Source organism: Bos javanicus, chromosome 8, assembly GCF_032452875.1.
Source record: "Bos javanicus breed banteng chromosome 8, ARS-OSU_banteng_1.0, whole genome shotgun sequence".
NCBI classification, from domain to species: Eukaryota; Metazoa; Chordata; class Mammalia; order Artiodactyla; family Bovidae; genus Bos; species Bos javanicus.
In genome coordinates this window covers 68,242,732-68,314,820 of record NC_083875.1, presented here as the reverse complement: position 1 = coordinate 68,314,820, position 72,089 = coordinate 68,242,732, and the positions used below count along the sequence as shown (strand labels likewise).

The 72,089-nt window shown below is 42.8% G+C and overlaps 1 long non-coding RNA gene across 1 annotated transcript; it reads right to left on the bottom strand.

Moving 5' to 3' along the window:
• Positions 1 to 28,993: 28,993 nt before the first annotated feature.
• On the bottom strand, positions 28,994 to 31,035 carry LOC133253433 (uncharacterized). The gene is made up of 2 exons (XR_009738299.1): positions 30,899 to 31,035; positions 28,994 to 29,325 (listed from the first exon to the last, which is right to left on the bottom strand). It is a non-coding gene; the product is annotated as an uncharacterized LOC133253433 (long non-coding RNA).
• Positions 31,036 to 72,089: the final 41,054 nt, after the last annotated feature.

The window sequence follows — 72,089 nt, the reverse complement described above, 5'->3', positions numbered from 1 at the left end:
GAGTTGACTCATTGGAAAAGACTCTGATGCTGGGAGGGATTGGGGGCAGGAGGAGAAGGGGACAACAGAGGATGAGATGGCTGGATGGCATCACTGACTCAATGGACGTGAGTCTGAGTGAACTCTGGGAGATGGTGATGGACAGGGAGGCCTGGCGTGCTGCGATTCATGGGGTCGCAAAGAGTCGAACACAACTGAGCGACTGGACTGAGATGAACTGAATATTTTACAGTAGGGCTGTTTTGTGCCATGTAACAGGCTACTGGATGTGTTGGGCCAGAGCTCAAGAGAAAAGTCTTTCAAGACAAAGTTACAGTAAAAAAAAAAAAGAATAGGTTACATTGCTCAGTGAATATGTAAATTAAGAAGCAAGAAAACCAGAAAATGAGTCAGAAAGCATTCAGAATGAGGAGATATTCAAGCCACCTGACCAGAAGAGGGAGACTAAAAGAAGTATGTGAAGTACAACACAAAAGCCAAAAGAGAAGGCATTTTCATTATAGGAGGTTAAAACTTCATGTTCAAAAAAAGAAACAAGGAAAAATAAGAGAGACTTCCCTGGTGGTTCAGTGGTTAAGAATCTGCTTTGCAATGCAGGGGACATGGGTTCAATCCCTGTGTGGAGAACTAAGATCCCACAAGCTGTGGGACAGCTCAGCAGGAGCTCCAGAGCCCTGGTGCAGCCAAATAAATAGATGAATATTAAAAAAGAAAGAAAGAAAGGATAAAGAAAGAGGAGATGAGGAGGATTTGGCAATTAGGGAGGAGGTCAAAAGGCAATTAGGAGAAGGCATTTGTCAAAATGCCTTCAGGAGTCTTACATTTAGAAAAAGTTAAGGGCTCATAGGATGATGTGACAAAACCAGATTGAAGCTGGGGTGAAGTGAAGGAGGAAGCTGTGAGTGGAAAGTAGGGTATTAGAGTTTTATATTACAGAGGTAGAATCTCTCAGCATGTGATCTTGGGAGGTGGTTGTGAAAGGGGAGTTGGAGTGTCAATCACTGAATTAGGGAGTTGAGGAAATTACCAACACGGCCCGGCAGTCATTCAAAATGAAAGCAAAGGGGATGGAGAGAAATACTCTTGGACAGCTGTCTAAGACCTTGAAGAATGTAAAGGATTAAACATGAAGACTGATGGGGAGTAGTGAAAAAAAATAGGGCAGAGTGCAGCTGAAAGCCTGCGTCTCTGAAGAGGGGTTTAAAAAGTAGGTCCAGGAATATACCTTTGCAGCAATAGCAATAAATGGTTGGAAGGCTAACAATGTCACACAAAGATGAGCAAGTTCTATCTGAGGGGGGCAAGCACAGGGTATCAGCAAGGATAGTGGAAATCTTTATTTTAAGAGTGATTAAAATAATTTAAAATTTGTTTATAATGTAGCAAGTTTTCAGAAGAAAGAGCAGAAAGAGTTAAGATAGAGGACAGAAGTTCAAGAAGAAGTAAGCCAAAGAGGAGAAGGGCAAGTGAGTGAATGAAGAAGCTTTCATCTTGACCAAACTCCAAAAAAGGCCAGGAGGATGGGAATCAATGGAAACAGCTTCAGTTCACACTTTCAGGTGGAAATGTGTCATAAATAGTTGATGACTGAAAGCTTAGGAACTTCCCAAGTGTGGAACTTGATGCCTAATTTCTGAAATGATTCTTTCTCAGTCTGTGTTGAGTTGAGACAGTGATAGTTCACACATTTGCTAAGTGTTTCTTCTTGTCGTGAGAAGCAACCTGTATTTTATCACTGGCATGCCATATTCTTATGGCATACGAATCTCATGTATCTCACGGACATAACTCTCTACATGCCAAGCTTGTGCTCTACTTCATAAACTTATTCCTACATTCAGTCATAACTCATGTTAATATCTTACACAGATGTGAGATTTCGTAGTCAATTTGAATGGTAAAAGTGCCCTCAAAATTATAAATAGGATGAAGACAGCTTAGAGATTTTTGGCCAACAAATACGACTGAAACCACATTATCTCTTCCCTTTGTTTAACCTGTATAAAAAGATATTTTGACATTTCAGTAAGCTGCTCTTACTTTTTAAAAAATTAATATCTGTATCTTTCCCATTGTCTCAACTTTGGGTGAATTCCATTTCTTTTTCTGATTTCATTAGTTGCCTGAGCACAAGAAAAACCCTTTCATTTTCCTTTCAAGCCACCCACATCTTTATGCTTGAGCAATTTACACACAGATCACTCCCTCACCATGGCTGCCTCATTAAGGGCTACAGAGAGAGACATTCAGAACCTCACCTCCCGGAGGAAGAGTTAGAGCAGTCACACAGCCTGTCCTCTGGGGCTTGCAGGGGAATTGGATTTACCCCAGTCCTATGAGGGGCTTCCCTGGTGGCATGGTGGTACAGAATCCACCTGCAAATGCAGGAGACGTAAGAGGCGCAAGTTCGATCCCTGGGTCGGGAAGATCCTCTGAAGGAGAAAATGGCAACCCACTCCAGTATTCTTGCCTGGAGAATCTCTTGGATGGAGGAAACTGATGGGCTATAGTCCACAGGGTCACAAAGAGTCAGACAAGACTGAGTGAGCACAAGCACACAGCCCTCTGAGAGCTGCCCTCAAGTAATGGCCGAAGCAGATCCAACATGTCAGAATCCACTTGGATTCACTGACATGGTCCTCACCTGGAAGAGACAGCATGTGGGGAGTAGGGGAGAGAAGAGCCAGGTAGATAAACAGAACCTCGTTATTGTCATCATTTGCAAGTTCAGCCTGCTTCATCCTTCCTCAGTGGAGTATGAAATGGGACACACATTATTCCCTGTTGATTAGTTGGCCTGGTAGCATCACATTTGGTACCCAAGGTCTGAAACTCAGGTCAGCAACAATTATCTGAACAGGGGTTTGGGAAGATAATGAGGCAGGGGAGAGCCCCTCCCTGGCTAAGTTGTTATTGTTTAGTCATGAAGTCATGTCGGACACTTGTGACCTCGTGGACTGTAGCCCTCCAACTTCCTCTGTCCATGGGATTTCCTAGGCAAGAATACTGGACTGGGTTACCATTTCCTCCTTCAAGGGATCGTCCTGACCCAGGGATTGAACATGTGTCTCCTACATTGGCAGGTGGATTCTTTACCACTGCCCTGGCTTAGTACCTATATGTAAATTGATCTTCAGTCTCTTTGCAGTTATCTCAGGGATTGGACTTCAAATGAGAAGGACCTTCAGCCTCATTGAGGGTGTCATGATGCCTGAAATTATCACAGGGTAAAGGCACTGGAGTTCCCCAGCTAAAGAACATATAAGCTACCCACCAATCTGTAGAAAGATGACATGGGCTTCAAACTGAATAAAATTTTGTTAATAAAATGAAAGAGTTACAGTCTAGGAACTGTGATGTGGCTTTGGAGAATTTTCTGCTGTTGAAGGTAGTGTCCACAATGAAACTACATGGGTTTTAGAATGAGGCAGAAATAAATCAAATTCTGGCTTCTTTACTTCTAAAGCTATGAGAACTTGGGCTAATTACTTAACATCTCTAAGTCTCTATATTCTCATTTGAGTAATATACATTATGAGAGAGAAGAGAAGTTTCAAGAATTAGATCAATTAAAATATATATAACATACATATTATAGACATATGGCATTAGGAAAATTATATTTTCTATAGTGCTTCTTATTTTTAGCTTATCTCCTGTTCCCTGGAAAGGCTCTGAAGGAATGAGATTTAGGATATATATTTGTTTGGAAGTTAAAGGGAGTCAGACACCAAGATGGGGCAACTCTCAGTGGGAAAAATCTAAGAACACTTCAGAACAGGAACTGGCTGCTGTACAAAAGAGGTGGTCAGTGAAAGACAAGTAGAGAAAACTTAAGAAATGGAAGGTTACAAGAAAAATCAGTTGAAGGATGTGGGTTTGAGCCTTGGCTTGGCTGCTTTTTAAGTTGGAAGGCCTAGAACAAGTCACATAATTTCTCTCTACCTATTTTTACTTATCCACAACAGAGAAATAATACGAGTACCTTCCTCATAGAGAGGGTAACCAAATTATTTTATCTTTCAAAAAAGGACACTTTTTAGAGTTAAAAAAAAAGGGCAGTATTGATAATTTTTCTGGAACAACATGAGTAAACCAAGACCCTCTTGGACAAACCTAAATATTTTATTTATTGGGTTGAATGTGTGAGGTGACCTAGTACTTGTAATCGGTTTTGCTTCATGCCTGTCATGTTGCAAACACTCAACAAATATTGCTGTTATTTTTGCTGGTAATTTTATCTTCCCAAGTCCAAGTCCCTAAACCTATCCAAGCCAATTTCCTTGTAAAATGAGGATAATACTATTCAGTTCAGTTCAGTTCAGTTGCTCAGTCATGTGCGACTCTTTGTGAGCCCATGAATCACAGCATGCCAGGCCTCTCTGTCCATCACCAACTCCCAGAGTTCACTCAGACTCACGTCCATCAAGTCAGTGATGCCATCCAGCCATCTCATCCTCTGTTGTCCCCTTCTCCTCCTGCCCCCAATCCCTCCCAGCATCAGAGTCTTTTCCAATGTGTCAACTCTTCGCATGAGGTGGCCAAAGTACTGGAGTTTCAGCTTTAGCATCATTCCTTCCAAAGAAATCCCAGGGTTGATCTTCAGAATGGACTGGTTGGATCTCCTTGCAGTCCAAGGGACTCTCAACAGTCTTCTCCAACACCACAGTTCAAAAGCATCAATTCTTCGGTGCTCAGCCTTCTTCACAGTCCAACTCTCACATCCATACATGACCACTGGAAAAACCATAGCCTTGACTAGACGGATCTTTGTTGGCAAAGTAATGTCTCTGCTTTTCAATATGCTATCTAGGTTGGTCATAACTTTGCTTCCAAGGACCATCTGCTATGATTTTGGAGCCCAAAAAAATAAAGTCTGACACTGTTTCCACTGTTTCCCCATCTATTTCCCATGAAGTGATGGGACCAGATGCCATGATCTTAGTTCTCTGAATGTTGAGTTTTAAGCCAACTTTTTCACTCTCCACTTTCACTTTCATTGAGAGGCTTTTTAGTTCCTCTTCACTTTCTGCCATAAGGGTGGTGTCATCTGCATATCTGAGGTTATTAATATTTCTCCCGGCAATCTTGATTCCAGCTTGTGCTTCTTCCAGCCCAGCGTTTCTCATGATGTACTCTGCATAGAAGTTAAATAAGCAGGGTGACAATATACAGCCTTGACGTACTCCTTTTCCTATTTGGAACCAGTCTGTTGTTGTATGTCCAGTTTGAACTGTTGCTTCCTGACCTGCATATAGGTTTCTCAAGAGACAGGTCAGGTGGTTTGGTACTCCCACCTCTTTCAGAATTTTCCAGTTTATTGTGATCCACACAGTCAAAGGCTTTGGCATAGTCAATAGAGCAGAAATAGATGTTTTTCTGGAACTTTTTTGCTTTTTCTATAATACTACTATTCCCTATTACATAAAATTATTGTGAAGGATTTAGTAGAATAATGCTTATGAAGCACTTGCTACAGTGCTTAGCATATAGTAGATGCTTAATTAAAGTAGCTAATATTATTGATTTCAGGGTTGGGGATGAGTGAGATGGATAGGAGAATTCTACAACTTCTGAAATTACTTTCTTTAGTCAGTAGAATTGGTAATTCACACATTTTTTAGGTGTTAGTCCTTGCTATTAACGGAAGCCCAAAAAGAAATTTAAATAAACCTTCACTTTAGTTAATAGTGGTGAGTATAATGTAATGAAAGGTGCACTGATTTTCAAGTCAAAAGATTTTGTCCCAGTTCCAAATTCATATTTACTAACTGCATGGCTTTAGGCAAGTCACTTAACCTTTTTAAGTCCCAGTTTTTTAATCTATTAAAATAAAGATGTCTCTTAGTGTTGCTATGTGGATCAGCTATAAGTAAACTGTAAAATATATGAAAATAGATGAGATTGTGTTTGATAAGGACACATTTTACATTAGCTCTACTCTAGCTAAGGGGGCTTCCCTGGTGGCTCAGAGGTTAAAGCATCTGCCTGCAATGCAGAATATCGAGTTCAATCCCTGGGTTGGGAAGATCCCCTGGAGAAGAAAATGGCAACCCACTTCAGTATTCTTGCCTGGAGAATCCCATGGAGAGAGGAGCCTGGTAGGCCACAGTCCACGGGGTCGCAAAGAGTTGGATACAACTGAGCAACTTCACTTTCACTCTCACTGTAGCTAAGGAAGTACTTCCTAACCTTCCTCGTGTCTTTTGAAAAAGTAAGGCATAAAGAATAGATCATCTTCCCCACCCAGAGCTAATGCTTCCTACTTTCAGTTCTCATCTACTTGTTACTGCTGGCCACTTAATATATTCTTAACACGTTGAGGAGCACTCTAGACTTCAGAAAATCATCCTAATGTCATGTTCAGTTATTCTCTTCATCCCTCCTTCACTTAGTTAATGCTTCTAGACCACCATCACCCCTGTGGAAAACATATTACATTTTGTTGTCGTTGTTCAGTCACTAAGTTGTGTCCAACTCTTTGAGACCCCGTGAACTGCAGCAAGCCATGCTTCCCTGTCTTTCACTGTTTCCCAGAGTTTACTCAAACTCATGTCCATTGAGTTAGTGATGTTATCTAACCACCTCATCCTCTGTCGCCCCCTTCTCTTCTTGCCTGCCATCTTTCCCAGCATCAGGGTCTTTTCTACTGAGTGGGCTCTTTACATTAGGTGGTCAAAGTATTGGAACTTCAGTTTCAGCATCAGTCCTTCCAATGAATATTTGGGGTTGATTTTTTTTAGGATTGACTGGTTTGATCTCCTTTTAGCCCAAGGGACTCTCGGGAGTCTTCTCCAATCCATAATTCAAAAAAATCAATTCTTCAGCACTCAGACTTTGTCATGATCCAACTCTCACATCAATACATGACTACCGGAAAAACCATAGCTTTGACTATATAAAACTTTGTCAGTAAAGTGATGTCTCTGCTTTTTAATACACGTCTAAGTTTGTCATGAATTTTCTTCCAAAGAGCAAGCATTTTTTTTTTTTTTTATTTTGTGGCTGCAGTCACTGTCCACGGTGATTTTGGAGCCCAAGAAAATAAAATCTGTGACTGTTTCCACTTTCCCCCATCTATTTGAAGTGATGGGACTGGATGCCATGATCTTAATTTTTTGAATGTTGAGTTGTAAGCCAATGTTTCTGTTGTTACATTTATAGAATGCTAGTTAAATTACTTCCTCTTAGCATAAACATTAGCAAATCTAAAATTCACATTTCAATCATGATTAGGTTTGGGTTAAGTTCATCATAGATGCTAAAAACAGCATTTCCTAGTTAATACCATCAACTAGGCCATTTCTTTCACACTTCCAAGCACATAAATCTTGGGAATGTGCATGCACACACACACACACAACAAGGTCTTTGCCAAAAAAAAAAAAAAAAAGGCCAAATGAACAATAAGGAATTTCCATATATAGCTTATTATTTATGGAGTTTTTGATTAAAGAAAAGTTCTAAAGAAATTCCAAACCTTGTGCTGGCCCTTAGTCTTCCTCACTCTCTTTCACTGTATTATTTTCCTCCTCATTTTCTCCATAGATTAGTGTTGGACCAATAAGAAAAGACCTCTGATCAAATTCCAGGCTCTCTTACATGTAAAAGTTTGGAACATTTCTGACACACTCACTAATAAAAAGACAGAGCTTAATCCTAGTCAATAAATTGAACTTGGTCTTGGTGTTAAAATTCTTTCTTAGTAGCTCATCTAGATAGAACTGGAGATAAATAGCTATGCAACAAACATGTTTGGAAGCAATTTACATTTTTTTGAGAATGCATCAATTTTATGTGGTTGTATTAGAATTTAAAAGCCTAGTTTTAGTGGCTTGGGTACTGAGGTACCTGAGAACAGAACCACAGATTTTTTAAATTCTCCCAACAATTTTGGGCATTGACTTTCACCATCTAAATTATTTGGCTGGAAAATAGGAAAAGCAATGTGTTTCTATATCATAGGTAGGAGTATAAAGCTACAGTTGTGCATCTGGCAGTGGAGCAACCTGTCCCAGCAGGCCACTTTCCAGAATGCACATTGGTATAGAGAATATCCGAAGACTGAGAATTAGCCTGTCAACCTTTCAGCACTGTGGACAGTTCATCAACGCAAGGTAGAGAATCTGGTATAGCACTTTTCCAGTATGAAACCTTCAAAGAAACAATGAGGAGAGGTAGAAACCACTGTCTTTAGGGTACATAGAAAGTGAATTCAAAGAGGTTATGGGATTTGCTTCATCACTTAGTACAATCGGGTAAGATTCACAACCAAGGGTCCCAACATACCAAATCTACCCATATAAACATGCTGTGTCAGGGAAGAAGAAATTTTCCTCTACCCTTCTAGGTTTTTCTGGCTGGTCTAAGAACTAAGTTGACAGGACTTTCCTAGTTGCACAGCAGATAGAAATCTTCCTGCCAATGCAGGGGATATGGTTTCCATACCTGGTCTAGGAAGATTCCACATACCTCGGAGCAACTAAGCCCACACTCCAGAACTACTGGCCTCCATTCTAGAGCCTTCAAGCTGCAACGACTGAGCCTGGATGCTACAACAACTGAAGCGTGTGAGGCTAGAGCCTGTGATCCACAACAAAAGAAGCCACCGCAGTGAGAAGCCCAGGTATTGAAATGAAGAGTAACCCCAACTTGCCTCAACTAGAGAAAGCTCACCCAAAGCAACGAAGATCCAGTGAAACCATAAATAAATTAATTAATTTTTTAAAAAATGAATTAAGTTCATATGAGACAGATTAACAGGAGAAAATCAAACAAAAGGTTAATAGCATGTATACATGGGAGAGACTCATGAAAGCTGTGTGTGCATTGTGCTCAGTCACTTCAGTCATGTCTGACTCTGTGTGACTGCATGGACTGTAGCATACCAGGTTCCTCTGTCCATGGGATTCTCCAGGCAAGAATACTGGAGTGGGTTGCCATGCCCTCCTCCAGGGGATCTTCCCACCTGGGAATCGAACTTGTGTCTGCCTGCATCTCCTGCATTGCAGGCAGATTCTTTACCCACTGAACCACCTAAATAACACCAAAATAGCTAAAATCGTATCATTGAATACCATCTTCAACAAAGACAAAGGTTAAGAGTAATTGTTTGGGACTTCAAAGAGAAAGAAGCTCACATGGAGGCAGGAAAGCAAAGATGATGTGAACAAAAGTTTGCTGTGCCATGCAGAGTTGATGGGCCACTGGGCAGACTCGGATCTCTAAGCCTTAGCCCATACTCCTTGCAGGTATCTCTGGTGATAGTTCTCCTCAGGGAACAGTTCCTCTAATTTTTTTTAGTCATTTAGAGGAAAGGTCAGTGGTTTTGTTTGTTTGTTTGTTTGTCTTTAATTTTTTGGACATGCCGTGCAGCATGTAGTATCTCACATCCCCAACCAGGGATTGAACCTATGTCCCCTGCAGTGGACGCAGGATCTTAAGCACTGGACCACCAGGGAAATCCCAAAGTCAGTGTTTCTTTCTGAGTCTTTTGGGGCTTGATTTTTCTCAGCTTGAAATCATCCACATGCCAAAGAGATATTTTGGGGTAGCAAGTTTTGCTCTGCTACAGATGCCAAAAAAAAAAAAAAAAGTGCTAAGAGGAAAATGGGAAGAGGATTCCTAAAGGTCCAGTTTCACCCATATGTGAAGGGTTTCCTGGAAATTGTCCAAGAGGGAAATGAAATGAGGATTTAGCAGCCAAACACAGGCAGAACCTCAGTTAGATTATACCTTTCTGTTATAGTATGGAGAGTATAAAATATGATAAAAAATATTTGTTTATGAGCAAAACAGCATTGGCAATGTTTTGTCTAATAATTAATTGAGAAAATTTCCACAGAATAATACATTATGTTTATCTCTTGATTACACAGAGACATGTGTGTGTGCATATGCCTGTATAGACATGTGTTCTTACTCTCTCATGAAGTCACACACTGACTTCAGAATCCTTTGCTTTAGGGTCTCGCTCAGGGGTCCTCTTTATCCTTCTTTTCCTTCTCTCTCCTCTCCCACTTTGTTCCCAGTTTAGTTTCCTAACTCAAAGGATCTCTCAGTTGTACAGACAAAATTACGAAATAAGCTGTCGGCACATGGACATTGATAACAGCTTCAAGGCAACATTACTGATGTGAGATGACCGAAGAGGTCATCTGTGGAACTCAGTAGGAAAGAAATGAATGGAGCTAATGCTGGAAAGACTTGTTAAAACAACTGAATGCTGCCTTGGAGTCGCACATGTCCTAGGCTCTGAGAATATATCTGTGACCAAGACAGAGAAGAAGCTTGCCACCTTGGAGTTTTCATTCTTATGGAAAAAAAAACAGGTAACAAGCAAGTCAGCACAAAATATAATACATTCTAGAAACTTGAGTTTCTAGGACAAACTCCGGAAGATAGTGAAGGACTGAGAAGCTTGGCATGCTACAGTCTATGGGGTTGCAAAGAGTCTGACACGACTGAGTGACTGAACAACAAAAAAGAAACTCATATACTCCATTAAAAAAAAAAAAAACCTGAAATAATGAGATAAAATTACTTGGAGGCAGGAGGTGTAGAATGGGCTTCCTAGGTGACTCTGTGGTAAAGAATCCACCTGCCAAGCAGGAGACATGGGTTCAATCCCTGTGTTGGGAAGATAGCTTGGAGAAGGAAATGGCAACTCACTCCAGTATTCTTGCCTGGGAAATCCCATGGACAGAGGAGCCTGTGGAGCTACAGTCCATGAGGTCAAAAAGAGCCAGACATGACTAAGCAACAAAACAGCAGCAACAGCAGCATGGGGTATAGGATACTTTGAATAGAGAGGCCAGGGAGACCTTCTAAGGAGATGGCATCTGAGCTGAGAAAACTTATACCAATGGTAACCATTAATAATTGAAAGCAGATGTGCATGTTTGCATGCTCAGTCGCTTCAGTCATGTCCAAGTCTTTGTGACCCCATGGGTTGCATCCCACCAGGCTCCTCTGTCCATGGGATTCTCTAGGCAAGAATACTGGAGTGCGTTGCCATGCTGTCCTCCAGGGACTCATCCCAACCCAGGGATAGAACCCAGGTCTCCCACATTGAGGGTGGATTCTATACCACCTGAGCCACAAGAGAAAGGGGAAGGGCTAGTAAAGCATGCAGATTTCTGGGCATCACACCCAGAAATTTTGAATCCATACTTCTGGAATCAGGCCCATGAACTTGCAGGTGCCTGAAGAGTCACCCTATGGAAAACACTGCTACAGTCACTGTCACGGACTCTCTTAGGATGTCCTCGAGTCTGCTGTCAAAGATTCGATGTGCCTAAAACAGGCAAAAATAAAGCCCATAATAATAAAAAAAATAAAACACAGAAACTTAAATTTTAACTAAAAGCCACAGAAATGGGGATGCTAATTCCTAGAAATGAAATTTTTTTCAAATTTAAAAATATGAAGCATATAATCAGATAAAGTGTAGTTGTAACTATAAATGTTTAAATTTTATTTTAATTGGAGGATAATTACTTTACAATATTGTGATGGTTCTTGCCATACATCAACATGAATCAGCTATAATTATGTATGTGTCTCTGCCCTCCCGGACCACCTCCCACCTTCCTCCCCATCTCATACCTCCAGGTAGTCACAGAGCACTGGCTTTGAGTTCCCTGCATCATACATCAAATTCCCACTGGCTATCTATTTCACATATGGTAATATACATGTTTTAATGCTATTCTATCAAATCATCCCACCCTCACCTTCTCCCAAAGAGTCCAAAAGTCTGTTCTTTATGTCTTTGCCTCCTTTGTAAAATCATTAGTACCCTCTTTCTAGATTCCTTATATATGCATCAACATATGATATTTGTCTTATAAGCCACAGTTATCAAGACAGTATGGTACTGGCACAAAGACAGGAATATAGATCAATGGAACAAAATAGAAAGCCCAGAGATAAATCCATGCACCTATGGACACCTTATCTTTGACAAAGGAGGCAAGAATATACAATGGATTAAAGACAATCTCTTTAACAAGTGGTGCTGGGAAATCTGGTCAACCACTTGTAAAAGAATGAAACTAGAACACTTTCTAACACCATACACAAAAATAAACTCAAAATGGATTAAAGATCTAAACGTAAGACCAGAAACTATAAAACTCCTAGAGGAGAACATAGGCAAAACACTCTCCGACATACATCACAGCAGGATCCTCTATGACCCACCTCCCAGAATATTGGAAATAAAAGCAAAAATAAACAAATGGGACCTAATTAACCTTAAAAGCTTCTGCACATCAAAGGAAACTATTAGCAAGGTGAAAAGACAGCCTTCAGAATGGGAGAAAATAATAGCAAATGAAGCAACTGACAAACAACTAATCTCAAAAATATACAAGCAACTCCTACAGCTCAACTCCAGAAAAATAAATGACCCAATCAAAAAATGGGCTAAAGAACTAAATAGACATTTCTCCAAAGAAGACATACAGAGGGCTAACAAACACATGAAAAGATGCTCAACATCACTCATTATCAGAGAAATGCAAATCAAAACCACTATGAGGTACCATTTCACACCAGTCAGAATGGCTGCAATCCAAAAGTCTACAAATAATAAATGCTGGAGAGGGTGTGGAGAAAAGGGAACCCTCTTACACTGTTGGTGGGAATGCAAACTAGTACAGCCACTATGGAGAACAGTGTGGAGATTCCTTCAAAAACTGGAAATAGAACTGCCTTATGATCCAGCAATCCCACTGCTGGGTATACACACTGAGGAAACCAGAAGGGAAAGAGACACGTGTACCCCAATGTTCATCGCAGCACTGTTTATAATAGCCAGGACATGGAAGCAACTAGATGTCCATCAGCAGATGAATGGCTAAGAAAGCTGTGGTACATATACACAATGGAGTACTACTCAGCCATGAAAAAGAATACATTTGAATCAGTTCTAATGAGGTAGATGAAACTGGAGCCTATTATACAGAGTGAAGTAAGCCAGAAGGAAAAACACCAATACAATATAATAACGCATATATATGGAATTTAGAAAGATGGTAACAATAACCCTGTGTACGAGACAGCAAATGAGACACGGATGTATAGAACAGTCTTATGGACTCTATGGGAGAGGGAGAGGGTGGGAAGATTTGGGAGAATGGCATTGAAACATGTAAAATATCATGTATGAAACGAGATGCCAGTCCAGGTTCGATGCACGATACTGGATGCTTGGAGCTAGTGCACTGGGATGACCCAGAGGGATGGTATGGGGAGGGAGGAGGGAGGAGGGTTCAGGATGGGGAACACATGTATACCTGTGGCGGATTCATTTTGATATTTGGCAAAACCAATACAATTATGTAAAGTTTAAAAATAAAATAAAATTTTTAAAAAAAGAAAAAATAAATAAATAAAAAAGAAGATTATAAACAAACTCTCTTAATTTTTTTTCTTATTACTTTATTACTTGTTAGAAATATCACTGGTTCTTCATTCAACAAGCAAAAATTGTAGAATAGCACAAAGGAAAAAAAAAAAAAACCTGAAATACAAGTTCAGTTCAATTCAGTCACTCAGTCGTGTCCGACTCTTTGTGACCCCTGTGAAATGCAGCATTCCAGGCCTCCCTGTCCATCACCAACTCCTGGAATTCACCCAAACCCATGTCCATTGAGTCAGTGATGCCATCCAGCCATCTCATCCTCTGTCATCCCCTTCTCCTGCCCTCAATCTCTCCCAGCATCAGGGTCTTTTCAAATGAGTCACCTCTTCACCTCAGGTAGCCAAAGTACTGGAGTTTCAGATTCAGCATCAGTCCTTCCAATGAATATTCAGGACTGATTTCCTTTAGGATGGACTGGTTGGATCTCCTCGCAGTCCAAGGGACTCTCAAGCGTCTTCTCCAACACCACAGTTCAAAAGCATCAATTTTTCAGCACTCAGCCGTCTTCACAGTCCAACTCTCACATCCATACATGACTACTGGAAAAACCATAGCCTTGACTAAAGGGACCTTTGTTAGCAAATTAATGTCTCTGCTTTTTAATATGTTGTCTAGGTTGGTCATAACTTTTCTTCCAAGGGGCAAGTGTCTTTTTATTTCATGGCTGCAGTCATCATCTGCATTGATTTTGGAGCCCCCAAAAATAAAGTCTGTCACTGTTTCTCTTCTATTTGCCATGGAGTGACGGCATCAGATGCCATGATCTTAGTTTTCTGAATGTTGAGTTTTAAGCCAACTTTTTCACTCTCCTCTTTTACTCTCATCAAGAGGCTCTTTAGTTCTTCTTCACTTTCTGCCATAAGTTTGGTATCATCTGCATATCTGAGGTTACTAATATTTCTCCCAGCAATCTTGATCCCAGCTTGTGCTTCATCCAGCCCAACATTTCTTATGATGTACTCTGCATATAAGTTATATAAGCAGGGTGACGATATACAGCCTTGACGTACTCCTTTCCCGATTTGAAACCAGTCTGTTTTTTGATGTCCAGTTCTAATTGTTGCTTCCTGACCTGCACACAGATTTCTCAAGAGGCAGGTTAGGTGGTCTGATATTCCCATCTCTTGAAGAATTTTCCACAGTTTGTTGTGGTCCACACAGTCAAATGAGTTGGCATAGTCAGTAAAGCAGAAGTAAATGTTTTTCTGGAACTCTCTTGTTTTTCAATGATCCAGTGGACATTGGCAATTTGATCTCTGGTTCCTCTGCTTTTCCTAAATCCATCTTGAACATCTGGAAGTTCACAGTTCATGTACTGTTGAAGACTGGCTTGGAGAATTTTGAGCATTACTTTACTAGTGTGTGAATGAGTGCAATTGTGCGGTAGTTTGAACATTCTTTGGCATTGCCTTTCTTTGGGATTAGAATGAAAATTGATCTTTTTAAGTCCTGTGGCCACTGTTGAGTTTTCCAAAATTTCTGGCATATTGAGTGCAGCACTTTCACAGCATCATCTTTTAGGATTTGAAATAGTTCAACTTGAATTCCGTCACCTCCACTAGCCATCTATGGGGTTGCACAGAGTTGGACATGACTGAAGCGACTTAGCAGCAGCAGCAGCAGTCACTAGCTTTGTTCATAGTGATGCTTCCTAAGACCCCCTTGACTTTGCATTCCAGGATGTCTGGCTCTAGGTTGGTGATCACACCATCATGATTATCTGGATTGTGAAGATCTTTTTTTGAAATCCAATTTAGTAGATTGTTCATCAGCATCATTCAGGATAGAATAGAAGGGCAGTACACATATAATAGAATGTTATTCAGCCTTAAATATTAAGAAAATCCTACCATTTGCAAGTACATGGGTTAACCTGGAAGATATTATGCTAAGTGAAAAAAAGGCAATCACACAGAAGTACAAATACTACATGATTCTAGTATGTGCTCACAGAGCAGAGAATATGGTAGTGGTTCCCAAGGGCTAGGGGGTGGGAGAAATGGGGAGTTGTTATTTAATGGGTATAAAGTTTTAGTCATGCTAGATCAGTAAGTCCTAGAGATCTACTGTATAGCACAGGGCCTATAGTTAACAATACCGTACCTTACACTTACAAATTTGTTAAGAGAGTAGATATCATATTACATGTTTCCTACCAGGCTCAGACTGTAAAAAGTCTGCCTGCAAAGCAGAAGACCCAGGTTTGATCCCGGATTGGGAAGACACCCTGGAGAAGGGAGTGGCTACTCACTCCAGTAATCTTTTCTGGAGAATTCCATGGACAGAGGAGCCTGGTGGGCTACAGTCCATAGGGTCACAAAAGAGTTGGACATGACTGAGCGACTAGCACTTTCACTTTCAACACACTTCACAAAGCAACAAGAAAACAATGGGACACAGAGAAACTCTTGGGGGTGTTATATCTATTAGCTTGATTGTGGTGATGGTATCACAGATGTTTTCACATGTCCAAACTCATCAATTTGTACACATTAAATATGTTCAGTTCCTTGTATAGCAATCATACCTCAATAAATATGTTTTAAAATATCACACATCATATGCAATTAGTAGTGAGGATAAACTTTACTTCACTGAACATTTTTCATTATATACCTACACACACACAAACACACACACACAGTCACAATTTGAAAGTGTCTATACTAATAGACTAATGACAAAATACGTAAACAGAACTTCACTGGAGGTTGAACTAATAAAGAAGAAAAGAGCAAGCATCCTTTGCAACCTCTCTATTTTTTTGTTGTTGTTCTTCTTCAATATATAATATCCACAGTCTTCAGAGTTCATTCTATGCCCTTTCCTCCCCACTCCCCATCTGGCTAGGCAACCTCATCATTTCATTTGGCATGTAGTCAACTGGTGACTGGAGAAGGAAATGGCACCCCACTCCAGTACTCTTGCCTGGAAAATCCTATGGATGGAGGAGCCTGGTAGGCTGCAGTCCATAGGGTCACAAAGAGTCGGACATGACTGGGCGACTTCACTTTCCCTTTCCCTTTCAACTGGTAACAGTGCCTAGAACTCTCTCTCGGGGTGCAGACCCATAGCTATCCAACTGCCTCCTGCGTATTTCATTTGCTTCTCACATGAACAAAATTGAACGCATCTCCTCTCACTGCTTGATCCTTCTCTAATACTCCTTCACTCAGCTTTGCTACTCCAGCCACCACTTACCCAAAGTGAAACCTGGGACTCATACTAACCTCCCTCCTTTCCATACCCTATCTTTTTCATACCCTATCCTTTCTGAGTTTCCTAGAAACAAAGCCTGGGGTGGGGGTGCGTCTCTTGTAATGACTTAGAGAGTCTCTACTCTCAGGAGAAGGGGAGTGAAAAAAGCAAGACAGAACAGGGGAAAAAGATAAGCAAAGGCATGGTTTCAACTGGAGACCAGCTTCATTCACCCTGGTCCCCCAGGGAGCTCAGGAGGACAGTCAGCACCAAAATGTCGATCCACCTTGAGGCCAGGAAGCCACCTTCTGTATCCTGATGTCAGTCAGTCATTGGCCACAAGCTGCCAATGGGGCGAGGGATATGTAATCCCCTAGATAAAATGCCTCTTGTTCCAACAGTCCCTGCTCCACAGAAAAGGATCATTGTGATGGATTAACAACCAAAGCTTACAGCAACTGGGGGAAGGATCCACCTGCCAGGTAAAGGGGATCTGGCAAGATACCAACAGTAAATGTGATGACTCTCATAACCAGTGAATCTTTCAAATTCATTGATTTATCTCCTAAATGTGATTTTAATCTACTTCTCTCCACCTCCAATGTCCTACAAAGCATTTTCACACCTCTGTCCTTTTGCTTGGTCTGGTTCCTCTGCCAGGAATTCTTGTTTCCCCATGGGAATGCTTGTGAATATTTCCAGTTCCAGTTCAAATGTCAACTCCTTTCTGTAGTTTTTGCGGATTCACCTCTGCTTCTTCTACAGAAATAGGCATTCATTTGTGCCCCTATTTAACTTCATCTATTCACCAATTATAGGACTTAATGCTCAGACACAAACAACTACAGCGCAGTGAATTATTAGCCCCTTTAGATAATGGTACCACATCTCCTTAGATCGGAGATCGTGTCTTATTCATTTCTGTATCCATGGTGCAAATCACAGCCCTGACACACCCCAGGTGCTGAGTAAATGGCTGAATATAACTCAGTGTATGGAACTCATAACAGGAGTTGAAGCTGAATAGGAGGTATTTGTCAATGGAAACCCTGAGTTGGGTAGAAAAGAAATCTAGATACTGATACATCACTTCTTCCCATGCTCTTTCCAAATGCTACCCATCCATTAATGCAAGCTCAACCAGTCTATTCTCTATTCTATCTCTTCCTGATCTATTTCTTTTCCTATATCTTAGAAAATTTGACAATACCATCCTATTTCGCAGAGGATAATTTATGGCAATCTCAGAGTAATTTTTAATTATTTCATGTGTGACTTCTTGAAAGCTAGGGCCTTATCTTATAGCTCTATGTATTGAATTGTGTGCAGTGATAAAAAACTGAGGGCTCAAGGAATTCTTTCTGAATTGATTATGGCAGGAAATACTTGGCTGTGGTGTTTGGAAGAAGCAGTCAAAGCAGAAGAGAGTTAACACAGAAGGTAGACCATCAGCATCAATTACTACCTCCTGGCCTCTGACATAACTGCATTGGGTATGGTCGACTGTATACTCCCTAAGCCATCTGATCTAGGAGAGGAGACGCACCTGATTTCTTTGTTGAATAACACAGCTCTCTACTGTAGGAAGGGCTGCTGTGGCCACATGGCCGTTGTTCAAAGTTAGAACACAGGGCAGTCCTTTCACCATTGAAAAGACAGAGAGAGAGAAAGAGATAATCCGGTAAACTTGGAAAACAGCAATGCACTGTGGGATCCAAATTGATTTTTTTCTCTCATCTGAGTCTGCATGCTGCAGGGCTGGGATCAATACGATATGAGTCCTCTATTAAAGACAACATAAAACATATATTTTTGAGGTGGGGTGGTAGAGAGAAGTCTGCTGTTTGTAGGACTGAGAGCCTGAGGGAGTCTGGAGCAGGAGGATACTGAGGGCAAGTCCTTTTTCTGGTACCTCACCCACACCCTCTCTCGGTGCCATGATTCCTGCTGCCCATTGCTCATAGAGATAGGATGTTTACCCAGTAGTCTCATGGCTAAACCTGAATTGCTCTGTTAAAGAAGGAGAGGATATGCCAGGGTTTTGTTTGTTTGTTTATTTCAGCATCTACATATTCCTGCTGAGTTTTGGCTTCCCTGTCTAGAGAAAATTAGGATAATAATACCTAATTCCAGAAAACATTGCACTGTCTGCACTAGAAAACAAGTACCCAGCAAGATTCATGTGCGTCATCAGTGTTTAACACACATGAATGTCCCTTTGCCTTTCTCCTGTTCTCTTTGGAAGTTCAGCTCTGATTTGCTCGTGTTTCCATGGAACTCTCGGTCTCCTTCCTGAGTTCAGCCTAGGTTTGAATTGTTTTGCCCTATTTTGGCTTTGCTTTCTTTGGAGTCCTATAGCATATGGAGTTACAAACACCAAGCAGCAGGTGATGATGTGTCCTTGTTTATTGCCCTCTTGTTGCTTCATGCATAACGTGGACTTCCCTGGATTAAGGTCCAGGAGCACCTTCAGTTAGCAGACGTGGTCCGGTAGAGAACATCAGCTCCATGAGTGTATGGACCAAGCTCATCCCGTATTCCCAGACCTATGGGATACACAAAAAATATTTGTTTAGACTCCACATATAAGTGATATAAAAAATGATATTAATACTAATGAACTTATTAAAAAAAAAATAGACCCATTGACACAGAAAACAAATGTATGGTTACCAATGGGGAAAGAGGTTATTGTTCAGTTGCTCAGTCGTGTCCGACTCTTTGAGGCCCCATGGAGTGCAACATGTCAGGCTTTCCTGTCCTTCACTGTCTCCCAGAGTTTGCTCAAATTCATGTCCACTGAATTGGTGATGCCATCCAACCATCTCATCCTCTGTCATCCCCTTCTCCTCCTACCTTCATTCTTTCCCAGCATCAGGAGGGATAAATTAGGAGTTTGGGATTAACAAATACACACTACTATAGACAAAATAGATAACAAGCAAGGACCTACTGTATAGCCTAGGGAATTATACTCAATATTTTGTAAAAACCTATAAGAGAAAAGAATTTGAAATATACACAGGTACATATTAATATATATATATATATGATCTGATCTGATATATATATATTAATATGTACCCGTGTGTGTTAGTTGCTCAGTCGTGTTTGACTCTATGTGACCCTATGGACTGCAGCATACCAGGCTTCTCTGTCCTTCACTATCTCCTGGAGTTTGCTCAAACTCATGTCCATTGAGTTGGTGATGCTATCTAACCATCTCATCCTCTGCCACCCCTTTCTTCTTTTGCCTTCAATCTTTCCCAGCATCATGGTTATTCTAATTACTGGTATTTTTAACAGTCATGAATTGAATTTAATCTGATTTTGTTGTAAACAACCACAACCACAGGAGAGAACACACTGACCTGAGAGACAAGAAACTGAATTTGAAACCCATCCTGTTTCCTCTCTACCCATGTGGCTGAATTAAACCGCTTCCTTTCTCTGAAGCTATTTCCTAATCTGTAAAATACTGTTATCTAATGTCTGTTTGGTATCTAATATCCAGTCTGGAAGCTAAAGTCAACTTGTTGGCATAGCTAAGACTGAAATTTTTGCAACTTTCCAGGCTTCTTTTTTTTTTTAAGTTTGTATGCAAGAGTGATGCTTTTAATTGCCATGGAAAATATGTCATCAGATGACAAAGTAAGCTCAGAAGGAAAAACATGGCATTCTTTATACCAAGTAGTACCTAAATCACTGGATTTGAAAAAGATCCACTGCTTCTTTATGTTCTGCTGTAGTTTTTAATCTCAAATCTCTATACATTTAGTTTTCACATCACAAAAGAGTGCTCCTAGAAGCCTAGAGACTTCTACAGCAACATGTTCATTTTATAAATAGTATAGGGCAGATCAGAGGTAATAAATGACTTGTCTAATGTCACAACACCAGTTATAAAGCCAGGACTTGGGTCATCTCTTTAATTTCAAACCAATGCTCTTTCTGGCATGCCATACCATCCTCTTATATAAGCACAGTTGTATCTACACTCCAAGGTCTGTGCTTGTTATGAGCCTATGAAGATGTAGCCCCAACCTAAGAAACATATGAATACTATGTGTATCTGTTTGTTTGTTTTAATTGAAAGTAGCCATGCTCATTAAAAAGCTTTTGGGGAAAGAAAATAAAAAAATAGAAAGAATAAAAAATATAGAAACCATATATTACACCAACATTTAAACCTAATTACCAACTCATATGGTCTCTTCCCATTTCTTTTTAATACACATATTTGTACATAGTCATATACATACAAGACATGTAACTGTACATCTTTCTCTTGTCATTTAAATTATGTCATATGTTTTTCATGTTTTTCTGTTCTAGTCTTCATAAATATCATTTGAATGGCTATATAACATTCTGTTCAATGGATTAGGATTTAGGTTGTTTACAGTTTTAAAATATATATGAGCCACTGTTGCTTTAGATCAGGGGTCCCCAACAGCCAGGCCATGCACCAGAACCCCCTGTCAGATCAGTGACAGCATTAGATCTGAAAGAAAGTGCACAATAAATGTAATGTGTTTGAATCATCCCAAAACCATTCCCACCTCCCAGTCTGTAGAGAAATTATCTTTCATGAATCTGGTCCCTGGTACCAAAAATGTTGGGGACGACTGTTTTAGAGTATTTCTTTACTGTAAAGTCTAGGAAGTGGAATTGTTAGTTTAAAAGGTACTGATCAACATTTTAAGACTCTTGATACACTCAGTTAAACTGCTTTACAAGATGGTTTGTGCCAATTTCCACTGCCACATATAGTGCATTAGAGTGATTCTATTTTCAAAAAAAGTACATACATCCAATAAAGAACAAAGAACCTTACATATATAATGAAAACATGTACAGAATCTTCCCTAGTAGAGAGTAGAAAATGTCCAAACCCAGGAAACGATTGCTGATGATACTTTTTTGGGATCACAAAGTGAAAAGGATAAGTAGCAAAGCAAAGAAATATTTTACAGGCACAGTTTGAAAGTCTTTTCATATATTGCTTTGTTCCTATGAAGTTACTGAACTTTTCTAAAGATTTTTTTTTTCTTTACAGTCTCAAAACAAATGAAGAAGCACTTAGATAAACTATCAGTGGAAAAAACAGTAGTAATTTGTCAGGAAGAATGAGTATAATTTGAGGGGATGGGGCCTCCCTGTATTTCCAATCACATGGATTGACCAATAAGAGGCAACTTCTATGACCCCTGCTCCTCCTCCTCTGCGACACTTTGTTTTAGGAAAGCTCTGTAGGAAATAGTTGGAAACAGCGGTAAGCCTGCCATAGACTCCCCTCTCCACCAACATCTGGGCTTCTCATTCACCTTCCCCAGAGCGCTGCCCTCTCCTTGACCTCCATAGCTCTGCAGGCTGATTAGCAGCACTGCGCACTGGGAAATGAGACTCTGGGGAACTAACCCAATCCACCCACACATGCGGCGTGGACTGCCCCATGCACCTACACCAGAGTTCATGCAAGGGGACAGGAAAAAGCATCACAATGTCAGAATCTACACTAGGTCCTCTAGTTGGGGCTCTGCTTAATTTTATACACTGGCTAGGAAGAAGGAAGAGAACGGAGTGCTTCTACTTTGCACACAGTTTGAAAATAGAGTTGTATAGATATGTCCTTAAATCACAGATACACATATTTCTAATTTGATCCCTGTCTCTACCATGTATTTGTGCTGTGCTGTGCTCAGTTGCTTCAATCATGTCTGACTTTCTGTGACCCTATGGACTGCAGACCACCAGGCTCCTCTGTCCATGGGATTCTCCATGCAAAAATACTGGAGTCGGTTGCGGGGTTATTGTGCCCTCCTCCAGGAGGTCTTCCCAACCCAAAGATTGAAACTGAGTCTCTTACATCTCCAGCCTTGGCAGGCAGGTTCTTTACCACTAGTGCCACCTGGGAAGCCCACTATGTATTTCAGTTCAGTTCAGTTCAGTTCAGTCGCTCAGTCGTGTCCGACTCTTTTCGACCCCATGAATCGCAGCACGCCAGGCCTCCCTCTCCATCACCAACTCCCAGAGTTCACTCAGACTCACATCCATCAAGTCAGTGATGCCATCCAGCCATCTCATCCTCTGTAGTCTCCTTCTCCTCCTGCCCCCAATCCCTCCCAGTATCAGAGTCTTTTCCAATGAGTCAACTCTTCGCATGAGGTGGCCAAAGTACTGGAGTTTCAGCTTTAGCATCATTCCTTCCAAAGAAATCCCAGGGCTGATCTCCTTCAGAATGGACTGGTTGGATCTCCTTGCAGTCCAAGGGACTCTATAGCTAATACACTGAAGTGGCTTACACATAGCATGTATGTTTATTTCTTTATTATATGACATTTCCAATTCAGAGTTAGAAGACGCTGGTACTTTCAAAGGATAAAAAATGTAGAAACTGCAGAAAAATGTATGTTTTTTATTATATAATTCTAACAGTTTATGATTATTTCACAGAGTGATAATATATTTTGCCTGTGAATGCATAAATCAAAAGAACTCTCATCACAAGTCCAAGTTCAGGTTCAACACAGATGAGTTTTTCTAGATGCCATAAGCTAAGGGAAGCCCTCAGAGATCAAGTTCTCTAGAAAGTGTGTACTGCAAGGAGTGCAAAATCTAACCTCAATACTGACCCTTTGGTCACATAGAATCACAAATCTCTCATATGTGGGAAGAGATAATATACAAGATCCCAAAGGAGCAAAAGACCCCTCTTCCAAGCTACCAACCAATATCTTTCTCACTCCAGGGTGACAAGGCTGACCTTTTGCCCAGCTCAAAGTGCTCTGCAAGCTCTCTTCTCTGCTGGTCACTCAGAGGAGGCAGGGGGCTTTGGTGGTAAATAGTGTCCAGAGGCTGACACAAGAACAGGAGGACCTGGGAATGGTTATCTGGGGGCATCAGATGCTGATGGCCAGCTAAGACTACTTCCAAGAAGCCTTTCACTTCCACCTACATTCCAAGGAATTTCCTGCACATCCCTCTCCGCAGTGCTAGATCTCTAACTTGTAGGAGATTCCTCAGGAATTGCCATATGGAACCTGGTCTTTAGGTCAGCCCGAGTTCTAATTGGCTCTGGTTTCTACTTGCTCCTGTGTTCTCTGTTAGCAGCTGAGCTTCATTCACAAGGAGGAGGAAATTTTCCTGATCTTCAAAAGCATTAAGGAAAGACAAAATCAAAGAGCTCACATCTGAGCTCAGGGCCAAGTACTCCACTCTTCTAACTGAAGAAAGGAAGGAACATGCCCATGCTTCAGTGCTGGGAGTCAGCGTGAGGAACTCTGCCCATGGCAAAGGTCATGAGGAAGGAGGCTCGGCATACGCAAAGGCAGGATCGAGCCTCAGGAGTCCCCCTGGAAATTCTCGAGCATCTACCCCCAAAACCAGAGTCTGCCTTCTTTACTGCTTTGTGCTATCACCTACACCTCTGACTTTACAGGGGGCTGTCCCCCACCACCTCTCTCTGAAAAAGAGTTAACTTACAGCTCCAGTTAATAAAGTTCCTGGGCATGACAAGAGTGTTTCAACCTACAAACTCCTTTGGAAGTCCTCTAGCCTGCCTGAATAGGTTCTTCCGGCCACATGTGATTGTTCATAGCCTCCCAGCCGTGAGAGGCATGAGATGTTCTAAACTGTCTAAATATAGATTCCTTTGAGCAGTTAAAAGATTGATTAGAAATTGTATTGGTGAAGGGTTTTTCACTTGTTGGGCCAATGTTTGCTGCTAAGTTTCCATATCCCTTACCTACTGTGTCCCTGGCAGTGTATTGATTAATATAATTGGTGTATAGGAATGTAAGTAGTGGGAGAAGGCAATGGCACCCCACTCCAGTACTCTTGCTTGGAAAATCCCATGGACAGAGGAGCCTGTTAGGCTGCAATCCATGGGGTCGCTAAGAGTTGGACACGACTGAACGACTTCACTTTCACTTTTCACTTTCATGCATTGGAGAAGGAAATGGCAGCCCGCTCCAGTGTTCTTGCCTGGAGAATCCCAGGAACGGGGAGCCTGGTGGGCTGCTGTCTATGGGGTCGCACAGAGTCGGAAACGACTGAAGTGACTTAGCAATGTAAGTAGTAGCTTTAATGCTTGCAATCTTGGACCCTTGAGTTAATTCTTTTCTTGTTATAGCCCACCACACCTTTGCCCTATAGGAATGCAACTTTATCTAATGCTTTCGGAGGGTGGCGCCTGACTTTAGAATAATCACCTTTAGAGAAAAATAAGTTTTCTGAAGAAAGGATCTTAAAATGTTGACAGGCCCCCTGGCCAGAAGATGATGTAAATCACCTAAACTTTTGCATATGATAAGTTTGAAAGCCTGGCTTCAATAAGGATCAAGGACTGCTGACCTTCCCCCATTATCCTCTATGCACAACTTAAGGTATAAAAATTACTTTGGAAAATAAAGTGAGGACCTTGTCTTGATCTCCCCATGTCGTTCTTTCTCTCACCTTCTGGCTGAATTCCCACCTGGATCGTGGAGGCTTGTCAAGCCTACTAATTATGCCTGGGCTTCTAAGATCTGACCAGGGAGGCCTTAGTGTCTCCTCTCCTTCAGGAGAATGGGAGGACGCCTGCGGCCTATGTAGGTGATGCAAATTCCTTATTTTGGAATTTTATTAGCTTTCCATGTAAACCAAGTTATTCAGCCTCTTTTCTCCACTGAATTTTCTCACTGAGCTATCCTTATTTAACCATTCTTTATATCTTTAATTCTATCGTATCCTGATTGCCAAAGCCGTCTCCCCTTCAAAACTCCTGACTCCACCGGGGCTGGACCCCAGTATTTCAGGGAGAGGACTCTGCAGAAGGGCTCCATTGGTCCCTCAGCTGAAATATGCCCTCAAAAAGAAGAAGAGGGATTTTGAGAAGAACTAAGAACAAGGACTTGCACGTGGAAGGAACATGTACAGATCATGAAGCACTTCTTTATACATCAGTTCCTTCTAGAACCACAATCATGTATTCTTTTCATTTTGCTAAATGAGTAAACTAAGGTTCAGAGAGATTGTCTAAGGATGTGGATGCCCCCAGATCTGACTAGTTCCAAAGCTCATGCTCCTTCCCTGGATATACTGGAGCATGGTGCAAGTCATGATGAAACAGACTTACCTGAAGGTTGTTTCACTAGTGGCAGGAACATCTATGTGCCTAAAACCTGCCCCTTTTGGACACAACTTGTACTGAGAGAGAACCACAGACATTGCTGTTCCCAACCACCATTCTCTATTCCAGTAACTGGAATAGCCTCCAAATGCTTTCAAAGTTCCACTCCTGAAGTCTCCCAGGATTGAAATTCAGCAAGCTAAAGACATCTTCATGTCTAATTTGGCCATGGCTCTGTCAATGAGATTAATTTAAGAAAATGCAATGAGATCAACTCAAGAAATGCATTAGGACTAGGCACCCCAATCCTAATTTTTTTTCCTCCTAATTTTATTACATGTTTTAAGATTTCTGCTTGTGATGGTCTACAAAAACTTCACACTGTCCCAAGTTAAGGGCAGTACTTTGCTTTCCCTCAATTCCCCAAAGACCACACTTCCTCTCTTAAAACTTAGTACTGTATCTGGTGGCCCTAGTCCTTGTGCTCCCGGGTCTCAAAAGCTAACTTGATTGGTTCAAAGCTGTGTCTTATAACTTCATCTTCTATAAATCACCTGCCAGAACAAACATCCCCTACAGGAATCATCTCTACTTATGGCTGCAGCCAAGCTCCCATTTTCTCACTTACCTCTATGTCTGGACACATTCTGTTAGGATAAGAAATTTTAAGAAAAATGTCTCTAGTTTTGTCTTCTAACTCAGACTGAAGGGAAATTGTAGGCATTCTCCACTGCTATCACATCCCACTGCCCTCAGGTCCTGTAGACTGGAGGTGTCACTATGAACAGAACATAAATGAGTGGCAGTAAACACACAGACCCACATACATGACTCACAGACCCATACACATGGCTCACAGTCCATGGTTGTGGACTGCTGGCAGAGCACTGAACTCATCCTGGGTCTGACATGAATGAAGGTTACCCAAAATCAGCACTGTTCTGGCAGCCCAATCTTTCTAGATTCTGTGAAAGAAAGACTCCACCAGCCAGCAGGACCAATCTAGACTTTGGACTTCTTGCCTGAAACTTGGAGCCAGACAGAGAGCTCTAGAACAATGACCAAAGTTCCTTGGTACACCTGATCAACCCAAGAACATAGTTTGAATATGTGTGTATGTGTGTGCTTGTGTCTATCTGTGTGTGTGTATATACATGCATACATTTAGGACACAGTTTGGAGAGGTAAAATGTAAGTGCAAAAATCCCTGTTCAAACAGCACTGCCTTCAGACTGGGTCAGTGGAGCCTGTATGTGTGTGTATGTGTGTGTGTGTGTGTGTGAGTGTGAGTGAGTGTGTGTGTGTGTGTGTGTGTGTGTGTGTATACCTACATTCATTCACTTTGGAGGAGGGATGAAGAGGACCAAAGGGTGCTACAAAGGATAGAAATGGGCATCAGGGTCATGTGGGGCCCTGTGTGGACTCTGGTTCTCTGCTTGACTGCTCTGCCCACTGCCAGATCCGTCTTCTCCCAAACACTCCAAAGCATGGGGTCCCCTGAGGTACAGGTTTCAGGCAACAGCCCCCATTTACCCAGGTCTGAGGGTGGTGCTGTCTCAGCAACACTTTGTGCATTTAACTTTTGCATCCCCAAACTGTGTCTTGAGTGTAACACATTAAGCCTATTGCTGGCCCTAGAGTAGACACTGAATATGTATTTTTCAAATCAGATAGAATCCTGAATCTTAAAAGATATTGTAATAAGTAATCAAACCCAAATTGGGTCCCCATAACCACAACAGGCCCTGATCGAGATCTCATTAATACTCTGTCTACTAATCCTCAAGAATTAGCAAATACAACTCTATCCTGCTATGAAGTCCTCCCCACCTCCAGGGCTCAAGTAAAGGCTCAGAAAGACAGCCAAAGAAGCCTCGCTGAACATATCTTTGAATCCACGCATTGAGTAACATTTCTAATAAGCCCTCTCAGGCTTAATGGGGCTTTCTGATGATTCCCCATTCCAAACTCCCCTATATGCCTCACCATTTACTTCGTATAATTCCCTCTAGTAGATAATCAGGGTATTGCATTCAAAGTCACTTAAGTTTGAATAGGCTTTTCCAGTGCCCTTTGATTACTTAAATGTCTCATACCTGCTATGTTGTGCCTTTATAAGCGCTCGCTGCTCTAGTATAGGTTGGCTTAGACTCAAATGCAAAGAGGCTCATGTTCTCCATAGAGAGAATCTTCTCAAAAAAATCTACAGCAGTCTCCATGGGGCTTTAAACCACCCATCATTAACCTGGTGACCAGACTTTTCCTTTGATAGCCATCTCTACTTCTGAACCATCCTAAGCCCTAGAACTCCTGAGGAGTTTCTAAGAATAGGAGGGATTTATTCCATAGCTTACTTTACCTTAGGCAAACAGTAGCTGTATATCCTCATGATTTCCCTTTGCGTCCAAAGAACTGAAACCCAACTGGTAACTCTCCCAAATCTGCCTTCCTGGGAGGGCAGACCCCACTGAATGTGACCCCATACTAGGGCAAGTTCTGAGCCATTAGCAAGCTTATTGTCATGCTTCTTACCAAGAAAAAAGCACCTGACTGAGGAGGTTAATGGAAAGAGAGACTTTTTTTCAATAAGAGAGAGACTCTTTAAAGAAGGAGGATAGCAAAAATCAGTTGAATCATGTGTACAATAGGTCCAAGAGCCAGGGGCCTTTAAAACTGGCTGAAGCACCCACAGACAGACAGCACCTGCATAGGCAACTGCTTCATTGCTGAAGAATGCTGCATGAGTCAGTGCATCTACCTCACCCACACTTGCTGCGGACCCTCCCTCATCTCAGATGTTCTCTTGGTCCTAAGCTTACATTCAGCCCTGTGCTGCTTCCTTGCTCTTCCTGAGTCAATCATGGGGAGGAAAGAGTATCCCTAGAACCCGATGCATTAGTTTCCTGGGGCTGCTGCAACAAACAGACAGGGCCTACCCTGGTGGCTCAGTGGTAAAGAATCCGCCTGCCAATGCAGGAGGAACAGGGTTCAATCCCTGGGCCAGGAGGATCCCATATGCCTTGCAGCAATTAAACCCATGCATCACAAATACTGAGCCTGTGCTCTAGAGCCCAGGAGCCACAACTACTGAACCCACATGCTGCAACTACTGAAACCCTTGGGCTCTACAGCCCGTGCTCCACAGCAAGAGAAGCCACCAAAATGAAAAGCCCTTGCACTGCAATGAAGAATACCCCTGCTCACTGCAACTAGATAAAAACTCCCACAGCAATGAAGACTCAGCACCACCAAAATTAAATACAAATATTTTTAAAAAGCAGACATTTATTCTCTCAGAGTTCTGTAAGCTGGAAGTCCAAGATCAAGGTGTCAGCAGGGTTGATTCTTTCTGGAGGCTTTGAGGGAGAAACTGTCTTGCCTCCCAGCTTCAGGTGGCTGCCAGCAGCTCTTCACATTCCTTGGTTTTGAGATGCATCACTCCAATCTCTGCCTCTGTTGTCATGTAGCTTTATTCCCTGTCTTCTCTGCATCCCTGTGTCTGAATCTTCCTCTCCTCTTTCTCATAAAGATACCAGTCATTGGATTTATAAATCACCCAGGTGGAGATTGCTCCTTGGAAAGAAAGCTATAAAAAAAAAAAAAACCTAGACAGCATATTAAAAAGCAGAGACATCACTTTGCTGACAAAGCTATAGTCAAAACTATGGTTTTTCCAGTAGTCATGTGAGATGTAAGAGTTGAACCATAAAGAAGGCTGAACACCAAAGAATCGATGCTTTCAAGTTGTGGTGTTGGAAAAGACTCTTCAGAGTCCTTTTGACTGCAAGGAGATCAAACCAGTTAATCCTAAAGGAAACCAACCCTGAATATTCATTGGAAGCACTGATGCTGAAACTCCAATAGTTTGGCCACCTGATGTGCAGAGCCAACTCAATGGAAAATACCCTGGTGCTAGGAAAGATTGAGGGCAGGAGGAGAAGGGGGTGACAGAGCATGAGATGGTTGGACAGCATCACTGACTCAATGGACATAAGTTTGAGCAAACTCCATGAGATAGAGAAGAACAGAGAAGCCTGGTGAGCTGCAGTCCATGGGATTGCAGAGCTGGACGTGACTTAATGACTGAACAACAACAACAGGTGGTGTTAGTGGTAAAGAATCAGCCTGCCAATGCAGGAGACTCAAGAGAAGAGGTTCAATCCCTGGGTCGGGAAAGTCCCCTGGAGTAGGGAATGGCAGCTGACTCCAGTATTCTTTGCCTGGAAAATTCTATGGACAGAGGAGCCTGGCATGCTACACTCTATGGGGCTGCAGAGTCAGACATGATTGAGCACACACATACTCTCTAATCTAGTATAATCTCATTTTAACTAATAGCATCTGAAAAGACACCCTTTCCAAATAAGGTTGCATTCTGTGGTTCCAGGTAGACATGAATTTGGGGAGGAGTTGGGGACACTGTTCAACCCGCTACATCCCGCCTTGACTTAAACCTCCTTTAGCCCCACTGCTTCTGGTCATTGCTGACTGTACCAACAGACCTTTCCCCAAAGATCCAAGACACTGCTAACTTTCCTGGACTCACCAACAAACAAGGAACAAATGCACTTGCTCTAATTTATTCTCTGCCTTTCTCAGAAGTGTTTCTGACCTTTCTCTGTAGCCCATTGCTGAAATCATACATTGTCTTAACCACCAAAGCACATGTAAGTCTGTCATACAGTTCCAGCTGAGCACATAATGATAAATGAAGTATATGAATGAATGGAAGCCTATTCTAATCCTACTCTAGGTAAGACAATGAAGTAGGTAAAATTTATTCTCAGAATTCTTGTCCCTAAAGGTCCAAGGCCCCCTTCTACTCCAGGTTTGAGGTTTTCAACCACTCAAATAATGTCCCATCCCCGCATCTTTTTGATACCCTTTGATACCTCCCCTTTGCAAAATGTTCCTCAGGCTACAAAAAAAAGGGGCTAAAACCATTTGACACATTACTTCATATTATATTCTTCATAGACGGCTATGAAATTTCTATTTTAACAGAGACTCTTGATACCATAGTCACAGTAATCAAGTGATCTGGGCACATTGGCCAGGCTAGGGATTTATAGGCAATGATATGGGTCACTACCAGCCCCTTGCATCCCACCTTGGCCAGCCACAGCACCAGCCCCCAAGCAAATTGTTCTGGACTTTACCTCCAGAAACAGGCTCGGGCCATGTTCACTCATCTTTCTCCACCTTTTCTGCCTGCATGCCTGCTTGTCCAAGTGATCTGTGTCTAGTTCTCTTTCCTTCAGGTGACTTTATACCAACTTTTCCATTTTTTTTTTCCCCTCCCAGTCCTTCATCCCCTCTCTAGTCCTTGGACAGCATTTCTTTTGTCTTTTAAAAGAGGGGGAGAGGGTGTGGCTTATTGTTTTTGCCACTTAGGAAAAAAAAATATTGTCCCTTAGAAAAAATTGTTGTAATTCTCATCATCAGGGACAAGGTCAACATGTTCATTCTATCTGACCTTTAATATCACTTTTGAGACAGAGTCTGTATTTTTATTTTCTTTCCAGAGACTTGGTGATGTACAGCTACCAGTTTTTATTCACTGTCCTTTTAGTCAATTCAATCTCAAGAATTAATTTTGTAATTGCCATTGAAGGAAAGGTCAAAAACAAAACAAAGAAAAGGACCTGGAAGAGCTGTTCTCTGAAATGCATTTCACCCAGCAAGACCTCCCTGGTTCTGTTTTCTGGCCCTGCTCCCAAGGGCTTTGTCCCAGACAAAGGGGCAAGCCAAAAGATGAGCCCCTAAGAGGAAGAGAAGAGCTGAGGAATCAACCAGCAGCGGTCAGGCAAAATGGCATGTGTGAATGGCTCTGGTGAAACAATGGCAGTGTTTCTTCTGAGCGGCTTCCTGGAGCCCTTCATCACCAGGCCCAATGCAGCTATTCCAGGAATGCTGCAGGTAAACTTTGCACTGGTCTTCCCCATGCAGAGAGCAAAAAGGGTCAGTGACTGCACAGATTCCACAGCTGTGTCCATTATTCATCCTCTGATGGGTGACCAAGACAATGTTTTTTCATCACCAGGTGAGTCCAGTTAATCGACTACTTTAAATAGATCATTGATATTGTTGTTAAGTTGCTCAGTCATGTCCAACTCTTTGCAACCCCATGCACTCTAGACAGCCAGGCTCCTCTGTCCATGGGATTTCCCAGGCAAAAATACTGGGGTAGGTTGCCATTCCCTTCTCCAGGGGATCTTCCCAAACCAGGGATCAAATCTATGTCTCCTGCACTGGCAGGTGGATTCTTTACTGCTGAGCCACCAGGGAAGCGCAAATAGATCTACGCACAACTAGATTCCATGCTATGTCATTGTTGGCTGAGTTGTTAGCCATACTTCCTGGGTCTGGTTTTAAAAAGAGAAGTATAGAGATGAAACCTCTAGTCTGTGTTTTACCAACAGCCAAGTTATTGCCCATATATACTGCCTGACATTCCATCTGTAAGCCCACTGTCAAAGACCTCAGACCCTCCTATGTCCATCACAGAGGCCTTGTTTATTTCACAGAGGAATCATTAGGTAGAATGACTGCTGTTGAGAACCAGAGTAGGCCACTCCCAAATGAGCCTCAGTGATGTATAGATTACTTTGACAAAAAGGTATTTGAAGAAACATCCAACTTAAGAGGCTAACTCTCCTATTTCCTACAGCTGCTGCTGCTGCTAAGTCACTTCAGTCGTGTCCAACTCTGTGTGACACCAGACAGCAGCCCATCAGGCTCCAGCATCCCTGGGATTCTCCAGGCAAGAACACTGGAGCGGGTTGCCATTTCCTTTTCCAATGCTAGAAAGTAGAAAAAAATCTCTCTCATGTGAGAGGTGCATTCCCTGAATCTAGAGGTAGAAGGATACCCTTATGGCAAAGATAGGGAATTCAGAACCAACCTACAAGCCTATATAAACAAACCTTATTACTTCTTTATTACCTAAAACCCAAACTCTATGTAGTTCTTCACTAATTGGGCCCCTAAACCTAGTTTCTTTATCCTGTTACTTCCTTACAAATGCTGTTGTTTCCTTGTCTAAAAAGTATAAAAGCTACCTGTTTTGGACATGCATGAATTAAAATTTGTTTCTTTTTCTCCCATTAATCTGTCTTATGTCAATTTCATTATTAGTCCAGCAACAAGGACTCAAAATAGAAGAAAAAAAAAAAAAAACTCAAGATGGGTAAAGAGGGGAATTTTCCCATCCCCAACACCATATAATTTATCCTCCAAACTAGGACACTTTTGAGAAAAAACAAAGATACCTCTCATTATTATAGCAGCATCATAAGATAAACCAGAATTATTCCAGGCAAACCAGGATGTTGACTAATTAATTCACCGGGTCATGCAGTCAGTTCAAGTGGAAAGTGTGGAAGGAGCATGGTGACCTGGACTTGGTGCCAGAGTCCCAGACCACCTTATCTCTGGGGTTGCATCTCCTTAAACTAGAAATAGAACTCCTGGCTTGAGAGCCCTAAACAACTGTTTCACATGAAGGCACGCAGCAAACCACTCAGAAAAGTATGCACTCATGGTAAAAATTAGAGATATGAGATTTATAATAGAGTCAGAGTTGGAAGCAGGAAGGGGAGATTTGGGGCTTAATCTGAGCTTAAGTAAGTATAGACAACAGGATGTAACATGAAAGGGAAAAAAAGTAAGGCATCCCAAACAAGGAGTTCTTAATGATTCAGAAAAAATGCTAAAACAAAAGCACTGTCCTACATGCGGGGGGTGCGGGGGGCGGGGGAGTGGGGGTGGTGCGGGGCAAGGAATACAGGAAGTCAGAAAATCAGATTAGCTTGTAAAAGGCCTCCAAGTGGAGAGGAAGTACTGCATACTGCATAGCTGTTAAGAGTGAAGGGCATGCCTTCTAGACAGCCTGCACTGGACCCTAGCACTACACTTTTTATGTGTGTAATATAAAGAGACTATGCTCTTGTATCCTGAGAAAATCATCATTCAAAAACACACATGTACCTGAACGTTCATTGCTGCACTATTTACAACAACCAGGACATGGGAACAACCTAAATGCCCATTGACGAATGGATAGAGAAGATGTGGCACGATGGAATATTACTCAGTCATAAAAAGGATTGAAACTGAGTCATTTGTACTGATGCAGATGGAATTGGAGCCTGTCATAGAGAATGAAGTCAGAAAGAGAAACATATCATATATTAATGCATGTATATTGAATCTAGAAAATTGGTAGATATGAACTTATTTGAAGGGAAAGAACAGAGACACAGAGGTAAAGAATGGACATGTAGCCACAGTGGGGAAGGGGAGGGTGGGATGAACTGGGAGAGTAGCACTGACAAACCATTTGTAAAATAGATAGCTAATGGGAAGCTTCTATGTAGTGTGGGGAACTCAGCTCAGTGCTCTATAGTGACCTAGAGGGGTCAGAGGGGAGAGTGGGTGGAAGGGAGGCTCAGGAGGGAGGGGATATATGTATACATATAGCTGATTCACTTTGTTATACAGTGGAAACTAACACAGCATTGTAAAGCAATTATACTCCAATAAAAAAACAATAACAAATTTTTAAAAGAGTCTATGCCTAGATGGGGAAACAGTGGAAACAGTGTCAGACTTTATTTTTCTGGGCTCCAAGATCACTACAGATGGTGACTGCAGCCATGAAATTAAAAGACGCTTACTCCTTGGAAGGAAAGGTATGACCAACCTAGATAGCATATTCAAAAGCAGAGACATTACCTTGCCAAGAAAGTTTCGTCTAGTCAAGGCTATGGTTTTTCCTGTGGTCATATATGGATGTGAGAGTTCGACTGTGAAGAAGGCTGAGCGCCAAAGAATTGATGCTTTTGAACTGTGGTGTTGGAGAAGACTCTTGAGAGTCCCTTGGACTGCAAGGAGATCCAACCAGTCCATTCTGAAGGAGATCAGCCCTGGGATTTCTTTGGAAGGAATGATGCTAAAGCTGAAACTCCAGTACTTTGGCCACCTCATGCAAAGAGTTGACTCATTGGAAAAGACTCTGATGCTGGGAGGGATTGGGGGCAGGAGGAGAAGGGGAAGACAGAGGATGAGATGGCTGGATGGGATCACTGACTCGATGGACGTGAGTCTCAGTGAACTCCGGGAGTTGGTGATGGACAGGGAGGCCTGGCATGCTGCGATTCATGGGGTTGCAAAGAGTCGGACATGACTGAGCGACTGATCTGATCTGATCTGATGCCTTGATTTCCTTATCTGCACAATAGGGATAATGAAAGTATCTTTTTAAATTGTATTTATATATTTTGGCTGCACTGGGGCTTTGTTGCTGCTCATGAGTTTCTCTTGCTTCAGAGAGTAGGGGCTACTCTCTAGCTGGGTTACACAGGCTTCTCATTGCAGTGGCTTCTCTTGCTGCAGAGCACAGGCTCTAGAGCATTTGCTTCAGTAGTTGTAGCACACAGGCCTAGTTACCCCTTCGCATGTGCAATCTTCCTGGACCAGGGATTGAACGTATGTCCCCTGTGTTGAAGGCGGATTTTTAACTACTGGACCACTATGGGATCCTGAAAGTATTGTTGTGGTGATTAAATGATTCATATATTCAATGTACTTGGAATTGTTAGAGGTAATTAAGAGTCAGTAAGGATTCTAAGAAGGCAACTGGCAGAAAGAAAATACTTGGGAATGATAATCAGTGTTCTGGGTTTAGAATGGATGGAGAACAGGTAGAGTGGAAAGAAAGAATGACCAGGAGGCTATACTGGTCCAGGCCATGAGTAGATTGCAATAGTTATGGCCCAGATAAGGCCTTGCCATAGAAGTAGAATGGTAGGGCTAGGTTTGGTACTTGCAAAGAAAGAAATTATAATATATTAGGGAAGAGTTCGTGCCAAATCCATAGATTCATTAAGCTTAAAGTCTCCCTTAGACCTGGTCTCATCTGACCTTGCTCTTAGAGGAACTCAGCTTTCCCCAACACTGAATTAAAACAATTATAAAGTTAAGTGCCTGGGTAGGAGATGATGGGCTATTGAAGGGGATTATAAGTTTTAGAGTAAAAGAGATGTTTAATTCTAGATGACTGTTCTGGATGGCTTAGGAAACTTGCCAGTCTGATCCAGGAGATGATATTTTTGAGATCCCTTCAACGAGTAACATGATTTTATTTTCTCTAACAAATGTCCTTTTACATGGTTTAAAAACAAAGAAAGAAGAATGGGGAGGAGAAGGTATGATTGGAGGCAAAGATATAGATATGGCTCATGTAAGAATCCTCCAGTAGCATCTAGCACTCCATCTTTCTTACACCTCCCTCCCATTGTATTCATAGTGAAGATATTGCAGTTTCCTGAAGGAAACATACCTTTAAACAGGATAGGCTCTGCCTGGTATAGCTTCCCTTCCTTCCTCCTCCATCTTCACCTGGGAAACACTTCCTTATATGTCAAGTCTGAGTAAGGAATCACCACTTCTAGGAAGCCTCCCAGATTATTTTCCACTTGTCTTCACTCCAGATCCATTTTCTGACCTGCCCTCCTCTGTGCCCATTCTTCCCAGGTGGCTGACCCCTAGAGACTGCATTATGGAGGCTCCTTTGACAGTTGACTTTCATCTGAGTTTTGCTGATGAGAGATTCTAGTAGGAAATTGCAAGGTGGAAGGAGGAAGAGGTTGGAGCATTTTTCTCTGCTCCCCAACTCCTGTTTTGTATGTGTATGTGTGTGTGTGTATTAGTCGCTGAGTTGTATCCAACTCTTTGCGACCCTATGGACTGTAGCCCACCTCCAATTTCTTCTCTCCATGGAATTCTCCAGGCAAGAATACTGGAGTGGGTTGCCATTTCCTTCTTCATGGGACCTTCCTGACCCAGGGATTGAACCTGGGTCTCCTGCATTGCAGGCAGATTCTTTACCATCTGAGCCACCAGGGAAGCCTCTTGTTTTGTGTCTGATATCTGTCAATAACCGCATCCTCTGAGGCTGCATCACCAAGCCCTTCTCCCATAGTACTAGCTCTCATGGGCTTTGGTAAATGTTCTTTCTTTGATCTTTCAGCCTAGAGTGTTAGCAGCTTCCCATGGTTGCTGGACTCCAGGTACCTCAACACCTCTTTTTTTTGGCCTGCTGCCCATGCCTTTCTAAAAAGTCCATTCCAGAAAGTTCACTCTGTTGAACCATATAGAGTGAAGCTGATATCCTACCAGGACCCTGATCTTATTTTTCCCTCTTTTATGTACCCTTCCTTTCTTCTTCTGTAGCATCTTCTCCTTACATCCACCACACTAATTATTACAGGATGCTGTAATGGCTAACTTGCCTGTCCATCTCCTCATCTGGATTGTTAGCTCTTTAAAGACATTTTTTTTTTAAATTATGCTGCCTGGTACATAGCATTCAGTGAATACCTAGGTCCACTTGCCTCTGATTTATGATTTCTGAATTAATATTGTAATACCTTTCTCAAAAATAGCTGAAGAGGGAAAAACACTTGATTTAATACAAACTCAATAAGTAATAATATAAACATAGATTTGTATGACTTTTGCATTTTTCAAAGTGTTTTATGCCCATTGAGTTGTCATAACAGCTTTATGAAAAATACATTCAGCTAAACGATGCTGCTGTGAAGTCTGTAAGTGGAACCTATGGACAGGAACCAGGTCCAGGAACCAATAAACCTGGATTCAGACACTAGTCCTGTCTCTTTTCCATCCCATAACCTCACACACTACCTTAATGCTCTGTACCTTAGGATTTTACTTACAAACAGAGAACAATAGCCCCCACCTCATAATGACCTTTGAATAAAATAATAGGTGGGAAGCATTAGAATGGGATCAGATATATAGCAAATATATATTATTAGGCAAAAGCTTAATAAATATGACCTCCTTATTCTTGATAAAATGCTAATCTCATGAAGGTGTCCAAGAAAATACTTCTCAGTTTGGCAACACCAATAGCTTCTTCTCTTAAAATAAATCTTCTTCTCCTTCTTATCTCAGGAAGGTAAGTAGAGAAAAGTCCCTGAGAGGGCTTGAGTCTAAAGTCTCCTAAACTCATAAAGTGAAGTGGCTCAGTCATGTCCGACTCTTTGCAACCCCGTGGACTGTGGCCCACCAGGCTCCTCCATCCATGGGATTCTCCAGGCAAAAATACTGGAGTGGGTTGCCATTTCCTTCTCCAGGGGATCTTCCCGACCCAGGGGTCGAACCCAGGTCTCCCGCATTGAAGGCAGATGCTTTAACTTCTGAGCCACCAGGGAATCCCCTAAAGCTCCCCCCAACTTCACACACCAAGTTTGTCTTCACGCAGACCTTCATACTGCTTGGGCATTCCTTTAACAGATATTCTTAAGCATGTTCTGACTGGCTGACCCCTTGATACATATCACAATCCATCACAAGAGACAAGGAGGTAGACATATTTGGAGGCACTCTGTCCTGAGTCCAAGTCCTGGCTCTGCTCCCCTGGTAGGCATGAATAAACCTGGCAAATTTTCTAAGCCACATTTTCCTTACCTGAAAAGTTTTAAAAATAATACCTACTCAAGGGCTGTGGTTAAGAGTGATTTAAACAATAGGTGTTACATTGTGGCCATTCCTAAGTGTCACTTGGATCCTCTCCCTTCTAATGGAGAGGACCTCGTGGAGAGGACCAAATGACAGAAAGGGGCCGGGCCACACAGAAGGGGCTTCCTCACTCTGTCTGCACTTGAGATCCAGAGCATTTCTATTATGAGCATTGCCGTGTCTCCACTTCCTTATCACCTAAAGAAAGGGAGAGCAGCAGAAGCGAAGGAATTCAGTAAACTTTTATCACCTGGGTCCTCAGATTGTGGTTCCAGTTACATTTTTTCTTCAACACATCAGTCCTAGAGCAGAACCAAGCTAAGAGATGAAGGCTTCCAAGTGTGGGGTTTCTGAGCCCAAGCAATTGAGGAAAACATCCACATATAAAGTGACCCAGTGTGTGGGTATTAAAGCCCAGGAACATATAGGTGAGAAAGGATGGTGGACTGGAGCTTCTTTCCAGGGAGGACATAATGGGAGAGCTCAGAAACTTGAATGGGGTCTGAGGACTAAATGATAATCATGTTATTAAGATAAATAATTTTCAAGGATCTAATACACAGTATGATAACTGCGGTTAACAATACTGGATTGTATGTTTGAAAGTTGCAAAGAGGGTAGATCTTAAATGTTCTCACTGCACACAGAAAAAAACTAATTATATGGACTGACAGAGGTGTTACCTAACATTGTATAATCATTTCACTATACACATATATATATATATATCAAATCATTACATTGTACATCTTAAACTTACTTGGGCTTCCCAGGTGACACTAGTAGTAAAGAACCCACCTGGCCATGCAGGAGATATAAGAGTTATGGGTTCAGTCCCTGGGTTGGGAAGATCCCCTGGAGGAGGGCATGGCAACCCACTCCAGTTTCTTGCCTGGAGAATCCTATGGACAGAGGAGCCTGGCAGGCTACAGTCCATGGGGTCACAAAAAGTCAGCATGACTGAAGCAACCTAGCACAAATGTACTTGCACAATGGTATAGGTGAATTATATCTCGAGAAGCCTGGGAAAATTGTCCTCATGCACCAATGTCAGTTTCCTGATTTTCATGGCTGTCCGTGACAGCTTAAGATTGTTGTTGTGCAGTCGCTACGTCATGTCCGATTCTTTGTGACCCCATGGACTGCAGCACATCAGACTTCCCTGCCCTTCACTATCTCCTGGAGTTTGCTCAAATTCATGTCCATTAAGTTGGTGATGTCATCCAACCATATCATCCTCTGTTTCCCCCTTGTCCTCCTGCCCTCAAACTTTCCCAGCGTCAGGGTTTTTCCCAATGAATCATCTCTTCACATCAGGTGGCCAAAGTACTGAATGTATGGCTCATAGAACTCTCTTAAATGGTTCAACTAAAGCAAATTATTTTAATTGTACAGTAAATTCCCTACTTACAAACAAGTTCCCTTCTGAGAGCATGTCAGTAAGTCCAATTTGTTCATAAGTCCAACAGCTAACTAGCTATGCAACTAACACAATCAACCATATAGTGCTGGTACTGTAATAGGTTCATAATACTTTTCATACAAATAATACGTACATAAAAGTCAAACACAAAAAATACAGGAAACATTTTAATCTCACTGTACAGTACCTTGAAAAGTCCAGTAGTACAGTCAGCACCTGGCGTACAGGGGCTGGAATGCATGCTTGCATCTCTCAAAGTTCGAAACTTGAAAGTTTCTACATAGGGAACTTACTGTACTTGCAGATTTTCTATACATATGAAATCATTTCAACATTAGAAAAAAATTATATACTGAAAAGAATCCTACAGCTAGAATTGTAAATTCTATCCATGGGAAAGAGTGGTGGGCCCTGCTTCCCACAATTACATTGTATCTTTAAGGTTTTCTTTTTTCCCTTTTATTCTGTATGCTAGCACCAGCTTGGTCATGAGTGTTTAATTTTATACCCCGGTGCTGAGAACGTTTTAAATCAGATGAAAGGACTAGGAAGGCAGAGTAGGAGTGAAATAATATACTCCAGTGATCTTTATGGATTCCCAGGGCCCTGAAAATACAAACACTCATTCTATTGAAACCCCTCCCAATTTTGCCCATAACTGAAGGCATCATGGCTACTTAAGAACTTGGCTCAGTAATTGCTTCCATAAACTATGCACTGTTGCCCTCACTAGACATACTCGGCTCAGGCCACCGGCACAGCTTACATAAAACCTCATGAGGTCCCATCAATGGGGCAGCCCCCAAATGAGTGACCCTTGGTAGGGCCTCTTCAAAACTTGAATCCAACTTTTTATTTCATCTTGAGAAGAACTGCCATGCTGTTGCTTCAACCCAAAACCTTCATGAAGAGGGAGGTTTCAAGGGAATCTAAGGCACAAGTAGAGAAAAGACTAGATTTAGATTCAGATAAAAATCTCCAAGCATCACAATAGTCCCAAAAAATGTGTTGCATTTGATCAGTTATTCTGGGGCCCAGAATTCAGGAGGAAAGCCATCTCCTGCTTCTGCCACCTTAGGCTTGCATCTGAATAAAGTTGAGAGTGGGGAGAGGTGAAATTTTTGTTTTGAAACCTCTTAAAATGAAGAATCTTCCTGTGAAGGCAGGAGACCTGGGTTCAAGCCCTGGATTGGGAATATACCCCAGAGAAGGGACTGGCTACCCACTCCAGTATTCTTGCCTGGAAAATTCCATGGACAGAGGAGCCTGGTGGACTACAGTCCATGAGGCCGCAAAGAGTCGGAAAAACACAACTGAGTGACTTTCACCTCTTCATTTTAATATATGAAGAGAATGACTTCAGAATTCAGAAATGACAGTAATAGAGCCTTTAAAGGAAACAACTATAAGTTTCTTAAACACTAAACTTATGCTTCTTATGATTTACTACAATTTGAATCAAACCAAAAACAGAAACACTCATCTAGAGCCCCTGCTTGGAATGATACCCAGCAACAAGCCCCCCGGGAATGTATAGATATAGGAATAGAGTCCATGCTGTAGCCTGGGTAATTGCTGTGAAGTCAGACAGACACAGGTTCAAAGCCCAGCTCTGTCATTTACTAATTTTATTCAATAGTTATTTTAATCTTTCTGAGTTTAAATTGCTTCAACTGTAAAATTGGAATTTCATTAATACTACCTGCTGTTCAGGGTTGTTAGAAATATTTTAAGATATTAAATATTAAAAAACACTTAACAGAGCATCTGATTCATAATAGACTTCAAGAGATAGGAGCTATTGTTACAGTTGTTATTGTATCATTGCATAAGGAAAGAATCGGCTATGCTATGGTGACAAATAAGCCCCAAACTCTCTTAACATAATAGAGGCTGATTTTTCACTCATATCAAATGTGATATGATTCGGGCAATCCTCCTCTACCTGTAGTTATGCTCTTTTAGCCTCCAAAGTTGCTGTGGCAGGGACAGAGATGGTGGAGAAGTTCTAAGAGCTGACCTGAGAGTCGAATATATCACTTCTGTGCTCACAGACTAGGGGCCAGAACTCACTCTTGCAGGCCTGACCTAAAGGCACGGCATAGAGTCTTCCTGAGTGCTAGGGAGTAAAAGGTGAGTGGGCACTAGCAGTATCTCTCCACAGTAAGCAATAAACGAGCGTCTGTGAGCAAATAAGATCAATAAGAAAAGGTTGGCTGAGTTAAAGATCCTGAGTAGCATAGGAGAGACTTGCATTTAAAAGGAGCTTTGGACAGCAAGGAGATCAAACCAGTCAATCCTAAAGGAAATCAACCCTGAATATTCATTGGAAGGACTGATGCTGAAGCTGAAGCTCCAATACTTTGGCCACCTGCTAAGAAGAGCTGACTCATTGGAAAAGATACTGATGCTGTGAAAGATTGGGTGCAGCAGGAGATGGGGATGACAAAGAACGAGATGATTGGATGGCATCATCAACTCAATGGACATGAGTCTGCCAGATAATGAAGTACAGGAAAGCCTGGCATGCTGCAGTCCATGGGGTCACAAAGAGTCAGACACTACTGAGCCACTGAACAACAACAAGGAAAGGCAGAATATAGCCAGAAAAATTAAAATGCAGATATACTGCTTTGAAAACATGGAGAAGAGAACTGTCTTCAGAGTGGGAGCAAAAGAAGGATTCCATGGCAAAAAAAAGTATCTAAGTTGAACCTTGAATGATATTTAGAACTGAACACAGTCAAGAATAGGAAGATGTTCAAAAAAGTAAGGTGTTTTGTAAACACTCCCACAGATCACATTTTTTAGTTTGCGTCTAAGTGGAACCTAATTTTCTGAGAGAATTCAGAACGTCCACACTATTTCATCCCATACTGCTGCTGCTGCGTAGTTGCTCAGCCATGTCTGACTCTCTGCGACCCCATGAACCATAGCCCATCAGGCTCCTCTGTCTGTGGAATTTTCCAGACAAGAACACTGGAGTGGATTGCCGTTTCCTTCTCCAGGAATCTTCCTGACCCAGGGATCAATCCCACGTCTCTTATATCTCCTACATTGGAAGGCAGATTCTTTACTACTAGGGCCACCTGGGAGGCCCATTTCATCCCATAGCCAGAGGCAACAAGAAAAGCTAAAATGGTACCAAAGGACCTATAACATACGAGTTGTGCAGGGTGTGACCCTTCATAAAACTACTTGCTGTTCAAGTGTTGAGTTGTGTTCTCCATGGACTCAGGGGAAGACTGAGAGATTTTCTAGGTGTTCCCATTATCTGTTTCTGTCTGACAAACTATCCACAACTTAGCAGTTGGGAGCTCAGATAAGCTTCCTTTGGGTGATTTTTCTGTCCCCTGTTCCATAGATGAAATCCATTTATGGGTAATTTATGGGTATTCAATTGGTGAATGGGCTGGTCTGAAAAGTTCAATAGGGTTTTCTTCATGTCTGGCACTTTGGCAAGGAGGCAAGGAGGCTGGACTGCCTTCCTGAGTGAAAGGCCTTGACCTCTGCTGTATGGTAGCCTTGAAGTAATCAGACTTCTTACATGGTGGCTCAAGTCTCCTAGAAAACAGGGTGGAAGCCGCATAACCTTTGCAGTATCAGATCTGCCATAGTCTATTGCCTACAGCAAACCATGGAGTCTAGTCCTGTGATATTTGTGATTTGTGAAAAGTACTTATTTGTTCACTCAGATGACCAAAATATATTTCATATATATATATACATATATATATGTATATGTATGTGTGTGGTCCTTCTCCACAGTTTATGGCTCATAGCTCCTCAAATCTTGGAATTTCCTAAATGCAGGCAGTGGTAAAGCTGTCTTTTGTTATGTGCATGAGGTGGCTTGGAGAGCACCTAAAGGATGGGGCTTGGTTGCTAGAGGAGCCAACATTGCGATTAGAGGCTTGGAACTTTCAGTCCCACCTCACCTCCTGAGAGAAGAGAGGGGTTACAGATGGAATCCAATCACTCAGGGTCAACAATTTAATTGGTCGTGACTATGACTTCCTTGGTGGCTCAGCAGTGAAGAATCCACCTGTACTACAGGAGACACAGGTTCAGTCCCTGGATCAAGAAGATCCCTAGAGAAGGAAGTGGCAACCCACTCCTGTGTTCTTGCCTGGAGAATTCCATGGACAGAGAAGCCTGGTGAGCTATAGTCCATGGAGTGGCAAAAGAGTCAGACATGACTCAGTGACTACAGAACAACAATGTATAATAAAGCCTCCATAACATAAATAAAAGGATGAGGTTCAGGGAACATCCAGGCTGGTGAACAGGTGGAGGCTGGAGAGAATGGAGAGCCCCGAGAGGGCATGAATGTCTACACCCCATATCTTGCCCTGTGCATCTCTTCCATCTGGCCATGCCTGAGTTATAATAAACTGATGATATGGTAAGTAGTGTTTCTTTGAGTTCTATGAGCAGTCCCAGCAAGTTAATTAAACCCAACAAAGGGGTTGGTGGGAGCCTCTGAAATAGTCCATCAGCCAGAAGGACAGGTAACAACCTGGACTTTCAACTGGTGTCTGAAGTGGAGGGTGGGAAGTGTGGTGGTGGGGGAGGGGCAATCTTGTAGGACTGAAACTTTAACCTATAGAATCTTGATTTTGGATGATTTTGGCTGGCAGTGGCTTGAAGCAAGGTTTTGATTCCTGGCCAGAGACCGAAGACACACCATGACAGGGAGAGCTCTGAATCCTAACCACTAGACCACTGGGGATCAGTGGCCAGTGACGAGGCCCTGGCCTGTCAGCAGTATAGAAGTGAATTTCCTCATCGACACAGAAAGTAGTGAAATAAGTAAAATGTTCATTAGGAAGAAAAAGAGTATATGTGGACAGATACACAGGAGAGTTCAGAGAGAGAGTCACAGCCTGTGGTGGTTTGAATCATTTTTATGGGGTATTCCGCCTGGTTTTCTCTGACCAATTATCTTAATTAGCCTGGTTCTGAGTGTGTATTTGGTTTCTCTCAGGGTCTTCCCATGTGTGTGGGCACATCTCTTAGCATAGATGCAGTCTAGCAAAGAGGCCTATGGGTAGGTTGACATCACCTACAATGAAGTGGCTAGTGATAAAGAATATGCCTATCAATACAGGAGATGCAAGCAATGTGGGTTCAATCCCTGGGTCAGGATGATCCCCTGGAGGAGGAAATGGAAACCCACTCAAGTATTCTTGCCTGGAGAATCGCATGGACAAAGGAGCCTTGCAGGCTACAGTCCATGCAGCTACAAACAGTCGGACATGACAGAGTGACTGAACACGCTGAATGCTATGGGTTCAGGCACCCCTCTCCCTTTTTGACCTCCAAGGAGCCTTGCTGCACATGTGTATTCTGGAAGTTCCCCTTGACCTCGAGAATAAGGAATATGTAGTCTTTTATCTCTTATCTGGGCAGGGCCTATCCTCCTCTTTCAATTATCTTACTGTTTTCATCTTGGAGTATCAGTTTACAGAGGTGAAACTTCAGCTCTTCAGCCTGGGTCCCATCTATCTCCTGCCTCAATCTGATGCAGTCTCTGGGTAGATAGTGTCTGAATTGAGTTGACCTCTGAAGTGTGTTTGAGAATTGCTTGGCATTGGTATGGGAGAATCCCCCACACACACATTGGAATTGGTCTCCGAAGCATGGAGTCAAGGAAACAGTAAATTAGACTTCATCCCTTAATGGGAGAAGATTTGTAGTCTTCTTTAATTGGCCACACTGGGGTTTGGAAGGTTTAAAACATAGAGAGCTACTTAAAAAGTTAAATTATCAAACATTTCTTGAGTCTTTCCTGTTTATAGGGAGCGATGCTAGGAGATATACATAAAGCTGGTGGCAGGCAGTTTGTAGTAGAAGTTCAGCCAGTAATATGGGGTCTCATGGCTGGTTCCAAACAGTAGCAGAAGCCCAGGCAAGCCCCTCCCCTTCTCCTGCATCAGTGTCCACATCTGTTGTATGGTGTGGTCATCCTTGCCCTGCCAGTGCGTGAATTCATAAAGAGTGAATTAAATGGGTAGAAAATGACTTTGAAACCACGTAAACTGCTATACAGCCAAGTACTGCATTTTTACCAGTTGTGAAATCTACCCTCAGGGAACAAATTGTCTGGTTGGGAAAGTGAGACTTGGCCAGCATAGAAAGAAGTGTAAGGAATACAAGAGAGAATGTGATCAAGGATTGGGTCATAAGGCTAGCAGGAGGAGAAGGGAGGCACTGGTCTGAGCTGGGGAAGGACCAAGACAGATTTGAAGCTTCTGGACGAACTCTGGGATTAGCATTCTCAGCAAGTTTGCACACACTGCTGTTTTGTTTCAGGATGGCTCTTCATTTGCAACAGTTGGGTTAGAGGAGACCTAGCTCCGTTGCCTTAACCCTGCAGGCCCCCACCTCTGCATCACAGTGCATGGCCACCACACACAGATGCCCTGTGACCCACACCCTCTACAGGATGACAGATTCTGAAGTCTTCAGACCTCCACATAGCCCGCTGGCCCTCAGCAGCACTGTCTTTGCAGGAAACTGAGTCTAACAGGGTTTGGAGCTTCTCCTCAGGTCTTCTCTTTGATCTCTGATGTATGCTTCTGAGTGACAGCTTCTGGTGGTTGCATTACTTTTGTCTAGATGGGAGGAGTTCAGCTCTTGGGGGTCAGTTTTGGGGAGGAGTCTGTTGCCATGGGCAGTTGGCCAAGCTCCCAGGATGGCTTTGGGCCTGCCTGGAGACCTCTTTGGCTCTGGTATAGGATAGCAGGGGAAGCCAAGGGCCAGCCCAAAGTTCCCCTGGTTCCCCGAAGCTTTGTTAGGTCTCACCAGACTCTGCCTATGGCCCACAGAGGCTGGACTCCTCCAGGTGAGCCCCTCTGTGCCTGCGCTCAGATCTCCACCTGGCTCAGGGTCTCCCACTGCAAGGTTCCTCTCACCCAGGGGCATGCAAGCCCAAACTGGTTGGAGCTTCTAACAGCCAGTTTCCAAAAGGGGACTGATGAGAATGAATCAGACCAATAGTCCACATCCACCATCACGGGGGAGGTAACTGAGGCTCCGAGAGGTAAGTGACCCTAAAGTCACAGAGGTGAGACAGAGAAGAAATCAGACTCCTAGAGTCCAGGCAGTCACTCTGCTCAGCAGCTTCCAGCAGACATCTGATCGGTTTTGTTCTTTCTCTGTTTTGTTGCCTCTAAGACAATGATTGAATTTTTCACTCAAATCCTCTAAGTTCCATTTCTCTTGTTAGTCTCACATTTTCTGAGGCCTCCATAGGTTTAGTATTCCTTCTCTGCATTTTTTCTAGACTCCATTATTTTACTTGATTTTTTCCAGAATATCGTTCCTTATTTATTTGTTCAGGTCTTAGTTGTGGCACGCGGGATCTTCGTTGTATCATGCGAGATCTTTCACTGTGGCTCAGGCTCTCTAGTTGTGTCTCACAGGCTCCCGGGATCTTAGGCTTAGTTGCTGTACCACATGTGTAATCTTAGCTGCCCAACCAAGGATTAAACCCACATCCCCTGCATGGCAAGGTGGATTCTTAACCACTGGACCACACAGGGAAGTCCCCAGTCTCCAATATTTTGGATTTGCCTGCCCTCTCCCTGCTGTCAGTCTTTAGCATCATGGTGCTATAATTTTCCTCTTCTCTAGGACTCAAGTTTCTTCAGTGTTATAATAGAGACACAAGCATCATGTTTTTGTACACATGTTAGAAAACTGTACTCTATGTTTTATTCAAACTTCTCAATATCTTTTTGCTACTTCTCTTCCACATCCTTTTTTGTGGCTTCCTGGGTCTTTTTGGGCAGACAACTGGCTAAAGAGCCAGGCATTGACATGGGCCATGTGAAGACTGGCAAATTTCTAATGCTTTCCCCTTCCTCTTTTATTACACAACTTTTTCCTTCTTGTGTATATTTTGGTATACAACTGGTCTTGCCAGCTGGGAGCCAACTCAAGGAGTCCTTCTATAGAACTGTTTCCCTTCCAGTGCAGAGGGCTTTCTGGTGAAGAGGACATGCCTGGACTTTTCTTCAGATACTGCACATGAGCTGGATACAGAGAGTCAGAGACACCCATAGTCTATCCCCATTTTCTTAGGGTACCATCTGCCTTTAACTCTTCCAAGCCAAACCTTTTGCAGTCTGAACCTCACCATGATGCCTGATAGTGGGCTTCTCACCACTGACTAAGTATATCCACGTGCAGCATGAAGGTAGTTTCTGTGGTGTTTGGCCTCATGCCTGCAGATTTCCTAACTGGCTGCATTCCTGGTGATTTTAAAAAGTTCTTGCTTCATTGCTGAAGAATTCAGAGACACAGTGATAGGTAAGAATTGGATTTATTTAGAAAGAAGCATACTCTACAGAGTGTGAGCCATCTCATAAAATGAGAGAGCCCTGAAATATGGTGCAGTTAGTTTTTATGGGCCGGGTAATTTCACAGGCTGATGAGTAGGAGGATTATTCCAGTTATTTTGGAGAATCCCAGAGATTGGTGTTTTCCAGGAATTGGGCCACTACCCACTTTTTGGCCTTTTATGGTTAGCCTCAAAACTGTCATGGTGCTGGTGGATGTGTCATTTAGAACGCTAATGTATTACAGTGAGCATATGATGAGGCTCAAGGTCTATCGAAACATGACTTCTACAATCTCGGATCCAGTTGGTTCTAATCAGTCTTTGTCATACCCTATGTCTCTATCATCCTTTTCAAGGTTGTACACTGCCTTCTTCCCTCCTATTTCAGCTGGTTGAACTCCATGATCATTGTTTCCAGGCCTGTGAAAGCAGGACTTAGAATCTGTTTCCACTGAGTGCCATGGCCTCCCAGGTCTTCCCACCAGGGACATCATTGAGCAGAGAGCTCCCTATAGCTCTAAGCTTAAGTGAAGGACAACAAGGGGCCAGCCAATGAAAACTGAGGTCAGTGTTGCTATTACAATTATTATTGCCAGGGAAGGGTCTTAGCTTAAACAAAGTAAGATGGCAGCCTCCGGACTCAGGCCTGCGGCTGCTGTTAAGTCGCTTCAGTCGTGTCCAACTCTGTGCGACCCCATAGATAGCAGCCCACCAGGCTCCCCTGTCCCTGGGATTCTCCAGGCAAGAACACTGGAGTTGGTTGCCATTTCCTTCTCCAATGCGTGAAAGTGAAAAGTGAAAGGGAAGTCTCTCAGTCATGTCCGACTCTTAGCGACCCCATGGACTGCAGCCTACGGCTCCTCTGTCCATGGGATTTTCCAGGCAAGAGTACTGGAGTGGGGTGCCATTGTCTTCTGCCTAACTGAATGTAAACCCTGACTCTGGCATTTGCAATAGTATCTTGGATGAGTCAGGTGGCCTCTCTGAATTCCCCTCATCTGTACCTCATGGTACCAACCTCACGTGATTTTATAAAGGTCAGAACAGATGTAAATTGCCCAGAAGAGTAGACCTTCCCAGAGGTGAACAACCCTCTTTTCCCTCAGTGGACTGGAGATTTTGGTAGCATGCAGGTGGATGGGCTAGGAGATACTTGGAGGCACAAGGACTCCCAGAGGAGAGCTGAAGCCATAGTACATGGGCAACCCCGCCAACTGGCCCAGGAGAAATTGCCCACCTTTCCAAGGACCCAAAACTTCTCCAGAGAAAACTCTCCTGGCCCTTTACCCCTGAAACTGGGTGTTATAGGAGCCAGACCAGTCAGCTCAGGTAAGTCTATGGGCATGCATGTATGTATGCATGCTTAGCCATTTCAGTTGTGTGGGACTCTTTGGAACCCTATGGACCATAACCCACCAGGTTCCTCTGCCCATGGGATTCTCCAGCACAGACTTGCAAACCAGGGAACAGTCAGCCCCCTGAAGGGAAGAATCCCACTAGAAACCAGAGCCTCTCACCAGCGTATTAGCTGAGAATAATGAGCTCAAACTGTGGTGCTGGAGAAGACTCTTGAGAATCCGTTGGACAGCAAGGAAATCAAACCAGTCAATCCTAAAGGAAATCAACTCTGAATATTCATTGGAAGGCTTGATGCTGAAGCTAAAGCTCTGATACTTTGGCCACTTGATGCAAAGAGCTGACTCACTGGAAAAGACCCTGATGCTGGGAAAGATTGAGGGCAGGAGGAGAAGGGGACAACAGAGGATGAGAAGATTGGATGGCATCACTGACTCAATGAACATGAGTCTAAGCAAACTCCGGGAGATGGTGAAGGATAGGGAAGCCTAGTGTACAGTAGTCCATGGGGTCGCAAAGAGTCAGACATGACTGAGCAATTGAACAACAGCAAAGTGAGCTCTGAACATCATTAACCCTCCCCCAACACCCCTCACCCCTGTCCCCCAGAACCTCAGTCAGATCTTGGGTCATGTTGGACTCCCCAGCAAAACAGTGAACTCCTCCAGGGCCAGCACCTGCCTCATCACCTCCCCAGAGCCCCCTGGAATGCCCAGCACAGCAGAAACACTCGATAAATATTTGCTGAAATGAACTGCCGGGTACCAGAGGTGCTGCCTCCGCTGAGTCTCTGGGACCAAGGAGCGAGCTTCCAGCGCCGAGCATCCAAGCTGCCTATTCTCACTTCCTACCCAGAAAGAGGCTGGCAGTGGCTCCACTGCATCTTCCGAGGTTCCCTTATGTGCAGGAAAAGTAACAGCTTCCCTCCTGATGCTTATTAACTTCAGTGCATCTAATTATCCTCTGTACAGTTGGGTAAGTTTGAATCGCCTGACCTCCTTACATCAGTTTCAGGGTTTTAAATGATTGACAGCTCCAATTAGCTGTAATTAGACAGGATTAAAACCATCCATCAGGAAAGTTTTATAGATAGACCCCATGCTTCCTATATCTTTATTTAAGATGGGTGGGACATGTTGGTGGGGGGAGGACGTGACGATGGCAGGATTGCATTATTTTCTCTTGGGATCTCTCTTCATCTCTTTAAAAGAGACCTGAGAGGAGACCCTGATTTGGGAAAGACTAAAGGCTAAAGGAGAAGAGGGTAGCTGGAGAATGAGATGGTTAGATAACATCACCAATTCAATGGACATGAATTTGAGTAATCTCCAGGAGATAGTGGAGGATAGAGGAGTCTGGAGTGCTACAGTCCATGGAGTCGGACATGACTTAGTGACTGAAAAACAAAAACAAAAAACAGGAGACCCAGGCCTTTATGTAACGAGTCGCCAGTCCAGGTTCGATGCACGATACTGGATGCTTGGGGCTGGTGCACTGGGATGACCCAGAGGGAGGGTATGGGGAGGGAAGAGGGAGGAGGGTTCAGGATGGGGAACACAGGTATACCTGTGGCGGATTCAATTCGATATTTGGCAAAACTAATACAATATTGTAAAGTTTAAAAATAAAATAAAATTAAAAAAAAAAAAAAACTACTGTGATTTAAAAAAAGAGAGAGAGAGAGAAGACACTTCTTGCTGAGGACCAGCCCTGCCTTGGTTTGCCTGGTGTTGGGCTTGGCAACTGATAATGGAAAGAGCAAAATTCTAACTAGAGAGTCGGGGGTGGGGGAGGGTGTGGGGAAATCTTTCTCAAGTCTTTAAAAAAGGAAAAATCACAGAGGCTGTAATCCCTATTGCAAAGGCTCACCAGGAGTGCAGGCATAATGAATCTGGCTCCCCAGCCGTTTATCCCGCTTTTGTTTACCTAACAGTTTGACCATGCATATTTATGCAAATCGGCAGTGGGGCAGCCCTGGCTGTTCATTAATTAGCATCTGATTCCTCTTGTGTTAGCCAGGCTTCCAGAATTTGGGCTAATTTGATAAACAGTTGATTTTCCCCTCAAAGGTCTTTAACGTGCCATCTCAGTCAGGATTAAACCTGAGTGGCAGGGCCTGGCCTGTGAGACAGGAAGCCCACCGGAATCTGCGAAGGAGTCAAATGGACTGAGAGTACGGGAAACTGAGACCTTAGAACGTGGAAGCTAGAGAAGCCCTAGAGGTCAATAAGGTTGACCTGGAATTAGGATGCAGCAGGTTCAATCCCTGGGTCAGGAAGGTCCCCTGGAGGAATAAAGGGTAACCCACTCCAGTGTTTTTGTCTGGAAAATTCCATGGGCAGAGCAGCCTGGTGGGCTACAACCCATGGGGTCCAAAACAGACGTGACTCACCGACTGAGCACACAAATAGTTGTGGATTTCCAACCTCATTTCCCTTTGGGTAGTTTAGAAGGTTTTCTGTGCAATGGGCTCATTTAATCCTCACAAAGACTTAATAAAACACATTCATGGAACATTATCTGATTTCATCCTCATACTATCTTATTCGCATCAGCCCACTTGACAGATGAGGGAACCATGGCTCAAAGAAGTCTCAGTAAAATTGCCTAAGCTGGGATTCAAAGCTGACTAGACTCGGTGGCCCTCACCCTGTTGCCAGCTTTGCTAAGAGGCTGTGAACACCAGCAGCAGAGCTTGGAGAAGCGAACTGACAGAGGATAAAATGTCCGAGGTGGATCCGGGTGGTCCACAGGACAGCAACCTTGGAGGAGGCCAATATCACATTTTATACTGTTCAAAGCCTGTCCCCTCTGCTGGGAAATAGCAGTGGGAAAAGGATGCAAGGTCTGGACTGGAAGAGAGGCAAGGAGGCGCAGGGCATTGCTCTCAGTGTAGCATGGAGCGATTGGTTTGGTGGGTTTTCATTCTGTGACACTTGGGAGCAGAAGCTGCAAGTCTGTGAACAGATATGATCCCTGGACAGTTGTGTCTGGGCCCAGCTGTTCCCACCTTGTTGTTCAGTCAGTTATATCCGACTCTTCGCGATCCCATGGACTGCAACAAACCAGGCTCCTCCGTCCCACCTGGAAACAGATTTGCTCCAGACACTGCTGCTCTGCTGTGCCTGATCCTCTTCACTTCACCCCTCTGCTGTTTTTTCTTTTCTTTTTCCCTTTTTGGGGACTGCGCTGGGTCTTTTTTTGCAGGAACCAGGGGCTGCGTCTCACTTATCCCCGCACCCCATGTATGGCATCTTAGTTCCTGGACCAGGGATCGAACCTATGTCCCTTGCTTTGGAAGGCAGATTCTTAACCACTGGATCACCAGGGATTCTCCCCCCCACCCCCGCTGTTTGTGAGGCCCTTTGGTCCTTCCTGTGTCAAACCAGCACACAGAGGTACACGCACATGCTCATGGCCACACACACTCACATACAGAAAAACACACACATAAAGGCAGCACCCTTGCATTGACCTTCCTCCCCATCTGCTATTCTGAGCACAGGAACTTGGCCGCCCCACAGCTGACCGCCCCTCTGGCTGCACGCCAACCTGAGCTGTATTAATACGTCCATCCAGTGTACATCTCACTGATGCCGTGGCTGCTGTTTTTAGCCACATTGAGTGTGAGAGGTGAGGAGAGCACAGGAACAATTTGTCCCTGAAGGGACTGCTGGAGTCATGCCCAGGGCAGCCTGGAGGTCCAGGGAATGGAAAGCCCCTCCCCTCAACCTCCAGCTAGGAGCCACCTCCTCCTCTCAACCTCTTTCTTGGCCTGGGCTCAAACTTGGCAGGTTCTCATAGGTAAAGAGTTGGCAGTGATGGGATGAAAATTGACAGAGATGTGAAGTGAAATTGAATTCCCCCACTCAAGTCTCGGGAAAGCACCCCTGTGAGTCCCTTCGGGTGTTTTCTCTTCTCCAGATGCATATTATCTTCATTTTGTTTGCAAAAGGACTCAAAGCCTAAGTGTCCGCTTACTGCCGGAAGCCAATCCTGGGCATCCCAGCCCAGTGTCCCTTCCCTGGGTGGGAGAGGCCTTAGAACAGAGCTGCTCATTAACAAACCAGCAGTAGATTCCTGCTTCTCTGCATCCTTTAATCCTCCCTAGAACCCAAATGGAGCCTTTGTTTCAAGGGAAGGAAAACAAATAGTTGGTCGCCAAGCAGTTATAGATGAGGGTCTCCACCAGCAAAACCAAAGGATCTGGCTGGGACTAACCTTCGAGTTCTAGTAAGAGATGGACACACACACACACATAGCCCCCCCTAAGAGGCCCCTCTGGGCCCTGATGCTGAGCAGAGCCAAAAGGTCTCATTATGCCCCGATTGCATGCAGACCATGGGGGTTGGTGGGCTCCAGATGATTTGAACTGAAATTAAAACAACAAAATCCGTAAAACCTGTGATCACAGCCCTGCTGTGGAGAAGTTCGTGACCACATTTAGAGGATAAGCTTAAGCCCTGTGGATAAAACCTGGTTTGGAATCCCAATTCCGCCTCCAGACCCCTCCTGCACTTGCCTTCTAGGGAGGGAATCACCCCCATCTTATTAATAGTGCCCTCACCTTCCCAGGTGACCTAGTGGTAAAGATTCTGCCTGCAATGCCAAGAGTCACAGGAGACACGAGTTCGACCCCTGGGTTGGAAAGATCCCCTGGAGGAGGAAATGGCAACCCACTCCAGTATTCTTGCCTGGGAAATCCCATGGGCAGAGGAGTCTAGCGGGCAATAGTCCATGGGGCTGCAAAGAGTTGGACATGACAGGGACTAAACAACAGCAACAGCAATCACCTCCTAGGAAGGTTTCCTGACAATGTGGGGCTGATCACCTACCTGCTCAGCCCTCTTAACTCTGTTTTAGCATTTTTGTCAGATAAGGGAGGGCAGGGGTTATAATACCCAGTATGCAGAGGCGACTCGGAGGATCAGTGAGGCTGAGTGATTCATCTAACTTTGCCCAGCAAGAAAGTGCCAGAGCTGGGCTAGACACTACCCATGCCAGCCACCCCGAAGCTGAGCTGGGAAACACCTTCAAGAGGGGGTGCCTCACTGGTGTTCTCGGCTCCTCCTCAGAGGTTCCTCTGAACTTGTCCCAAAATGTAGCTTACAGCAGATTTGGATGACTTTTGTTCTGTCACCTTGACCTGTTTTTCCACCTCGATTCTGCTCCTCTCAGAATGCTGCTTTTGGAGGCTTTAGCTAACCTTTCAGGTGAGAGGTGCCTCCTTGGCTACCTGCCCCTCCCACCTGCCACAGGTGAGCATCCTGTTCTTTTCCACGTTCTACTACTTGTGGCTTCAGAGCGCCTTAGGTTGCTATTTTGCACAGAGCACCCTGTCCACTCACACACTGGCTCTTTGTTCTTCCGAAGCCCAAAGGGGATGAATTGGAGGGGCACCTCCCAGAATATGAAAGGCCATTTTAGAAGACCCTCCTTTGCCTCCCTTGGTACCGCCCTTCCCTCTAGGAGATGAAGTACTGTACTTGAAAAAGGTCCCTACCCTCCCCCTCCTACTTCTTTGCCAGACCTAAAGCAGGGCCTCAAGCTATTTCCAAGGCTTTGTTATTCACAGACGAGGTGTTTGCTCAACTGAAATCCACCCCAGCTTCATTTTGATGTAAGACCACAGCTGAAGTACGGTGCTGTTCTCCTGAGTTACCTGCTCCATGCCTCCCACTCAATCTGCCATAGGTGCACGATGGCTGCGGAAGGTCAGGGCTCACTGCCTCCTTCCAGACTTAACTCATTCATGCCTTGTTGCTTGCTTTTTATTCATTTTGCCTTAAAATATATATATACAGGATGTCCACCTTTATAAAACAAATACCTTCCAATTTCACTCAACTTCTGCTCCCAAAACAGCCGTCCCCACCCTCCTTGCTCCCACCCCATCCACTCCCACAGTCCCCATCATGCAGAGCATCTTCTGAAAAGGGGCTGGAATGAAGGATCCCCAGGAGCATCTGCTCCTCCCCTCAGGAAACATCCCCTGGGTATGTCTTAGGCAGGAGAAAATATTTCTCTCTGCTGAGGTTTCTTGAACCCAGCCAGAAAACCCTCTCTGTTTCAAGAGTCTTTTATATAGATCGATAGACCATGCTTGTGGTTGTTTTATTGTACCAAAGTGCTCGTGAATGCATGGTGTCCAAAAAAAAAAAAAAAAAACGAGAGAGAGAGAGAAATCAGTAAGGCAAGGGTACCAAGAGCACATTAATTATCGGGAAACACTGCCCCATCAGTCACTGGGGCCGCTGTAGGGTCAGGGACTAACTCTGGGGAGTGGGAACGACCTGCTTTCCTTACCCCACCCTGACTCATCACTTGTGGCAATTTCAGATGTTTTCAGTTCTCAGTCCCTTAAAGGAATGTCACAGCTGTGTGCATTGGTAGGGTAGGTAGTCGCAGTTAGGATGGAGGAATGGTAGAGACATACCTGCCCATCTCATCTGACCAAGGGCTCAACATTTGGGGGGTAGAGAGTGAAGAAGCCCAAAGTTTTGGGGATACCCTCTAAGTGGGATTCACTGAACAGAAATAATATTTGCTATACTCTGACAATAGCCCTAAAATGTTGAGTGACCATATTACTTACAGCACTAACCAGGAGGCTTTTAGAAGTGAAAGAGGGCACTTTTAATGGTATTTGCACTAGGATCTGCCCCAGGCTAGCCAGCATCATGTTGTTCCACCTTTTTTTTTCTTCTAAAGCAAGGCACTGCTTTCAGGAGAAGATCTGGATCAAAGAAAAGACACACACACACATGCACATACACAAACATGAATATTTTTGAATAAGACATTCCAATTACAAATGTTCAGGATGATGAAGTTTGGCTTGGCAGAACTCAAGGGTAAACTGAGCTCAACAAGACACAACAGTGAAAGACTGCCCTCCGTGACGAGTAAAATACTAGGAAGCAGAGCTTCTCACAGCATCAATAGGACGGGACCGCCCCACCTACACTGGACTACCCTCCACCCTCTGCACCACTTCCCCCACCTTGGCAATGAACCTAGATTCCTACTTCACTGGGACTACCCTGAGATCTACCCTGAGATGGGCTTCCTGGTGGCTCAGCCGGTGAAAAATCTGCCTGCAATGAGGGAGACCTGGGTTTGATCCCTGGGTTGGGAAGATCCCCTGGAGGAAGGCATGGCAACCCAGTCCAGTATTCTGGCCTGGAGAATTCCATGGACAGAGAAGCCTGGAGGGCTACAGTCTGTGGGGTCACAAACGGTTGGACACGACTGAGCCACTTTCACTTTCTGTAGTCTCTCCCATTAATATTAGTAATAATGAATTTTTAAAAAAATGTCCAGATCTGAGAGTGAGATGAATAGAGAGAGTAGCATGTTAGCGCTTACACTAACATATGTAAAATAGCTGGCCAATGGAAATTTGCTGTATGACTCAGGGAACTCAAACTGTGGCTCTGTAATAACCTAGAGGGGTGGGAAAAGATGGGAGGTGGGAGGGAGATTCAAGAGGAGAGAAGGGACATATGTACACCTATGGTTAATTTATGTTGATGTATGACAGAAATCAAACCAATATTACAAAGAAATCATCAATTAAAAATAAATAAATATAATTATTTTAAAAAGTCCAGATCTTACATCACCCTCTTGTTAGCTCTATAGTTCTTTTTTTCACAGCCAAACATCTCAACAGAATTTTTTTTATACTTTAAGTCTCCACCTACTTCCCATTCATGCCCCAATCTGACATTTGCCCCTATCTCAACACCGAAATAGCTCTCAGTAAATTCACCGAAGACCTTCATACCACTAAATCCACTGGATACATTTCTGCTTTCCTGTCACTTGACCTCTTGGCATCTTTCAACAGCCCAGCTGACTACTCTCTCTCTCTTTGAAACAGTCTTCTCTTGTGGCTTCTCGGCTCCACAGGAAACTTTCCTGATTTTCTTCCTACCTTTCTGCTCTTTTCTTCTCAGCTCCATTCCAGCCTTCTAAGTCTACTCAGTCTTTACCTACTGGTCCTCCTCTCATAGGCTGTCTCATGCCCCATTTCCTCTTCTTCCTGCTGTCTCCCTAGGTGACCCCATTCCCATTATGACCCCAATTACCATCTCTAGATGGCTTTCGATCTCCAAGCTCCAGGGCCTGAGACGTCCAAGGCTGGCTTGGAAAGTGCTGCCGGAACAGCACAAGCATCTCAAAGTCAAGGTTCCGTCCTGGTGGTCCCCTCCTCAAGAAGCATCACTCTTAAATTCTCCCAGCTAATCATGATAGAAACTCAGGAAGCATTCTTCAGATGGCTGCCTCGTGCTTCACATCTAATCCATACCCAGGTTCATTTGTTCCTCCTAAGTTTCTCTCAAAAATGCTCTCTCTCCCTGTCACAGTTCTAGTCCATCTTGATCATATTTCTTCACAAGGACTCATGTAATAGTCCCCTTACTTGTCTTCTGAATCTACTCCCTCCTCAGGGCAATCAAAATCTCATATATATATATACACACACACACACACACACACACACACACACACACACATACACACACACACACACACACACACACACACACACACACACACATATATATACACACACACATACACACACACACATATATTTGTATATGGTGGTGGTGGTTTAGTTGCTAAGTCATGTCTGACTCTTGTGGCCCCATGGACTGTATTCTGCCAGACTCCTCTGTCCATGGGATTTCCCAGGCAAGAATGCTGGAATGGGTTGCCATTTCCTTCTCCAGGGGATCTTCCTGATCCCAGGGATTGAATCCGAGTCTCCTGAGTCTCCTGCATTGGCAGGCAAATTCTTTACCAACTGAGCCACTAGGGAAACTGGTATAATAGGCTATAGAATGAGATTGGAGCTGTAGGAAAGGTGTCGTAGATCATTTAAGACTTTAGAGATCATAGTAAAAATACCATTTTTTGAAAAGTTTTAAGCAAAAAAGGAATGAGTATATATATAAAATAAACTATATATATAATACATAAAATAGTGTATACACATACAATAAATTATATAATATATATGATAAATTATCTAAATATATAATAAATTATATAAAATTAATATAAGTGTATGTTTATATAATATATAATAAATTATATATACTAAATAATAAATTACATATATGTTCATTCCATTTTTGGCTTAAAATTTTTCAAAAACCAGTGTCTTTACTATGATCTATAAACTCCTACATAATCAAAGGCACTTTTCCTACAGCTCCAATCTCATACCATCCCCTCTCCCCAAGTTATTATTTTTCAGAAACACTGCTTTCTCATTTCCTCAAACATTCCAACTTCTAGCCTCAGGGAAACTTTTCTCTGGCTCTGCTTATTCCATTCTCACTGCAGCTGATTCATTTCTACCTAGCCTTCCAGTCTCAGCTTAAATGCCTCGCTTCCCCACCCTCAATTAAGTGCCTTTGCATTTTGCTCTTATGACATCTTGTAATTCCAGTTTATTGCACATACAATAACCATGCTAAAGAATTATAGAGAGACTATAAACCTCATGACCGCAGTTCTTACTTTACCTGTATATCCCAATGTCTATTTTATAGTAGGTGCTCAATAAAAAGTTGATGAATTAATGAATGTTACACTTTCAAAATAATGGAAATAAACTGGAGGCTGTTCAGAAGAGAGAGACCACAGGGAAAAGGCCACGACACTAAAGAACACTTCAACAGCACATGGGGACCTGTCATACAGTTGACAATACATCTGTTGACAATACAATTACTGTCAACCAGAGACTTCTCTTTGTTTCCCAAATTTCAAACTTTTTATTTTGTATTGGGGTATAGCTGATTGACAATGTTGTGGTAGTTTCAGGTGGATAGTGAAGGGACTCAGTCATATACATACATGTATCCATTCTCTCTCAAACCCACTCCCATCCAGGCTGCCACATAACACTGAGCAGAGTTCCATGTGCTATACACTAGGTCTTTGTCGTCAACCAGGTACTTCTAAGGACTTTATATGCATTGCCTTGATTTATCACCAGAGCAATTCTTTCAGTTTTACTGTTATAATCACCTTCTCTTATGTAAGGGAGTTGAGGCAAAGAGGGACTAAACTCCCTCAGGGTCACACACACAGTTTATAAGTAGGGGTTGGGGGGCAGCGCAGAGAGGCTAGACCCAGAGTATGAACTCTTATCAACTCCACTACACCATTTCTAGAAGAACTAAGGGATAATCTTCTGGTGGAAAGAAGGAAACTTCAAATCCATTAACCACTGATATTGCTGTTGGCCAGTCACTAAGTCATGTCCAGCTCTTTGCAACCCCATGGACTGCAGCACTCCAGGCTTCCCTGTCCATCACTATCTCCCAGAGTTTGCTCAAATTCATGTCCATTGAGTCGGTGATGCTATCTGACCATCTCATCGTCTGTTGACCTCTTCTCCTCCTGCCTTCAATCTTTCCCAGCATCAGGGTCTTTTCCAATGAGTTGTCTCTTCACAACAAGTGGCCAAAGTTTTGGAGCTTCAGCTTTAGTATCAATCCTTCCAATGAATATTCAGGACTGATTTACTTTAGGATTGACTGGTTGGATCTCTTTGCTGTTCAAGGGATTCTCAAAAGTCTTCTCCAAGGACCACAGTTCAAAAGCATCAATTCTTTGATGCTCAACCTTCTTTATGGTCCAACTTTTACATCCGTTCATGACTACTGGAGAAACCATAGCTCTGACTACTCAGACCTTTGTTGGCAAAGTGATGTCTCTGCTTTTTAATATGCTGTCTAAATTTGCCATAGTTTTTCTTCCAAGGAACAATCATATCTTAACTTCTTGGCTGCAGTCACCATCCACAGTGATTTTGGACATGCAGTGTAAGTAAAAAAAGAAAGCTTCTTCTATGTTGACTCAAGGGACAGAATTAGAATCAATGATGAATTGAATACAGGGGGGAAATTTTTGCCTCAATGTAATGGGGAAAAACTTAGGGTAGCTAGATCTACCCGAAAACAGAATGGACTGCCTCAGGTAGAGGTATTTAAGTAAAGGCAAGAAATCAACTAGATAAATAGAAGACAAATATGTAGGCAAGTTGATTAAATCCTTTGTTGTCTATTGTAACCTGACAGTCTGTACAATTTATTTCCCACACTGTACACATTTCCATGTATTGTACTGAATGATAATAAATACTTTAGTGCCATGACCACAAATCTCCATTATCAATAAAAAGATTGCATTAATTTACTATTTAATAAGGTGGCTTCCTCAAATTCTTTTTGAATGAGGCAGAGGCTGACATTTTTTTGAATAATTAATTGAGTACTAAGACAGGTGAATGAACTCATTTTGGAGCAACTGGCAGAAAAAGAGAGAAAGGTTTCCAGGTTGACCCACATCCAATCAGAAATTCAATTAACCAGAACGAACATTCCCCCTAGCATTTCAGTTAATCCAGGTTTTCACATAAAGCCTTTCTCCCCATCTAGTCTTCTAGCCACTTTGTCTGAGAGTGGCTAAATTCTGTATCAATTTACATGTTTGTTTACAAAATACACCATAGACTGGGGGGGGGGGAGGGTGGATCTCACTGGTCTAGTCTGTTGTTCCTCTGCTTCTAAAGTAATTTTGTGGTAGGCAGGGGGAAGGGGGAAGAAATGAAAAAGAAAGTAAGAAAAAAATAAAGGAGCTGGTACGAGAGGCCTAAACACTGCAATTTTCCAACCATTTTCATCCAAATTGTCTGCAATTTCCCAGTGGCCCAGGCTCCAAATTACAAGTGAATGTTGGGGTAGTAATCCCACTAGAGCCCAAGTGCTGTCGCCATCATAACAGCCAGCCCCTCAACAAAACATGCAGCCTCACACCTGCCAAGTCTGCCTAGCCTCTGCCAGGGCAGAGTCCATGTTTAAAGCAGAGCAAGGCTAAAGAAACATTACCTGAATCCCTCATCTAACTTTTCTTGCTTCTGGAAAGAGTCCTCATCTAGGTCTGCAGGAATCTGTTAGAGACATACATTTCAGGCATTATAAACTCCCTCTCTTCATCCCCTCTCTTCCCATCCCTTTACAGATGGAAAAACTGAGACCCAGAGAGGTAAGGTGACTTCTCTGAGGTCACACAGTGAGTTACTTTAGCAATCAAGTGGACACTTGGGGCTGCAGGTATCACTTCTTTCTCTGCTTCTTTCTCTCTGACTGACCTGGAAGAACTCATCTCTTTGCCAAAGCACCTTCCCTATCCATGTGAGACTAAAAGGAGCAAGAGAATGTAGAAAATTCATTGTTTTTTTTTCACCTAGGAAAGTCAACTCTAGGACCTTAGAAAATAAAATCCATCCATAAATGGGAAGAAAAGTCACATACCTAATGGGATGTGAATATCTTGAGCCATTGAAAGTTCATTAAAATTCATAATGAAGCTGACAATTAAACACATAAATAATGGGGTGGCAAGCATTAAATCCAATTATTGCACCTCTGAAAATCAATTTGTGCATGCAGTGATTAATTTGTGGCTGTCATTAATTACCAACGACAAGATCAATATGCAGCTACCACTTGGCTGTCGCTGCATGTTGTCCAAGGAATGGGTCCATTCTAAAGTTCTGGTGATGCTGGGTTGCCTGGAGAAATCAGTTATGAGCTCCTTCACAAATTTGGCCCAGTAGGAAGAGTTCTGATCTATGGTTCAGAAAACTCTAACTTCTCTACCACTGAAGTGTATGTCCTTGCACAAACTGACCTTAGTAATTCCCTGCTTCTCTGTATCTGTATTATTGCCTGGCGATAATTTTAATGTCATTTACTCTATCCCACCACTTCTGATGTGCTAAAGTCAGTTAGGTACAGATTCCAATATCCATTCTACCACCTCCTACCTGTGGGAAACTGGATGTGTTATTTAATTCCTCCATTTCTGTATATAAGGATGCTAGGAAAGATTGAAGGCAGAAGAAGAAGAGGGCAACAGAGGGTGAGAAATTTGGATGGCATCACCGATTTTACGGACATGAACTTGAGCAAACTCTGGGAGTTGGGGAGGAATGGAGAGTCCTGGCATTCTGCAGTTCATGGGGTCGCAAAGAGTCGGAAACAACTTGGCGGCTGGACAACAACATAGTAGGAGGATTGATGAGATTATCACAGACAGAACCTCTAGAACAGGGCAAGGCATACAGCAATCATTATTATTATATACCAAGTTTTATCAGCATGTTTGTCTGCAAAGGTGAAGTTTTGTTCCGAAGAAGAAGAAGCATGGGCTTCCCAGGCGACGCAGTGATAAAGAATCCACCTATCAATGCAAGAGATGCAAGAGATATGGATTCAATCCCTGGATCAGGAAGATGCCCTGGAGGAGAACATGGCAACTGACTCCAATATTTTTGCCTGGAAAATTCCATGAACAGAGGAACCTGGTGGCTACAGTCCATGGGTTCATGGAGAGTCCTGGACACGATTGAGCACACACACACAATATTGGAGCTTTTTATTATCCTGGTTCTCTGATCTCTCAAGGTTGTTGGGTGGGCAGGTGATCAACAAAAAATAACATATAGAAAAAAGCCTTTTGCGAGCTGAAAAGCTCTCTAGCAACTGAAGATGAATGTTTCTTCCTGATGTTAGAGGGAAGGGGTTAACTCTTGAGGTCCTGGGATTAGGGCAGCATCTCTTTATCTAGAGCTTCAGGTGGGAAAGAATGACTCATCCAGCATCCCTGTGCAATCCTTTCTGGGTGGGCAAAGTGACTCTTTAAGGTTTAATCGTTAGAAACAGCCTAATCCCTGGATAAGGCTGCTGCCTATGGAAAATACTACAGGTGACAGGAAAAGTCACTTCCAACTTCCACAGTATATGGCTGTTTTCTTCTAAGAAATTTATTGGTAGGAGTAAGATAGAAACACGGACTTTTTGGTGTTGAGAAAGACATTGACATTAACGTATAAATGTTCTCAATGTCTTAGAAAATTAAGGAGATGATACAAAAAGATGACTTCAAAGGGACAGCTGGAGGACTCAGAAAATAACTTTGCCAGCATTCCCATTTTGCCCAGGTGATTCTGTTAACAGGCGTCCACCTGATCCACCCAAGGCTCTGTGCATGCGTCCTTTGAATGGATCAAGTGCACATCCCTCTCACTCCCAGCCCCTCCTTTCCCATCCAACTCTGGCATGTGGACCAGTCTCCCCAGCATGGAGCTTCTGGAGGGCATACAACCAAGCTAACAAGCAACAATACGCTCAGAGTGCTTGATACTCTACAATAATCAAATTGGCTTTTCTGGAGAACTTGAAGATTAATGAAGCTACCCACTACCTCGCTATCACCCACTGCCTGGAAAAACAAAGCTTGTTTGATTGTTCACTTCAGGGGAGGAAAATGAGAGAGATGTAACTTCATACAGTTAAAACACTCATCTTAAATCATCTTCTCTGGACGTAGCTCTCTGGGGCTGTGCAGGGCTTCTGCATCCGAAAGCACAAGAACATCAAGCTGAAAGATTTCATCACATGGTTGTTGGACAGCTCTCCTGTCTCTGGCTTGAGGATTCCAGCGTTCAGCCACGTCCACCTGGAGTAATGTATTACCTAGGATGCTGGCCCTGTTTTCTTTTTTCCTCCAAAAGAGTGAGAGACAATCACTGCAGAGTGCATTGTTCTGTTAGTAGTGCCAGAACTCCAGATTTCTCTTTGTACCTATTTGTGGCTTGTTACAGCTTATGCGTTGGAAAGTTTTTCTCTTTTAATTGATACCAAGAGGCTGCTTGCTCCTTTAAAGCGATTCAGGACTGGAGCTGCTCATTAAAAGAGAGAATAGAAGGTGGGGCTGAGATGTAGCTAATTATGTCAGATTTGAGAAAAAGAGCAGGTGAAGGCTTTTCATCCGAGACCTTTGCAGATTGCTAAATTAAAAGAATGTCTTGTGCTGATAAACAGGTTAGAGCCAAGCAATGGAGCACAGCTACTGGGAGGTCAAGGCCAGGGTTTCTAGGGAGGTTTTTACTGTCATGGTGAGCTTTAGGAATTGATGAGCAGAGGGATGGAGAAGGCCTAGGAGGAGTAAACTGTCCCTCCATCTCCCTGCATGGCTGAAGAAAGAGGGGGCCAGTCAACTGTAGGCCAAATTCACCCTGCAGCCTGTTCTTGAATATATTAATAGTCTGGGGGGTATAAAATGAAAAGAAGAGATAAAATTATATAACGTGAGATCTATGTGAAATTCAAACTTCAGTGCCACACAGTTTTATCAGAACACACATTACTGACACATTATCCGTGGCTTCTTCTGTGCTTTAACAGCAGAGTGGAATAATTTTGACAGAGACAGTATGGCTCATTGGTTCAGTTCAGTTCAGTCACTCAGTTGTGTCTGACTCTTTGAGACCCCATGGACTGCAGCTTGCCAGGCCTTTGGGTCCATCACCAACTCCCAGAGTTTACTTAAGCTGATGTCCATTGAATCGGTGATGCCATCCAACCATCTCATCTTCTATAGTCTCCTTCTCCTCCTGCCTTCAATCTTTCCCAGCTTCAGGCTTTTTTTCCAATGAGTCAGTTCATTGCATCAGGTGGCCAAAGTATTGAAGTTTCAGCTTCAGCATCAGTCCTTCCAATGACTATTCAGGACTGATTTCCTTTAGGATGGACTGGTTGTATCTCCTTGCAGTCCATGAGACTCTCAAGAGTCTTCTCCAACACCACAGTTCAAAAGCATCAATTCTTCGGTTCTCAGATTTCTTTATAGTCCAACTCTCACATCCATACATGACCACTGGAAAAACTATAGCCTTGACTAGATGGACCTAGTATGGCTCACAATGACTAAAATACTTAGTCTCTGGGCCTTTACAGAAACTATGTGATGCCCCTTGCCCTAAACTGAATGAGAACAGTTCCACTGAATGTTGGACAGTAGCTGTGAGTTATAGAAACTGTTGTGGACCTAGGGTTAGGAAATCTGTTTTGGGAACCTGTTTCTAACTCTGGGGGAAAAATCATATCCATCTCTGAGCATCTGTAAAATGGAAATAAACAATATATATTCCATGAATGTTATTTTGAAATTTAAATAATATGAGATATATGAGAGGAAAAAATCTTGGCATGATGCTTGATATAGAGTAGATACTCAATAAATAATGACAGGCAGCATTATTCACAGTACTCAAAATATGGAAACCACCTAAGTGCCCATTATGAATGAAGGTGTAAAGAAGATATGGTATTTATGTATGATGGAGTGTTATACAGCCATGAGAAAGAAGGAAATACTGTCATTATTGACAACATGAATCATCCTTGAAGGCATTATATTTAGTGAAATAAGTCAGACAAGAAGGTATATACTGTATGATATCACTTATATGTGGAATTTGCCAGAGCCAAACTCAGAAACAGAGTAGAATGATTATTACCAGGGGCTGGGGTCTGGCAGAAATTGGGAGATATATCTCAAAAGTCCAAATTTCCAGTTATAAGATAAATACATTCAGGGGATCTAGTGTACAGCATGATGACATGGGTAACAATTCTGGACTATATGCTTGAATGTTATTAAGAGAGTAGAACTTAAATGTTCTCAACAGAAAAAAAGAGGTGGTAATTTTATGACATCATGGAGGTTTTAGCTAACATTATGTTAGCAATTATATTGCAACACAAGTGTATCAAATTAACACATTGTATACCTTAAAGTTATGTAAAATCATATGTTAATTATATCCCACTAAAGTTGGAAAAAAACAACAGAATGAATTTTAAAAAGTCACAAAAAGCCTTTTTCAAAAGACTGTATATCTTCAAAGATCCCTTTTTTGGGGTTCCATTTCTTCAAAGAAGTTCCGTATCTTCCTAGCCAGTCTTGCCCCAAAGGATCTCCTCTCCCCTTACTGTTTGCAGTATTTGACAAACTTCTCTCTACACAACCTCTTGGTGCTTGTTTCCACAGGCATCTAACTCACTCTCCCTTTCAGATCGTCAGGTTAGTGCCAGGCTGATACATTCTCTGCTGTCCAGGAACTAGTTGAAAAGATGTGTGTACATGCACCTCTAAGTGAGAAACACCAAGTATGGTGTTCAGATTGTGTGCTAGAAAATTTCATACAGCACTAGGGTGCTCAGTGAAGGCTTTACAAAGAAGGTGGGTCCTGAGCATGGACATTCTTGATTTTGATTGTACAGAATTTCTCCCAGATAAAGAGAAGTAGCACAGGACATTCTAAGCTCTGACAATACTGTGTGAGCCAAGGTGTGCAGACTGTTTCAAGAATGGAGCGATTAGATTGCCGTGGAAGATGGGGAAGTGAAGGTCTCTCAGTTGTGGCTAACTCTTTTCGATCCCATGAACTCTAGCCTGCTAGGCTTCTCTCTCCATGGAATTCTCCAGGCAAGAATACTGGAGTGGGTTGCCATTCCCTTCTCCAGGGGATCTTCCCAACCCAGGAATTGAACCTGTTGCCTGCATTGCAGGCAGATTCTTTGCCATCTGAGCCATCAAATAAATTAGGATGTTTGGGGCTTCAAAAAGTAGAAAACCAAAGTCTAACTGGATTAAACCTAGGAAAACATATTTTCTCACATAATTAGAAGTCCAGAAGCAGAACCTGAGTTCAGGAACAGTAGGACTCTAGTTCAGTTTCTCTATAGTTTCTCTTGTCTCTGCCCATCTCTGTCTAGACTTTGTTCTCAGACTAGCTTCCCATATGGTATTGGGATGGCTGCCAGCAGCATCTGAACTTCCTCACATCCAGCAAAATAAAGGGAAAAAAATCTCTCCCCTACTCCTGAAATGAAAGCCTCTTCCACCACTCTGACTGAGCCAGCTGAGATCACATGATCACTCCTGGACCAACAGTAAGCTGACTTTCTGAACTAGTCTCTAGGAGGAATGGGATTACAGTGGGATTACCATTACTGGTTTAAACTAACCAAAATCCACCCCAGGACCCAGTTTCCCCAAATGACATAGGCTGTACAGAACAGAGATGATCCCCTGGGCTGGGGGAGGGGGAGTGGTGCAGAATTGAGATACTAGAAAGAAGCAAGGAGAACTAGATGCTGAGTTAGCTATTAACACTGTCCCCTACAGCTAATAAATCACTAGAAAGGGCATAATGGAGCCAAGCTGCAGGGAACAGTGAACATCAGACTCAGATCTTTAGAGGGCATTGTGAAGATAGAAATGGTCCCTCTGACTGTTCCCTATCACAAGCAGCTCATGCGTAAATTTATAATAGCCTGAACAAACCTGGAAAAGATTGAGCTAAAATGTTGAGGAGGGGGACAAAAAAAAGTTGTTATAATCTAGACTTCACTTTGATGTTCCACGCAGAATAGACAAAAATCATGTTTAAGGGGCTTCACTCAGCAACCTTGTTATTGGCCCAAAAGCTTCCTCCAGTCTTAATTACTGCTACCCAGGAAAATAACTCCTCTCTTTAGCTTTCTCTCTACTAGAGCTTACTAAGAATAGCATGCTCACTATATTTGCTTAGAAATGACAGAAATATTCCTGGTGCTTGGGTTAAGTAATTAAGATTTGCTGTGGGAACACCGAGGAACCCCATAAAATGGTTGCATGGCTTGGTGAATGAATTACTCAGTGTTTAATTACTAAAAATTACTATCAATTACTAAATGTTACTGCAAATTACTTGCAGAATAGACACATTTGTTTGCGGCTATTAATGATTTCAATTACTCCTCACAGGTAATTGGTTTCTGCACGCAGATGGGCACCAACTGTCGAATAGGAGCTCAGCAATAAAAGAACACTGTTCTTCTTTCAGCTTCTTTCAGTTCGAAGCTGCAATATTAAATGTTGGCGCCACCTTTCCTCTGAGTTTTCTGCTACTTGCACCTGCTTCCCTAGGGACTCTTAGAGCTGGAGAGTAGCTTGGGGACCTTGCCTTCTAACATCCAGAGGAAGAAGCAGGACCCAAGACATTAGTGGTTACTCAGAATCACATAGTGAATATCGGAACATCGATGAACATCAAAAACATTCTGCTAGGTGAAAGAAACTAGTCACAAACGACCACAGATTGCCTGATCCTGTTTATACAAAATGTCCACAACTGGCAAATTTATAGAAACAGAAAGTAGATTAGTGGTTGCCTGAGGCTGAGCAAAAAGCGGGGCAGTGGGATAGGGAAAGAGAGTGAGAAGTGACTGCTAATTGGTACAAGGTTTATTGGGGAGCTGACGAAGATGTTATGAAATTATATTATGGAACGGGCTTCCCAGGTGGTGCCAGTGGTAAAGAACCAGCCGGCCAATGCAGGAGACATAAGGGACGTCTCAGTCACCGGTTCAATCCCTGAGTCGGAAAGATCCCCTGCAGTGGGGCATGGCAATCCACTCCAGTATTCTTGCCTGGAGAATCCCATGGAGAGAGGAGCCTGGCAAGCTACAGTCTACAGGGTTGCACAGAGTTGGACATGACTGAAGCAACTTAGCATACACAGTGGTTGTACAACTTTATACATATGCTTAAAAATACTGAATTATACACTTTAAATGGATGGACTTTATGGCTTATAACTTATATTTTTACAGCAAATGTGTTTAATTATACAGTTATATGGCGGGAGGGCTGGATCAAAGAGGCACCCCTGCTGACTCCACTTTTTTGGTCCTTCCACTGAATCATCCTGCTTCAGCATATGCCCAGCTTGCTAGAAGGCATAATTCACCAAAGATGATGGCTATTTAGACTCATCATTAAAACCGTGGTCTTATTTACGAAGGGCTCACTTCCAGCTATTTGTGTACTATTAAAAGGACATAAACTGTGTTCACTAAAGTAGCATAAAATGCAACAGGAAAACACACTTCATAAGAGAAAATCAAATAAAATAATATCTTTGCTTAGGTTCCCCCCCTGAAAAATAGAGCCTTTGACAAAGGACTGCCAGAAGGCTGTTTATTTTGAGAAGTGATCCTAAGGAATAGGATGAAGGGAAATGGGGAAACTAAAATGGGAAAAGAGCAAGTCAATCCATGAGTACATTGCTCAGTAGACTCAAGAATTGTGAACAACTGGGACTCAGCCCACTAGGGATCTCTGAAGAGTGGTATACACTGGGCTTTGGAATTGTCTACACAAGATCTGGAGAGAAGATATTCATGGACTGGCTCCTGACCCCACTTTGCCTCAAGGGATGTTTAACTCCCTTTCTCTTGGAAATAGCATATGAACCAGCACAGTTGAATAGGATCCTACAGTGTCCTCCAAGGTAGAGACAAAGAAGTCCAGGAACACAGAGTAAGAGATAAGCTGTGCAGCCTAGTTGACTCTGGTCAGGCTACCTGTGAACACAACCTACTGCCACAGCAGTTGCCAAAACCAAAAGGTGAGTCAATGGATTTGATTAAAATTGACCATTTCTGCTCTGATGTTTATCCACATAAATGTGATAGCTATCCAAAATACAGAATTCTTAAAATTCAACAATAAGAAAAATGCAGATTTTGATTAAAAATGGGCATAAGGCTGAACAGATATCTCATCAAAGAACATATACAGATGGCAAGTAAGCATTGTCTTTGTTCAGTTGCTAAGCCATGTCCAGTGCTTTGTGACCCCATGAACTGCAGCACGCCAGGCTTCCCTGTCCTTCACTATCTCTCAGAATTTTCTCAAACTCTTGTCCATTGTGTCTATGATGCCATCCAGCTATCTCATCCTCTGTCACCCGCTTCTCCTGCCTTCAGTCTTTCCCAGCATCGGGATCTTTTCCAATGAGTCATCTCTTCACATCAGGTGGCCAAAGTATTACAGATTCAGCTTCAGCATCAGTCCTTCCAAAGAGTATTCAGGATTGATTTCCTTTAGGATTGACTGGTTTGGTCTCCTTTCATGCCAAGGGACTCTCAAGAGTCTTCTCCAGAACCACAGTTCAAAAGCATAAATTCTTCAGTTCTCAGTCTTCTTTATGGTCCAGCTCTCACATCCATAATGACTACTATAACTTTGACTATACAGACCTTTGTCTGCAAAGTAATGTCTCTTTAATATGCTGTCTAGGTTTGTCATAGCTTTCCTTCCAAGGAGCTAGCACCTTTTAATTTCATATGTCATTAGGGAATTTCAAATTTAAACAACGGGATATCACTACCCACTTATTAGAATGGCCAAAATCTAGAACACTGACACCAAAGTCTGGAAATGATTGGAGCAACAAGGACTCTCACTTTTTGCTGGCAGAATTGTAAAATAGTATAGCAACTTTGGAAGACAGTTTGATGGTTTCTTGCAAACATACTCTTACCATACAATCTAGCAATCATGCACCTTGCTAGCTGCCCAAATGAGGTGAAAACTGAGGCCACACAAAAGTCTACACATGTATGCTTATAGAAAATTTGTCTATAATAAAACTTGGAAGTAACCAAGATGTCCTTCAGTAGCTGAATGAATAAATAAACTCTGATACATTCAAATAATGGGATAGTATTCATTGCTAAAAGGGAATGATTTCTCAAGACATGAAAAGACATGGAATAATCTTAAAAACATATTACAAAGTGAAAGAAGCCAATCTGAAAAGGTTACCCACTGTATGAATCAAACCATGTGACATTCTGGAAAAGGCAAAACTATGAAGAAAGGTAAAAAAAAAAAAAAATCATTAGATGCCATGGGGTGGGGAAAGAAAGGGATGAATAGGTAGAGCAGAGAGGATATTTAGAGCAGTGAAATTATTCTATGTGATCTATCATATGAATACATATTATACATCCTTCTAACCCATAGAACATACAGTGGTAAGAATGAACCCCAATGTAAAGTATGAATTTCAGGTGATAATGGTTTCTAGGTCCGTTGATTGCAACAAACGTTGCACTGTGATGCAGGTGTCCATAGTAGGGGAGGCTGAGGTAGGGGTGGGGAGGATGGGGGTAGATAGAAATTCTCTCTGCTTTCCACTCAATTTTGTGCAGAAAACTGCTCTAAAAAATGAAGCTTATTAATTTTTTTAAAAAAGAAAAAAATCAGTCAAGAGGGTGGGATGCCAATATGAGATATTATATATTATAATAACAGAGGCTTCCCTGGTGGCTCAGAGAAGGCAATGGCACCCCACTCCAGTACTCTTGCCTGGAAAATCCCGTGGATGGAGGAGCCTGGTAGGCTGCAGTCCATGGGGTTGCTAAGAGTCGGACACGACTGAGTGACTTCACTTTCACTTTTCACTTTCATGCATTGGAGAAGGAAATGGCAACCCACTCCAGTGTTCTTGCCTGGAGAATCCCAGGGACGGGGGAGCCTGGTGGGCTGCCATCTATGGGGTCACACAGAGTCGGACACGACTGAAGTGACTTAGCATAGCATAGCATAGCATTCCCTGGTGGCTCAGTGGTAAAAAACCCACCTGCCAGTGTAGTAGATTTGGGTTCGATGCCTGAGTCAGGAAGATCCCCTGGAGAAAAAAGTGGCAACCCACTCCTGTATTCTTCCTTGGGAAATCCCAAGGTCAGAGGAGTCCTTGGGGTCACAAGAGCTGGACACAAATTAGTGACTGAGCATGCATGCATTATAATAACAGATGCTCCATTGACAGTTCTAAAAAGAGACAAATTTAATCAAAGCTGAGTTGGTAACGGGGGACAAGTACCTTCAGAATAAAATTCACCTATGTCAGGATGATTGCAGAGTTTTAATGGAATTCTAGCCTTCCAGCACTTGGGGTGAA